At 31.5% G+C, this 70,796-nt stretch overlaps 8 protein-coding genes and 1 long non-coding RNA gene across 11 annotated transcripts in view; 6 read left to right on the top strand and 3 right to left on the bottom strand.

Annotated features, from left to right (window-relative positions):
• Window positions 1-1,380: 1,380 nt before the first annotated feature.
• On the bottom strand, window positions 1,381-4,587 carry DHAR1 (DHAR class glutathione S-transferase). Its single transcript, NM_001255313.2, has 6 exons — window positions 4,423-4,587; window positions 4,249-4,339; window positions 4,013-4,156; window positions 3,443-3,560; window positions 3,213-3,353; window positions 1,381-1,619 (listed from the first exon to the last, which is right to left on the bottom strand). The coding sequence occupies exons 1-6, from the start codon at window positions 4,478-4,480 to the stop codon at window positions 1,530-1,532; spliced, it is 642 nt and encodes a 213-aa protein (NP_001242242.2). The 5' UTR covers window positions 4,481-4,587; the 3' UTR covers window positions 1,381-1,529.
• A 4,389-nt stretch (window positions 4,588-8,976) lies between these two features.
• LOC100820337 (COBW domain-containing protein 1) lies at window positions 8,977-12,174 on the top strand. Its single transcript, XM_003536727.5, has 10 exons — window positions 8,977-9,421; window positions 9,514-9,579; window positions 9,676-9,856; window positions 9,966-10,162; window positions 10,415-10,465; window positions 10,558-10,649; window positions 11,120-11,247; window positions 11,382-11,473; window positions 11,627-11,731; window positions 11,892-12,174. The coding sequence occupies exons 1-10, from the start codon at window positions 9,131-9,133 to the stop codon at window positions 12,027-12,029; spliced, it is 1,341 nt and encodes a 446-aa protein (XP_003536775.1). The 5' UTR covers window positions 8,977-9,130; the 3' UTR covers window positions 12,030-12,174.
• Window positions 12,175-17,256: 5,082 nt separating this feature from the next.
• Window positions 17,257-22,590, top strand: LOC100775785 (spliceosome-associated protein 130 A). Its single transcript, XM_003536729.5, has 4 exons — window positions 17,257-20,457; window positions 20,839-21,330; window positions 21,562-21,717; window positions 22,289-22,590. The coding sequence occupies exons 1-3, from the start codon at window positions 17,443-17,445 to the stop codon at window positions 21,697-21,699; spliced, it is 3,645 nt and encodes a 1,214-aa protein (XP_003536777.1). The 5' UTR covers window positions 17,257-17,442; the 3' UTR covers window positions 21,700-21,717; window positions 22,289-22,590.
• A 604-nt stretch (window positions 22,591-23,194) lies between these two features.
• LOC100776335 (caffeoylshikimate esterase) lies at window positions 23,195-28,277 on the bottom strand. Of its 3 annotated transcripts, XM_003536730.4 has the most exons (8): window positions 28,011-28,277; window positions 27,889-27,918; window positions 27,379-27,408; window positions 27,141-27,267; window positions 26,886-27,032; window positions 26,598-26,728; window positions 24,095-24,232; window positions 23,195-23,791 (listed from the first exon to the last, which is right to left on the bottom strand). In XM_003536730.4, exons 1-8 carry the CDS (start codon window positions 28,011-28,013, stop codon window positions 23,414-23,416), a joined length of 984 nt encoding a protein of 327 aa, XP_003536778.1. In that variant the 5' UTR covers window positions 28,014-28,277; the 3' UTR covers window positions 23,195-23,413. The 3 variants fall into 3 exon arrangements, with proteins under 3 accessions (XP_003536778.1, XP_014618928.1, XP_014618929.1); XM_014763442.3 differs by lacking the exons at window positions 27,889-27,918; window positions 28,011-28,277 and adding an exon at window positions 27,518-27,868; XM_014763443.3 differs by lacking the exons at window positions 27,889-27,918; window positions 28,011-28,277 and adding an exon at window positions 27,518-27,535 and having other exon boundaries at window positions 27,141-27,255.
• Window positions 28,278-34,313: 6,036 nt separating this feature from the next.
• On the top strand, window positions 34,314-35,737 carry LOC100305671 (uncharacterized). Its single transcript, NM_001248128.2, has 4 exons — window positions 34,314-34,394; window positions 34,488-34,623; window positions 34,710-34,866; window positions 35,495-35,737. Exons 1-4 carry the CDS (start codon window positions 34,391-34,393, stop codon window positions 35,567-35,569), a joined length of 372 nt encoding a protein of 123 aa, NP_001235057.1. The 5' UTR covers window positions 34,314-34,390; the 3' UTR covers window positions 35,570-35,737.
• Window positions 35,738-40,623: 4,886 nt separating this feature from the next.
• On the bottom strand, window positions 40,624-42,682 carry LOC100815877 (uncharacterized). Its single transcript, XR_416579.3, has 3 exons — window positions 42,320-42,682; window positions 41,838-42,056; window positions 40,624-41,113 (listed from the first exon to the last, which is right to left on the bottom strand). It is a non-coding gene; the product is annotated as an uncharacterized lncRNA (long non-coding RNA).
• An 11,632-nt stretch (window positions 42,683-54,314) lies between these two features.
• LOC100777403 (3-ketoacyl-CoA synthase 19) lies at window positions 54,315-56,423 on the top strand. Its single transcript, XM_003536732.4, has one exon. The coding sequence runs from the start codon at window positions 54,670-54,672 to the stop codon at window positions 56,119-56,121; it is 1,452 nt and encodes a 483-aa protein (XP_003536780.1). The 5' UTR covers window positions 54,315-54,669; the 3' UTR covers window positions 56,122-56,423.
• A 4,566-nt stretch (window positions 56,424-60,989) lies between these two features.
• Window positions 60,990-67,220, top strand: LOC100776867 (probable protein phosphatase 2C 11). Its single transcript, XM_003536731.5, has 9 exons — window positions 60,990-61,425; window positions 63,229-63,371; window positions 64,214-64,312; window positions 64,443-64,601; window positions 64,888-64,974; window positions 65,279-65,370; window positions 65,474-65,545; window positions 66,387-66,533; window positions 66,934-67,220. Exons 1-8 carry the CDS (start codon window positions 61,244-61,246, stop codon window positions 66,513-66,515), a joined length of 963 nt encoding a protein of 320 aa, XP_003536779.1. The 5' UTR covers window positions 60,990-61,243; the 3' UTR covers window positions 66,516-66,533; window positions 66,934-67,220.
• Window positions 67,221-68,714: 1,494 nt separating this feature from the next.
• LOC100777929 (ankyrin repeat-containing protein ITN1) overlaps window positions 68,715-70,796 on the top strand; it is a 3,277-nt gene continuing 1,195 nt past the window's right edge. The window contains exons 1-3 of the mRNA XM_003536733.5: window positions 68,715-68,942; window positions 69,013-69,522; window positions 70,015-70,424. Of these exons, the coding sequence (XP_003536781.1) occupies window positions 68,918-68,942; window positions 69,013-69,522; window positions 70,015-70,424 (945 nt within the window). The 5' untranslated portion in view covers window positions 68,715-68,917. The remainder of the gene's footprint in view (window positions 68,943-69,012; window positions 69,523-70,014; window positions 70,425-70,796) is intronic.

Genomic DNA, 70,796 nt, shown 5'->3' on the forward strand with positions numbered 1-70,796 from the left:
GGTGGCAACAAGGATGAGTTCATTTTTTCTTTTAGATTTGCAAAGCTATAAATAAATTGACGCAAAACAAAAACACTGAACATTAAAAAATTAGCGATGGTGAGAAGTGGGAAGAGTGGGGAGCGAGTTGAAGCCACACAAACTCAGAAACCTGCCAAAAGGTGTTTGTTGGGGCCACGCGACATTTCCCGCGCGTGTCGGTGCTCAAATCAATAATGAATTTTGATTATTTAAATTAGACAAAACTATAATGAAATCAAAACAATCTAAAATGAAATTAATAGTCAACATAAAATATTTTAATCTATAGTAAAATTATATTTAAAAAATAATATAATACGTGAAATTATAGTGGTACACAAGCTTCATAATCTTTTTTTAATTTATAAATTTTATATAAAATAAATACTTTCCATTTATTTTAAATATTAAAATAATATATTTATTATTAAATTAAATCAAAATATTTCTTAAATTTCAAATCAAAATTAAGATATCATTACTTTTTCATTTTAGAGGAGACAAATTAGGCAAATTTATTATTTTAAAGGCAATCTGAGCCTGATGAAAATGATTATTAGCATGTTATTTTTATTGAATTTTTTGTGAATGTTGAATATGTATTCTTTCATTCTCTGTGAATATAAAAGTTTATTTTTATTGAATATGAAGTCTTTGTGAGAATTGAATTCCCGTTCTACGTGCATGGGAAAATGAAAAACGCATAAAACAAATAAGCTCTATGTTAGTATGATTTGGTATAATTATAATTATATTTTTCAAACATAGAAAAATCATAAGAAGTTCAAGAAAGAAACATCACTTGAGGAGACCACATCTATCCGTAGTTCTTAATTTCTACTTACCATGGTCTAAAACGTTGGAGACTCCATATTGTATTCTCTTGGAACCATCAGATTTAATGCTTGCATGTTATCCAGACACAAGTCACTTGGGAGATGAAGACAGAACCGGTGGAGTTTAGTAACATTGTAGGGACTGAGCATTCTTGATGCTTAAGTACACGTTAAATTTGAGCATTATGTTTGTTGGGTTTCGAATCGCAAAATCCTCACTTCATTCTGCAACAATGAAGATGTCACATCTAAAGCTTTTTCAATAGTTACAAATTTATTCATGTCTCAGCCAGACAATTCGATAGAACAAACACGAATTCTCTCCAGTTGGAAAAAACTTGAGTGTCCAGTTTGAGATCCTTACCATTAATACATTTTTTTAATTCTTTATAAGTTAAATTTATCAAGTAAGCAACAACTGACATTTTATCCAGTTTTTTTTTTTTTTTTAATTTGGGAGGATCTTTTTCCGACATTAAAATCTAAAACACTACTACTAGTGACAACTATTGTTACATCACCAATAAACACACCAACAAACTACATGTTTATTATTAAAAGGGGAACAATACTCTTGAAAAACATCATGAGTTCGCCATCCTATTCTTAACAAGGTTCAGTCACAGTACATTACATATCTGATGTTCAGATATCTCATAATTTAGAATTACTTCAAGCATTCACCTTAGGCGCCCATCCACTAATAACATATTCTACCTTTGGAGGCTTTGTTTTCTCAAATGACTCCCGGGAGAAGAGCAGCTGTAACAGAAAATAATTGTTCATTAACCAACTAAATCGTCGACAGCCATACTACTCAACTTTCAAACCAGCAATTAGATCCTTTTCCTTATCAATTGCAAAAAGATTTCAGTTGTAGGAATTGAAAATTCACAAAGCACCCAAGAAGTTGATGATATGGAATTAGAATTCATAATTTTCAGCTCCATTCAACCAGAAAAAACTAACCAACCAGAGAAACAGCTAGTGGAAAACCATTAGAATTGGTCCAAAGCCATTCAAAACTACAATTCAACCAAGTAGACATATAATATGATAATTTTACATTAATTTTAGTTTAACCTAACTTGATTTCTTATGATTTTATAAGAGTCTATTACTTAATCTATTTATGATATCAAACATATTTATCTAACACTGGTTTAACCATGGTTGGACTAGAGAATAATGAACAAATGACTTCATTAGTTCAACAATCAATTTAGTTTTTAATACATTGGCAGCATCAAACCAATACAATATCACAATGACTATGTGATAACCAAGGATGATGAACTATTAAACCTAAAGTAAAAGGAACAGAGCTAATAATAACCCAAGAGAACTTTGAAATATAAAGAGGAATATGACCAAAACATGGAACTTATTAATGTATTCTGAATGCTTTGTCTTGTAAAATAGTCAAATAAATACTACATTGAAATTAGTTCGATAGCCTCTCCAAGTTGATGACAATATACATACAGCTATATACAATCACCATCTCAGAACAGAAGAGGAATTAATCTCAAATTAAGGCAATAATGAGAGGACATGCATGAATATTTATTAATAGCAGCATATTAAGAATAATATACATAAAACATACTCTAATTGTCAGCAAGGGAAGAAAAAAAAAAACTCCATGCAAGATGATATTTCCATTTACATGATTAGAAGGACAATTAAGAGAAGAACCATGTGAACAGTAGAAGCAATTTTCTTTGTTCACAAGACTGACAAGAGAATGATGATGGACAGACTACATAGTTCTCCAAAAATAGCCACACAGAACACCCAAATGACATAAATGATAAAATTCAGGAAAATAATTGATTTAGGTTATCATCAATTGACAACATTTTATTGTGCAAGAACTCCCTGATTGACCAAGGAAATCAGGTGAACTCACATGGCTTTAGTCACTTATTAGAGATTTATTCACAATGCAGGGTTAATTCACAATAGATAAATAGATTGCTTTTTAAGCACAGTAGGCTGTCGCATAGTATTTATGTCCACGAAAACGCTTTCTGTTTAGAATTACTATGCACAATCAGGAGTTGACTGGTTTTCAAGTAAACAAGTAAAAAATTTCTTAAATCAAAGACCAGTCTTTTCCAATTGCATTTACTTCTTTTACTTTAGTCTCTCTTTTCAGACACTTTATTATTGAGACTACAAGACATATTAAATAATAGATACTTCAGTCATTTTGAAGAAATTTTATGCATATTGGCATGACAAGTTTGACCACAGAATTTTCTCATCACCAAATACTAATCAATGGCAATACAAAAGACACAACTAAATAGTTTCAAAAGAATACATGCATTGCAGAAAACAACCGCATACCTTAGTGTAGTTGTGGACATGTGTCAAACTTTCTGGAATATTCCAATTCTTGAAGTGACTCAGTGCTACCACAAGATGGTACAGTTTGGGTGCCAAACTCAGATCAACAGCAGTGACTTTCTCCCCAGCAATGTATGGACCCTGACCATGCCTCCAGCATATTAGCATTGACAATTTAACCATTACAAATAGGTAACGAATTAACAAATAAAAAAGATTGTTTTATATACATGGGCCTTGAGATGTTCATCCAAGGCACTCAATTCAGCAACCAACGTTTGCTCAGTTCCATCGTTTGTATCCTTGCTCTTCAAAAAACTCACAAAAGACCCAAATATCTTTGATCCCCTGCAAATGTAAACATATTGAGTATACTCAAATTCAGTGCTTAAGAACAACTTAGTTCAAATAATATTTTATAAGAAAAAATTGAGACAGCAATGTATAAGTTAAGTACCCTTTTTCTTCTCAATTATTCAGGTAACCACAAATCATAATCCACTCACCGCCCAAAAAAAGACAAAAAACTCAAAAAGGATTATGGGTAATATAAATAGTGCATCAAATAAAACTGAGTATATGAATCAACATTCTCTTGAAAAACATATTTCCTAAAGTGAACAATAGTGACAACACTGGGAGCCCCTACCGGTTCAAGTGTCAAAATCAGTTCTATGTAACATTGAAACAGACACACACACTAAAGTCAAACACAAAAGAAACACCATAAAAAATGTTCCAGGCAGCAAAAAAAGTAAAGCTTGAAATAAGAAAAAGAAAGGCTGATGGATGAAACATACACGGAGGCAAATTCAGGAGGAGTGACGAGAGAGGGTTCTGGGTACTTTTCCTCGAGTATCCCCACAATCACATCAGAATCAGCCACCCATTTGCCATCAAAAAGAACCACTGGCACCTTCCCTTCGGGATTCACACCCAAAAACCTACCAATAACCAAAAACAAAAATTGATGTTACACTGAGCAGTGAGGAAGAAGAGACACACAATGGCACATTAAAGTTCAACCATAATATACCATTCGGGTTTACTACTGAGATCGATGAGGTGGAGTTTGTAAGGGATTTTCTTCTCCTCTAAAGTTAAGAGGACCCTTTGGGAAAATGGACCTAAAAACAAAATCAAAACCGAAAACAATCAAAATCCAGAAACATTTTTTTACGACAGAAAAAAGAGGAAGTAAAAAACATACAATCTCCGAGAACATTTGGAGCACCAACAGCAGCCTTAACAGCAACCTCGAGAGCCATTTTTCCGATGAATGATGAAATGTAGAGAGCCACAGAGCGGACAACAACGTGGAACGAACTGCGCTTATGATCTGCTGTCGTCGGAGCTTATTATTATAGAAGTTCGTGCCTTGACATCTTCCAATAATTAAATTAAATGCGTTACGTGATTTTAATATTTTTTTTTAAAACATATTATTGGTACATTTATTTATCGATTTTTTATAATTATTTTTCTTTAAAAAATTCATTAAAAAAATCTGACAGACTATTTAGTCAGAATCCCATTAGGACATCCACAACAAATTTCTTTTAATTTTAGTAGCTGTAAAATTTAATGTTTTTTGTTTTAGTTTTTTTTGTAAAATAGTAATGTTTGATATTAACCGATGACATAAATTCACAACCCAAATATTTGTCGCCTCATTAAAAAGTGCTATCACAGTATGTGTAATTTTTTTTTCAGTAATTGTGTTTTTAAATTTTTATATATTTAAAATAGTTAATGAATTTGTTTATGAGAAATTTAAAAATACAGTTTATTACAAAATTGTTTATTTATAAGACTCTCTCAATTAATTTATTTATGACCCTTAGAAAAAAATAAGTAATCTGATTAATCACATTAAATATGTTAATTAATTATATTATAATTTTAATATTATTCTTTTCTTCTTTCTTTAATTATTTAATTGTTTTTTATTAATATTTAAAGAGATAATAATTGTGTAAAAATGTGTAAAAAATAATAATTAATGTATATAAAAATTAAAAAATAATTTTTTAAAAATGAACAAACAAATGTCTAAAAATAAAATTATAATTAAAAACAGAAATATTACATGTGACTGTCCACTTCTAAACCGCATGACAAGTCATTAGACAGCAAAAGTTACGGTCATGTCATTAGTATAGTATTACTTGATAATAGAAACTAAAAAATTAAAAATATTAAATTTTATAAAGACTAAAATAAAAAAAATAAGAGACTAAAATAAAAATAATTCTATTTTTTCAAATACATGTTTATATTTAAGTCATTATTTAATATAAAATTTTAGGATACTAAAACATTATTCTAAAAGTATGTAATCTTTTTTTTTTTAATTTATGGTTTTAGTTTCTTTTTTAAATTAAGACATTTTATCTTTTATTAAAAAAAATCGTAATTTTAATCCTCGTGACTAATTTTAAATATTGATTGTATTCTCGTTAATATTAACTTATATGTGTTTATTTATTAGTTATGTGACAAATGTTTTTTTTTTACAATATACTTTTTTTATTATTTAATTGTTGATAAATTTAATTTGTAAAAAATGTAATTAAAAAACATACAAATAATGTTTGAAATTTATCACAATAAATAAAATCATAGGGGACATTTGTTTCACATACTATTTAGTTATTTCCAAAAATAAAAAACCAGAAAAATCAATTATTTTACTTTTGTTATGAGGTCATAAAAATTAATCATGAATATATTTTATTCTTGAAAAAAAAAAACATAATCTCACGTTCTACCAATGCTTAGTCCGGATAAAGGAGGTGAAAAAAAATTATTCACATGAAATAAAAATACCTCTTCATGAGTAAAAAATCATATATAATCTCTTACTAACAACTACCCCACTACTCTCATTATTTTTGCATGATCCCACAAATTTTATTACTGTCCAATTAATGTTCTCGCAATTTAATTTATTGTTAGTTTCATTCCTACATTTTATGATAATTTTTATTTTTCCTCCCATGCTCATCTTTTAACAAACAATTGTTGCTTTTTTTTCCAATTATAATAATCATTGAACACATGGGGAAGAAATAATGAGTGTAAGAGATTTTTTGTAATAAAGATGTTTTAGTAATTATAATATATATTCCCACGAAAAAAATAACTCGACTATGCATATGTATTAATCATTTATTTATGGAAATATAAAAAATAATCTGAATCTATTCTAATAGTTAACCAAACACATTTTTTAATAATATTCGGGAATAATATTCTCATTTTATATTCACAAATAAAAAACGATTCCTGTGACCAGAAAAATTAGTCGTGAAACAAGCTTTTCCATATTTTTTTAAAAATTTAAAGACATAATATTTCAATTAAAAAACAAAATAAAAACTAAATATTCAATTTAAAAAATATGAAGAACAAAATTGTATTTTAGATATTGATTTATGTTGAGTAAAAAAAAGTGAGAAGGTATTTTAAATTAATCAATTTAAAAAATATGTTGAGTGACATCAATTAATTATTAATAGTAATAGTATCTTTTTATTCTTCCCAACAAAAAGAATGAATATGGTCGTAAATTTGGCCACATTCATATTATAGGTCACATTTGCATTTTTTTAGGAGAGTCACATTTGCATTTATTATATTAGTACTGTAACTGGTATTTATGTGGGAAAAAGAGTGAGAAGGTATTTTAATTTAATCAATCTTTTTGAAAAGTTTAAAATTTTTAAATGAAATTTTTTATTACTTATCTTATTTGACTAATGTAACGCATAAGTATTAATGTTTAAAGAATCTTAATAACAATAACCATGAGGATTGGTGATATACTTATATTCTTTTCACGAAGAAAGCAATGTGAAAATTCTATCAAGAAAATATTTTGTAAAGTCTATATAAAATATGAATACCTCAGAACGAGACACAAGAAAATAGATTTTTTATTTCTTGAATGACTTTTTTTAAAAAAAAAATATCATATGCCCATTATAATTCATTAATTCCCAGCATTTTTATAAGTAACGTAAAGATGGGATCATGGGAGCCCAAACTTGAAACACTTATGTAACAGAAAAAAAAAAATGAGAGACTAAATTTGGGGTAGATTTTTTTCCCCTACCAAAGCATAGATATATTCCATTTAACTAATACAATACTAACAAAATTCTCCTTGATCGATTAGAATTTTTCATAGTAATTTTTTTATGAGATCTCGAAAGTTATTTATGTTTATTTTCAAAATTAATGATTTATCTCACAAATTAACATAAATTTTTTTATGTGTTTTGTCTTTATTTAAATATTTTTTGAGAAATTTTCGAAAAAGTCATTCATTTTATAATTATCTCAAGTCAAACACACTTAACTATAGAGTGTTGGAGTTCTTATGTGATAGATAGATTATTGATATAAGTAATACCAATTAATTTTTTTTAAGTCATTTTCAATTGTGTAATCTCATATCTGCATAACCTACCTCCGGATCTCTTATATTTTTTTGTGTGACAAGACATTTTAATTAGTTTTTAACTTTTGTTATTAGTTGAAAAATTCATTTAACTGTTCGATAACAAATTTCTTCGGTAGATTCTCAGTAACTTCTAGCATTTTTTTTTACTCTATTTTTTAATTTTTTATATTTTTTTCACTCTTATCCTCGATATATTTATTGATTTTCTTATTATCTTTTTTAAATAAATCATGATTTTTTTTTTACATTTTATACTTTTAAGTTACTTCACCGGTTAATCTTATTAAACACTTTTAATTTAATAAACTAGTTTTTTTAACTTTCAATTATTAGTCAATTTTTACCTTTCAACTATTTCTTCAGTTAAATTTTACTGAACATAAACTAAACTGAAATAACTCACTTTAGTTAATTCACTCCATGGTTGGTGAAGGTTTAATTAATTAATTCTTATACATGCCCCATTTTTTTCATTTTAGTTCATATATCTAGCTAAAAACTATATATTTTAGTTTCTATATGAGTATTTTTCATGTTTTAATTCTTGTTGTTTGTTTTTTTATGGTATAAAAATGTTACAAAATAGAGACATAAGGGCACAAATATAAAACAATTGCTTGTATGAAGACAAGAATGCAGAGTTTTTAGGGACGATAACTAAAACAAAAAAGTTGACACTAATATAAAGTGTATTTAATTTTCACATATTATCACTATTTTTCTACTGTAACAAAAAAGTGCATTTTTTTAACATTCAACTAATTAAAATTGCTCTTAAATATTATTTAAATAACTAATACAAAAGTCAATGATTTCAATATATATGATAATTTATTATTGAGTCACTGTATAAAAAATATATATTATTTATATATTTAAATTAATTTAAATAAATATTTGCTAATTAGATTTCTCCCATTAACATAATCATGATGTAATTGTTACTTTGAGATTCCACAAATTCCATGAGACGCCTGATTAGCCACATAGCATGAGTTTCACATATATGATGCGGGGCCACTATAAGTTAAAATACTGACACAAAAAAGGAAAAATCCTTCGTTCTTTTAAAGATAAAGGTCCTCAGTATTAATGTAAAAAGATGCGTCCTAAGCTCCACCACACGTTGGGAAATTATGACAATTATTTCATTTTTTGGATATTCATATTCATATATTCCCTTTAAATTGCATTTAAGTGAATACCTACCCCTACCAGATAGACAAAGCGGACCCCACACATTACTCTGCATATAGTATACCTACAAAAAAGCATTAAATGAGTAGAAAGGGGGGCTTACTTAGCACACAAGAGGTGTATTTAGCAAGAGCCGAATCTTGTTCCATGGTTTTTGTTTTAAGCCCAATACGCATAGTAGAATCCGATAAAAATCTAAACCCTGTCTGTGACTCCTTTTCATCTTCATCTTCAACTTGCTATCTTCACTAACATGTCCTCTTTAACGTTCACAACGGAGGTAGCATCCAGCTTCCTCGGCCTCGCTTATCACAATCCCAAACCCTTCACTCTCTCACTCCAAACCACTCTTCTCCCTCTTCTACGCAGAACAACCACTCATTCCCGATCGCTAACATTTCCTCTCCGACCCTCTCGCCGCTTCTTCGTTACCTCCGCCACCACTGCACCTCCTCAATCCGAGGATTCCGACGTTTCCACCGTCATTCCTCCCGACAATCGCATACCGGCAACCATCATCACCGGCTTTCTCGGCTCCGGCAAGGTATCCATTTCTATTTCCCCTTTTTTTCTCATTCAAAGAAAGTTCGCGGCTGAAATGTTTTTTTCGTTGCACTGAATTGATTAACTGCCCAGACGACACTGCTGAACCATATTCTGACCGCGGAACATGGAAAGAAAATTGCGGTTATTGAGAATGAGGTATGTATGTATGTTGTGGAATTCGCGCAATTGCGTGGTTATGTGAATTTGAATGTCAATGTGTTGCTTAGTGCTTACTCCCTGTATTGTTTGTAGTTTGGTGAAATTGATATAGATGGTTCTTTGGTTGCTGCGAAAACTGCTGGTGCCGAAGATATTATGATGTTGAACAATGGCTGCCTTTGCTGCACTGTCAGGGGTGACCTTGTCAGAATGATTTCCGAATTAGTCGCAAAGAAGAAAGGAAAATTTGACCATATTGTTATTGAGACTACAGGTAACTGCCAGACTTTATTCTTGTTTAATATAGATATGATAGACCTCCCTGTAAGTTGTTATGGTTGTGCTTAGTGTGACCGACTTGTTTTGTTGTTTGTACTTAACAGGTTTGGCAAATCCTGCACCAATAATCCAGACCTTTTATGCAGAGGAAAATATTTTTAATGATGTCAAATTGGATGGTGTTGTTACTCTGGTTGATGCGAAGCATGCTGGTTTTCATCTTGATGAGGTTAAGCCAAAAGGTGTGGTCAATGAGGCTGTGGAACAGATTGCATATGCGGATCGTATAATTGTAAATAAGGTATTCAGTGATTCATCCTTGTGGTAGAATGAATTTAGTTCTGCTGTGGAAATGAAACATTTGGATTATTTACAAGGCATATCAGTTATGACTTGGTAACTAGTCAGCCAACTGATGGATATATTATTTTTATTGTAGTATGGTCAGCCTTGTCTTTCCATATATTCGATGTTGACTTATTCATAAAATGAATACTTTCTTTCTTTATACCTGAAACAGTAGGCTAATATTCTTTTGTCTATCTTGCACCAGACTGACCTAGTTGGTGAATCAGACATTGCTTCTTTGGTCCAGCGGATAAGGGTTGGTGTCTTTCTCTTCCTATTCTATCTAAGAGTTTAATTTTTATTTCATTATTTTGAGCTCCATATGAACCTGGCAGTGTTTTAATTCAGAAAATAAACAGCTTGGCTAACTTAAAGCGGACAGAGTATGGAAAAGTTAACTTGGATTATGTTCTTGGCATTGGGGGCTTTGATTTGGAGAGGTAGCTTTTTGTTCTTGTTTCCTATTTCCTGGATTTGAATTGTTTAAGAAAAAGGCAATCTAACTTCAGGCTTTCTTCTTCGCCGCACAAGTAGTTTCTTATTGATCATATGGTTCCTGCATGACTATACCCTTTCATATATAAACTGCTCTAATATATCTTGGTCTTTTATAATGATATTATCCTCATTTTTGTAGTTGACCATTTATACTGAAATTATTTTTATTTGTCTACTATTCATAGTCCATAGAAATATATCTTTGAGAACTGTTGGTATTAATTCTTGTCCTCTATGGTGACAATGCTCATAGTAGTAGTACTCACATTCCTTTACCCTCCTCAAATTTCTTGCTTCAGTGCTTTGTAATCCAATAACCTTGCATGGATATTTCAAATTTTCTGCTTCAATATTATCATTAACTTTCCAAATCTTCATACATAAATGATGTGTTTTATTGATCTTCTACAAGGATTGAGAATGCCATTAATGATGAAGGTGCAAAAGAAGATCATGACCACAGCCATGACCATGAGCATGAGCACCATGACCATGATCATCACCACCATGACCATGATCATTCCCATGACCACAAGCATGGTACCTATTATTTTGCCTCGAGTCAGAGCTGTTTGAATGCCATTTTGTTCTTGTTTGTAGCACGAGTCACAATGCACTGGTTGCTTCTCAATTCATTCTGTTGTTGGGAATAAAAATTATTGTTTTGTGTACAGAACACCATGATCATCACTCTCATGATCATAGTCACGATCCTGGTGTTTCATCTGTCAGCATAGTTTGTGAAGGAAGCTTAGACCTTGAGAAGGTTAGACATTGACATATACTTAATGCTAAGTGTATCAATTTCTCTTTTCCATTTGGATGCTTCGGGAATGCCTTTTATTCCAGATGTTTATGTACATGTAAAAACTAAAAAGTCAATGTTGGCATTTGCATACTAAAAGGCTACCTTTTTCAGGCTAACATGTGGCTTGGCACCTTGTTGCTTGATCGTAGTGAAGACATTTATAGGATGAAGGGCCTTCTGTCTGTTCAAGGAATGAACGAGAGATTTGTCTTTCAGGTAAGTTTAAATTCCTTAAAAATTTCCACGTCTCGTCTATTTATTGTTTGTTATTATCCATCAATCAGGTGAACATTTTCTCTCCTTTGCCCACATCGATTCTGACTATCATTGTTTATGTTCAGTTTCGTAGAATTAAACATAGTTTTTTCTGTAACAGGGAGTTCATGACATATTTCAAGGTTCACCTGAAAGGTTGTGGGGGCCAGATGAACCAAGGGTAAACAAAATTGTATTCATAGGGAAAAACTTGGATGCTAAGGAATTGGAAAAGGGATTCAAGGCCTGTTTACTATGATACTAAGAAGTTCACTACAGTGCTTTAATTATATCTCTTTCGGCCAATGATACACGTTGAAGATATACGAGTGTGCCTATATTCCATGTAGAACTCTATACTGATCGACTGCATATTTAGTGGAAAAAATGTTCCATTTCTAGAATACCTTCAGTCTTTCATGTGGCTTCAAATGTGATTGCGTTAGTTTTAACGATTTTTTGTGGTGGTTTCGAATAGTCAAGTTTTGTTTTAAGAGCTTTAACTTTGTTAAGAAAATTCAATCGAGAACATCGAACATGTACAAATCAAGGACCTTAATCAAAATTAATGACAGCATGAATAAATTCAAGCTATTAATATTATATTCACTTTTCGATGTCATGACTATAAAAGTTCCCTTCTAATTATTTATTTTTATACTTTTAAACACCATACAGAATTTCATACACCAATCAATCACAAGCAAACTAACACTACAGTGAAATGTATGGTGTCGAGTTCATCTGGGGTGTGCTGGTCCTCCTTCAGAAGTACATCGTATCCCATAACATTCTCGTACTTATCAGTCCCACCAATGACGGCAACTTGGGAGTGTGGTGACACAGTCCATCACAATGCTCTGGCTAAAACCAAGGAGCTAGCTATGTAGAACCCTTGTGCCCTACCAAGTTCCAATTACCACAACAGAACCCAGTTCATGTACTTCACTTAACTGGTCATTGATCACCGTGGGGGAGCCAAACATGAGCTTCTGCAGTGTAAAACCCTGCAAGCAGATTTTACTGTATATTAATAACTCTTGAACATGGAAATTTATTGATAAAAGGGAGCATAAAGTTTTGGATCATTCTTTACAATTGGCGCATTTTCAATTTCTTATCTAGCCTGCAGTAGCTCTATATCTGGCTTGCATTTTCAATTTCAATTTCACAATTTAGTCACATACCATAGAACTATATGAGGCATGGCTTTGAAGGAATAAATTGTTGATTTCAGATACTGATGTAGCTTCTGGAATTGGTGTATGAGAATCTTGATTCTCATTAGGCACACTGGTCTTAGCATCATTTTGTTTTCACCCAACACTCTTCGTTTATGGAGTTAGTTATGTTGTCTTTCTGAAATAATGATATTGCGGAATCATTTGATAACGCCGCAGTTATATTTGTGCTCACATTTGTCATAGATCTGAAAGATGGGGATAAACATGTTGGTGCTTTCTCAGAAGAAAGGGAAGAAGAATAAGCATATGGACTTCTAGATATTTGTTCAGTTCTTGGTAAAATGTTGTCTTATTGGGAGTGGTTTGTGGAGAAACTCAAATCAATAGTATTGTTAAAACTGCTAGGTCCATTTATCTGATCTCTTGATACCTTTCCTTTTTTTTTTTCTTTGTTTTAGATATATAAAAATGAACAATTATACGTGCGGGATGCTGTCGTTAACCCCTCTTTGGTGATCTGGTTTTTCATACCACTAATCGTGAAGTGTGTCCTAATCCTGAAAATTTTCAAATTGTGATGTGCTACATAGATGCATCCATGAAGAAATTTTGTGAGGGCTATCAATGTTAGAAGCAACTTTTAAACTTAAGTTACCTCTAAGTCAATTATGCCACTTCATTTTAAATTTTAATAAATTATGCATTGTTTCAGTGTTAATGTTTTGGACTTCAGACATTGTACATTATGGTGAAATGTGAATGAATGCTGAGTGTTCTTTTCTTGTTTTCTTCTACTATGGACAGTGAGGATATAGACTAAATGGTTATGTATTTGACTATTTTATTGTGTTGTTAATTCATTATGGATTGAATGGTTTCCTTTCCTAGTTCCCACAAATCCTCCATCACAGTCTGATTTTATAAATTAGGGTTTACAACTGATGAAATTTGGGGTTTTTGGTTTGTATGATCAGAAGATAAGAGAGGAAAAGTTGGGCTTCATCATGAAATTTGCAGAGAACTTGGTATTGAAGTTGATGGAAGACCCAAAGGAAAGGGATCGGAGGTTCAGGGAGCTTGTTTATAGAGTGAAGGACAGGTGTGAGAAGACGAAGGAGATGTGGAGCTACCCTATGTGACCCTATGGTTTCTGGACATTTGAGCGCCACAATTCTCAGCTTGCACGGGATGCCCAGATTAACCAAGTGGCTGGTCGGAGGGACCCTTATGATGATGTTCTCCAACATTACTCTTCCCCACCTAAATGAGGTATTGCTGTTGAAAACCCTAACTTTCATTCATGCATCCAAATATCTCTCAAATTTTAATGTAAAAGTGAATTTTCTTTTTCTTTTTTATATTCTTTTCATTTTGTTTGATTTGATTTTTCTTTGTTTCTTTGGTGGTCAAGTACTGTGTAGAGGGGGTGATATACAATTTCAGTAGTATGCTAGTCCTCCGATTCTGATGTTTTACTTTGTCTAAATGCTCATGTGAAATACATTGTATTGTCAGTGTTGGTGTACAACTTCAATTAGGGGTAAAATGTTTTTTTTCAACCTTTGGGTTGAGATTTTGAAGTTGGTAAGGATGAGAGTTGGAGAAATTCTGCACCTGTGACTGCTATGGTGCAATCTGTGATTCACAATATAAGAATCTTTGGTTTTTAGTAACTGAAACAAAACAAGTCTGAGCTGCAATGATCTGTGTGACAGGAAAAAATGCTGAAAATTTGGAAGGCGGACTTGGGAAGGGAAGCGAGAGGTAGAGCACATGAGGGTTTTGCCAATTCTTAGGCTGCAAAGATGGAAAAAGAAGTATCTACAGGCTTGCTAAGGGTAGAGAAAGAAAGACAAGAGGCTTGAAGATGAACTGATGAAGAGGGTAAAGTCTTAGTCACTAAACAAGATATTAAGGAAAGGAGGAAGAGTCACCTTCAAACTGTATTTAATGGAGGACATGGGATTTAATTGCACTCTGATAGGCTAATCAGTAGAGAGGAGTGTTGGAATGTATATGTAATTTAGCAAAAATATCTCCTATTAATTATTTTGTGTATAAGTAGTATTTGGTTTTATTTTGATCCTTATTTTACTAGTTGGCTTATTTTCTTAGTTTCCTAATATTAGAAGAGATTGTAAATTCTACTTCCATTATTTTCTCAGTTTCCTATTGTTGGAGATTGCAAACCATCTGATTACAATCAATCACGGTAAGGATTTCCAAAAGGGGGTGTGTGGTACTAGAGAAATTTTTAGTTTTCCAGGAATCTAAAGTTAAAAATGTTTGTTTCCCATGTTTGGTTTGTTTATAAAAAAACAACATTTTGTATCTATTTTTAGTGAGAATTGCAACTTCTATAGTTCTATACTCATAATTTTGTATTTTCTTTTTTAATGCAGTGTTGCTGAACTTGCCACAAGAGCATTATAGGTGAAAAGGGACGAGTTTGTCAATTTCACCATTTAATCTCCTGTCATGTTTCATATTGCAGAGATTACAACTGATTTGTCCTGTTATTTCAAATAAAGTGGCCATATAACTATGGTGCTACGCAAGATTTGTTTTTCCCCTCGAGAATTTAATTTACGTCTACATCGTTGTACAATTGCCCTTCCTGGCTATTTTTCTCTTCTATTCATGTTTCATCGCACTACTTAGTATTTACAATCATTGTCCATGGATGATTCAGTTATTTTCTGTTAACTGATCTGTCATCCTGGTATTCTCGGATTTATATTTGCATATTCACTGATGACTCAAGTAGCCTTCTCTCTTTACAATTAAACAGCTAATGACTTAACAACACTAGGTATGTAATTTTAGTTGCATATCTAATTATTATCTATTATACATTCTTCCATATTTCCCTAGTTTATTTTGTGGAAGCTACAACCAGCGGAAGGTGAGGGACGATACTGAACCAGATGGAATTTTGTCTGACTATATGTTATATTAAGAATCAAAATACTTAGTTCTCAATTTCAATGAATGAGTTTTAATTATTTATTACTATGTGGTTGAACTTAAAAAAAAGTGAAATTTAGGGCTAACAAAATTCTAAAATAGATTTTTTTTTTCTTTTTTCTCTTCCCAATTGTACCTATAAAATTGGAAATAAGTAAGTCGAATTTAGTTTGACTCAATTAAACTAAAGATGATTGTTTAAAGTTTTATTAAAGTTTGATGTGATTTTTTTTTTTCTAATTCAAACTTAATTTGATTTGATTTAATAAATGATATTTGTGTAATAAATTTTACAATCAAGAGAGAGAAGAAAAAGGAGAGGGGAGGAAGAAAAATTTGAAATATAACAAATTATTTGATAAAAAGATAAACACAAGATTATATGATATAAATTATTGTATATATATAAGTATCACATTATTTGATTTATACTCCCAAATAACTTTATTTAGATAAATGGTTTGTTGCTAAATTTAATCATATTACATATTTTATTTATTTATAAAAAAATGTACAATTAATCACTTGAATTTGATATAACACATCAAATTGGTTTATAAATCAAACAAGTTAAATATTTCAAGTTTAACTCTTTTTATTTAACTATCTCGGTCTTTACTCAAATTAAATTTAACAAATAATTTTAATTATTGAATTGAGTTTTAAAAAAATATACAATTAATTACTTGTTGTGTTTTGATATTTGGATTCATTCGGCCATTTCTCTTTCCATCTTGTCCATTTCTTTCTAATTCTTCTTTCTCTCTTCATCATTAACCCTTTTTTAAAAAAAAAATCTTCTGCTTTAATTAATTCGTCTTTTATGTTGTATAGGGTTGTGTACGGTGGAGAAAATGTAGTTTGTTAATCTTTAAGGATACAGCCGCTGAAATTTTTTCCTAACAGGGATTAAATTAGGATATTTTAATTTAACTTCATATAAATAATAAAGTTAAATAAATTTAGTTTAAACAATAAAACACACTAAATGATAAAACTTATTTATGGTGTATAATGTATGTACTTTTCAGTTTAGTATATTAATTTTTTATTTTAATATCTGACAATAGAATAATTTTATTAAATAGTGCGTGATTAACAGAAAGTAAAAAATAACTTTAATATTTCATAATTAACAGAGACAAAATTAAAATTTGTCCAATATAGAAAAATCTATATTTTATAAATTCTAAAATAATAAGGCAAATAAATTGAATGATACATCAGAATGTAAAATTAAAAATAAAAATTTAATAGGGACAAAAAGAAATAAGAAAATTTTAACAAGACTAAAAAAAAATACTTTGTCTTATTTAAGCCGAAATATTAGTGACATATAATTGAAGAGAAGGGAAACCCAAATCAAACGAAACCCCAGGTAGGGTTTTTAATTCCCGCTTTGCTCACTCACACTGATAACGAGTCGAGTGAGTCTCTCTTCAATTTTCACACCATCCGCGACTCTGTTCAATTGAAACCACAAAACCCTAACCTAAACCCTAACGAACCAACCGCACCGTCATGTATCTCTACAGTCTCACTCTGCAGCGTCCCACCGGCATCATCTGCGCCATCAACGGCAACTTCTCCGGCGGCAAGAGTCAGGAAATCGTGGTGGCCCGTGGCAAGGTCCTCGATCTCCTCCGCCCCGACGACAACGGCCGGATCCAAACCATCCTCTCCGTTGAAATCTTCGGCGCCATCCGCTCCCTCGCCCAGTTCCGCCTCATGGGTGCCCAGAAGGACTACATCGTCGTCGGCTCCGATTCCGGTCGCATCATCATCCTCGAATATAACAAGGAGAAGAACGTCTTCGACAAAATCCACCAAGAAACCTTCGGCAAATCCGGTTGCCGACGAATTGTCCCCGGCCAGTACCTCGCCATCGATCCCAAGGGTAGGGCCGTTATGATTGGCGCCTGCGAGAAGCAGAAACTTGTTTATGTTTTGAATAGAGACACCGCTGCTAGGTTAACCATTTCTTCCCCTTTAGAGGCTCATAAATCCCACACTTTAGTTTACTCAATTTGTGGCGTTGATTGTGGCTTTGAGAACCCTATTTTTGCTGCTATTGAATTGGATTACTCCGAGGCTGACCAGGATTCCACTGGCCAGGCTGCTTCTGAGGCTCAGAAGCATTTGACCTTTTATGAGCTTGATCTTGGCCTTAACCATGTCTCTAGGAAGTGGTCTGAGCAGGTTGATAATGGGGCGAATTTGCTTGTTACTGTTCCTGGAGGTGGTGATGGCCCCAGTGGTGTGCTTGTTTGTGCTGAGAATTTTGTTATTTATAAGAATCAGGGACATCCGGAGGTTAGGGCTGTGATTCCTCGGCGGGCCGACTTGCCGGCTGAGCGTGGCGTGCTTATTGTGTCGGCTGCTATGCATAAATTGAAGAACATGTTCTTCTTCCTCCTGCAGACGGAGTATGGGGATATTTTTAAGGTCACCTTGGAACACAATAATGATCGCGTCTCGGAGTTGAAGATTAAGTATTTTGATACGATTCCTGTTACAGCTTCAATGTGTGTGCTGAAGTCGGGGTTCTTGTTTGCAGCGTCGGAGTTTGGGAACCATGCTCTGTATCAGTTTAAGTCTATAGGGGATGATGATGATGTGGAGGCATCGTCTGCCACGTTGATGGAAACTGAGGAAGGTTTTCAGCCTGTGTTTTTCCAGCCCAGGAGGCTGAAGAACCTTGTTAGGATTGACCAGGTTGAGAGTTTGATGCCGATCATGGATATGAAGGTCAGTAATCTCTTTGAAGAGGAAACTCCTCAGATTTACACTCTCTGTGGGCGTGGTCCTCGATCCTCTTTGAGGATCCTGAGAACTGGTTTAGCAGTTAGTGAGATGGCTGTGTCCAAGCTTCCTGGTATACCTAGCGCTGTTTGGACAGTGAAGAAGAATGTTATTGATGAGTTTGATGCATACATTGTTGTGTCATTCACAAACGCTACACTTGTGCTGTCCATTGGTGAGACTGTTGAAGAAGTCAGTGACAGTGGGTTTCTTGACACTACTCCCTCCCTTGCTGTTTCTTTGATAGGAGATGATTCTCTCATGCAGGTTCACCCAAATGGTATTAGGCATATTAGGGAGGATGGCCGTATTAATGAATGGAGAACTCCTGGAAAGAGGAGTATTTCAAAAGTTGGATCAAATACACTTCAAGTGGTTATTGCACTCAGTGGAGGGGAGCTTATATATTTTGAAATGGATGTAACGGGTCAGTTGATGGAGGTGGAGAAGCATGAAATGTCTGGTGATGTTGCTTGTTTGGACATTGCTCCAGTACCTGAAGGCAGACAAAGATCTCGATTTCTTGCAGTTGGGTCATATGACAAGACCATCCGCATCTTATCACTTGATCCTGATGATTGTATGCAGGCTCTAAGTGTACAAAGCGTTTCTTCAGCTCCAGAGTCTCTTCTTTTTCTTGAAGTTCAAGCATCTGTTGGCGGTGAGGATGGTGCAGATCATCCTGCTAGCCTTTTCTTGAACGCCGGCTTACAGAATGGTGTCATGTTTAGAACTGTGGTGGATATGGTTACAGGTCAGCTTTCTGATTCTCGTTCCCGATTCTTAGGATTGAGAGCTCCAAAGCTGTTTCCTATTATTGTGAGAGGCAAGCGTGCTATGCTTTGCTTGTCAAGTCGACCTTGGCTTGGTTATATTCACCAAGGACATTTCCTTTTAACGCCCCTGTCATATGAAACCCTTGAATATGCTGCCTCATTTTCATCTGACCAATGTGTGGAAGGTGTAGTTGCTGTTGCTGGTGAGGCCTTGAGGATTTTTACCATTGAAAGATTAGGAGAGACATTTAATGAAACTGTAATTCCATTAAGGTACACACCAAGGAAATTTGTGCTGCAACCCAAACGAAAACTTCTTGTGATGATCGAGAGTGATCAAGGAGCATTAACTGCGGAAGAGCGTGAAGCTGCAAGGAAAGAGTGTTTTGAGGCTGCTCAAGCTGGGGAAAATGGTACTGGAAGTGCAGACCAAATGGAGAATGGTGGCGACGATGAAGATAAAGATGATCCACTTTCGGATGAGCATTATGGTTATCCAAAAGCTGAATCTGATAAATGGGCTTCCTGCATCAGAGTTCTTGATCCAAGGACATCAAATACTACTTGTCTTTTGGAGCTTCAGGAGAATGAGGCTGCTTTCAGCATTTGCACCGTAAATTTCCACGATAAGGAATACGGAACTCTTTTAGCTGTTGGCACAGCGAAGGGACTGCAATTTTTGCCCAAAAGGACTGTAACTGCTGGATTTATTCATATTTATAGGTTCGTAGAGGATGGAAGATCTCTTGAACTTCTACACAAAACTCAAGTTGAAGGTGTTCCTCTTGCTCTATGTCAATTTCAAGGAAGATTACTTGCAGGGATAGGACCTGTGCTCAGGCTGTATGATTTGGGGAAAAAACGATTGTTAAGAAAATGTGAGAATAAGCTATTCCCTAACACAATCATCTCCATTCATGCGTATCGTGATCGGATTTATGTTGGTGATGTCCAAGAGGTATGTTTCTATTTTATATCTATACCTGTTGAATATCCAGGTATTTGAGTTGAGCATTCTGGCAATGACATTTTGTCATGACTTCTGATTTTTATTGGTAGCATTTGATTGATATCACAGTGGCTTCTCACTTTAATTTGTCTGTGTCCTGAAAATTTTCATGTTCTAATTTTACTGATTTGGTTTTTATTACAAAGATTCAGGGGATTGGAATTGTTCTTTTTCTTAAAGACTTGACTGATGCCTTTTTGTTGTCTGAATTTATATTAGTTTAATTTTGCAAATAGACAGCTTGCTTTTTTCTCCGATTCAATTTGCCGCTGCTCTACATGTGTTCTTTGAATAAATCTTTGCTAATTGTGTTCTTTCCCTTCTCTCCAGTCTTTCCATTATTGCAAGTATAGGCGTGATGAAAACCAACTTTACATATTTGCTGATGATTGCGTTCCAAGGTGGCTTACTGCATCATACCACATAGATTTTGACACCATGGCAGGTACAGACAAGTTTGGAAATATCTATTTTGTGCGGTTGCCACAGGATGTTTCAGATGAGATAGAAGAAGATCCTACTGGTGGGAGGATCAAGTGGGAGCAGGGAAAGCTGAATGGAGCTCCCAATAAGGTGGAAGAAATTGTACAGTTTCATGTTGGTGATGTGGTCACATGCTTGCAAAAGGCATCTCTTATACCAGGTGGTGGAGAGTGCATTGTATTTGGAACAGTTATGGGAAGTGTTGGGGCATTACATGCCTTTACTTCACGAGATGATGTTGATTTCTTTTCTCATTTGGAGATGCATATGAGGCAGGATCACCCACCTTTGTGTGGAAGAGACCACATGGCATATAGATCTGCCTATTTTCCTGTTAAGGTATACCTAATCAATGTTATGTTTGTTCTTTCTATTCTGTTATTGGAAAGCATTATTTGCTATCTGTATGATAAGAGCATCCTCCCTGTTATATTTTCATTTCTGTTTTCTGACAAGTGCCTTTTATCTTCTGTCTCTGATAAAATAACCTGGACATTTTTGTTTATTGTGTTTTTTTAGCCATAGCATTAAATTTTGATCATTTTCTAAGAGTCCTGCATTATTTTGTAGGATGTTATTGATGGGGATCTATGTGAGCAATACCCAACATTGCCAATGGATTTGCAGAGAAAAATTGCTGATGAATTGGACAGAACCCCTGGAGAGATACTGAAAAAACTTGAGGAAGTGCGAAATAAGATTATTTAAGAAATGGTAGCCTGAGAGGTATGATTCCCTATTTCTGTTTTTTTTATTTTTTATTTGGGCCTGATTGTTTATTCTACTGTTGTCATTGTAGGACTACAAGCAATACTTGAGATGTAATTTTATGTCTAGAAGAACTTCATTAACTAATATTACATACCAACAGGCAACAGATGATATATGCATAAATAAGGGGAAGGGGAAAATTCTTCGCTTGTCTAATATTATATGGTCTGATATTTTCAAAGCAGTTGCAAAACATGGTATAAATAAAATGGGTGGTTTACCCTTTTCTCCACTTTAGAGTGGATCTGGAATTCTAGGGTAGCTAAGGAGAAATAGAAACCCACACTTAGTAGTTAGTTGATAAGAGGGAAGAAGATAGAGGACAGCACATAATTTGTTCCTTGTTGCAGCAATGCCATCACTGTTCCACTTAAACTAGTCATCTGTTGTTATGTAGGTCACGAGATGATGACAAATTGACAATGATAGTAAATAATTAATCTTGAATAAATTTGTAGTTGCTTTACTGTGTTATTGGGAATTTTGATTTGATGAATGTTTTAGTGTGTTTTGGTGTTGCGTGCAGGTCATAGTGGAAATGTGTTTTTTCTGGTAGGCCATTTGCCCGCAGTTAGGTCACTACTAACAAAGTGAAGCCAACTTGCGTATCTCTCATTCATACGGGAACGGTGATTTCTTGTCCTATTTAATTCAAGCGGGGAGAAGGACCATACGGTCGGTGACTTTGTACTCTAGTGAAGTGAGACCCATAAGCCCCAGTTGGCAATTTATGTTGTAATTACTATTTAGTTGCAATTAGCTGTAATCACCCTTTTTCTTGTACTCAATGAGATGTTTGATTTAACTTGATTTGAAATTTATAGTCTAGAATATCACCGTTTTACCATTTCAACGAAAAGTAGGTTCTAGTTCTACTGAGTTATAATAGAGCAGTTTTTCAAAATTTAACACATGTATTGTACCTATCAAAATACATCCGCATTATGCATGAAAGCGTTGTTTGAGGACAAATATTTATTTTATTGTTATGCAAATGTAGTGTTAACCGATTGATTATTGGGGTTTTGGTATTGAAATGAATCTCGAAGCAGACTTTCCTTTTCTGATTAGCTAGTTCTTACGGGTCACACTTTTTTTTTTTTTTTTTAATTTTCATTTTGTTTAAGATCTGCAAAAGTAACTGAAAGGTGCAAGCAAGTCTTGTAATGATTTCTTGCTGATAAGGGTTACGAAAAATTCTTGCTGATAAAGGTGAGTTCTCGAAGTGACGACTCAAGCATTGGATGTACGACCATAAATTATCTGTAAAAATTATTGTATGGCCTTTATTTTGATGATGGTCAATCCTTTTGTAAATCACAGTCGAATTTTTTTTCTTATAAATAAAATAAGTTGGCTGTTTTGCAGCAATTCTTCTATTACAACATATTAGGTGTAATTACAAGTCAAATAAGGAATTGAGCCAATAATATAACCAAACCAGGTGTTCCTTTATAAATTAAATTCATCTGTACACGGGCATAGAAAAAAATACATAAAAATTATTTGTTCAGAACTTGGAGAGTAGACCAAATTGAGTTTCGGGATATACACGAGACGAGATTATATTATAACAATTCTTCTCACCTTAGCAGTCGATGTCGTGCACACTTGTTTTCCAAAGACCTCCAAGAAAGACAAATTTCTTTGGCTAGAGATCAGACTTGAACAAATGTTCGTGTTCTTCTTTTAGCTCTCTCTCCAATCGTGTATTTCCATAGCGAGATTTCTGGTCTATCCAACCAATAATATCGGAGAATACAATCTGCAAATTTTGTGGTGGCTCTCCATACAATAGACCGTGCCACATTTCTGGATACGACTTTAGTGTCTTATCTGAGCTTGCCGCCTCATCATATAGTTGTTTGCTAACTGCTTTATCAGTCACTTGATCTTCCTCACCATGTAAAACTATAAAGGGTAGTGAAACCTCATGCAGACTTTGCTCAATTTCTGTACTGACCCTCAGAAGTTCGTAGGCTGTTCTCAAACGAGGATTTCCTTTGTAGCAATACCGGTTGGCTCTAATCTGCACTACCACATTTGTTAGTTACTTAAATATCTTCTCTGTGCTATACTAATTTAGATATTTTAATGATCAATTCTTTCAAATAGTTGATAGTTAAATAAAATGACATTTGTCATTTGGAGTTACCCTTTACTCGACTAAGGAAATTACTTCGCATTCTTTTTTTTTTATTATAGGAATCGAAACAAACAAGTATACATAAACTTGAACAAATAAATGTAACTACATATGTCTCCTCGTGTATTTCAAAGTGATCCAGAATTAGCTATTATTAGTTTGTGGAATTAAAATCTGCTCAAATACCTCTTCTCTGACTTTAGGCACTTTAAAGGCGAGATCAATGATATCTGGGGTCGGAACTATTCTCCACGAGGGAAAAACTCTGCTAAGTGCACTCAATACACTAATCACCATTGTGTTGGGTTTCATTTCTTCTGCAATCTGCATAACATTTACAAATACTTTAATTACAAATTATTATGTATAACAATATGCTAATGGTCTTGAAAACCAATCAAAACATTATTTTTAATTGATTAACAGTATATAAACTTTTATACTGAGGATACATGTCATTCAACTATAAAATAAACATTAAGAATAATTATTCATTAAATTTAGGTAAAAGAGGGGAAAAAAATCATTCACTGTGGCAGTTGTATGGACACAATTAAATAAATTCAGCATTGACAAAAAGTAATATAAAATGAGTTTAGAGGACGCAAGTATTCTTGATTGAGAGAGATTTTTTCTAAATGTGGGTGTATTTTCAAAGTAAAAGTGCCTTAAGTAGTGATCATTTTTATAAAAAATAAATAAATTTTAAAGTTTATTATTTGTAAGGCTTGATGTTTTTATACCCATCAATTTTTATTTTTATTTTTGTAATTTTTTACGTCATTATGTTGACTCTGTTAAGTGGTTCTTAATAGAGAATGTAAAACCAAATAAAAAATACAAAATAAAAAAAAATACAGGAACCAAAAGCTAAATTTTTTTATTAGAAACGAAATGTAAAATTAAAAAAAAGGAATAATATATATATATATATATATATATATATATATATATATAAGTTTGCTTATAATTATATTTTATTTAAATTAAAATAACTTCTAATTATTTTTTTCAAATTATATAGTTTATGTTTAAAAAAAATATTCTTTTTTAACATATTTTTCATTATTGATTGAAATTTATGGAAAATCACATTTTTAATGAATGAGTATAACTTTTTATTTAAAGACTCTGTATTCTGATTTTGTAGTTTTCATGAAATTTAATGAATAAAAAATTATGTGTTAAAATTGATAAGCCACTTTTCTTTAGAGATAAGTCACTTTCAGGCCATGGCATTCTACATGTGACTATTATAACGGTTTAACTTTAGAAAATTCAACACCTAAATGGTCAGACGCCTTCCATGTCAAACGGATCCACTGATTTTTTTATGCACTGAATTATTTTGCTTTAACGAATCAACCAAGATATAATATATAAAAACAGCTCTACTTCATATATAAGCATGACGTAAGATTACGGTTTAAGAATAATTTCTAATATATATTTTTATATTGTCTAATAATTAAGTAAACAACTTTAAAATATTCAGTTATCAAAAGTTAAAACAAAAACTATATCATATATTTCTTGAGATAATTTTCCGGTTCTATATTAATTATAGAGAAAAAGTAATGATTGTTGATAATAAAATATTCATGCACTCAATTCAATAAAAAAAAAGGATTTTGATGCCTCATCTAGATAGAGTAATACACAACATAAGCACTTCATAAATCGTGACCCACGATAGTTTTCTTCATAAATCGTGATTGTCTCGCCAATAATTCTGTAAAACAAAAGGGTTTTGATGCCTATATTTTTTTATCTTTCTGTATCTCTTACGTGATTGAGTCGCAAACAATCAATATAGAATATCTCCTGATTACTTAAAAAAACATTGTGATGTAAGATAAACTTGAATATGTGTTTAAATTTAGCCAATTTTGAAGCAGTAAATGCAGTTGCAGATATGTACGTATATGACACGTTTGATTATGGTATTGCCAACTAAACCACAGCTTCATATGCCATTAGAAAAAGATTATCAACAATCACCGATAATTTATAAAAATATAAATTATGATTTGTTTCTTTTTTTAAAAAGATATATGCAGTTTAAAATAGACACGTTAGATTGTTAATAATATTATCACAAGATGGAAATAGACCATTTTAGATAACATGTTCAAAGACATGAATTTTATTGTTTGGGGGGAAGATAAAGACATGGATATAGAAGATGTGCACATGCCGAAGAAGAAAGAATATATTCTCTGAAACCATGTCAAAGAGATAAATAAAAAGAAAAGGAAAAAAAAAAAAACTACACGTCAATAATATCTACTTCATTTTCTCCAAACAAAAACATCTACTTAATTTGATTGGATCCAATTTTCTGGTACTGTGCATCACGGAACGCACCAATGATCAAACGTGTCCAGCTCACACCTTGAATGGCCCAATAGAAGAAAAAAAACGCGCCCAAAAAGGAGAAATAGAAAAGAGTGACGATGCAAGACTTTGATTTTCTTATGTAAAAAATATTTTAATAACTATGCAAAAATAAATCATGCTGTTAACCCGTCAAAAAATAAAATAAAAAACATACTATATATAAGTTTGTGATTGAATAATTATATTAAATTGTTTTTATAATCATTTATGATTGATTATGAAGAGTGCGTAACGTATGAAGCACGTGTGTTAATTTTTGTAGAAAGTAAAGTAGAGAAAGGAATGGAACCTTGCACATGGGTGCGACCAAAATTGCCCCATCCCAGTATTCTGGCTTTTTCCTATGCAAAAGTAAAGCCACAGCTCCTCCCATGGATTCCCCCATCAAGTACCTCATCTTTTTCTTGTTCTCTGCTTTTTCTGCAATTTTAATTATTTACAAATTCATCAAAATAATTTATCATATCAAACACTCACCAATAGACAAATAGGCAACGTCATGGGTTGGAAAATGTGTCCTTAGTGGCAAGCAACAAATTGAAATAAAATAGAGAGAGAAAGAAAAGAAGATGCTGACCACAAATTCTAGTGAAATGTTGGGAGCAATCGTCGATGACAAAATCAAAATTCATAACAAGGCCAGGAACCCCTTCTGATTTTCCATGCCCTTCATAATCAATCCCATACACTGCAAAACCCGCTTTTGCGAGCCTTGTTCCTGTGCCTGTTTCAATATTTCATATTCATATCACTTATCATCACAGTGAAAAATCTATTATATGCAATAATTTAATTAATTAACTACTTTTCAAAAGGTTAATTAATTAACTACTTTTCATTGTGATGCTGCATTCCATGGCGTAGCCATGGCACAGGAAGATTAACGCTTTTGGACTTCCATTCGCCGGAAGCCATCGGCATGCAAAAAGCTTCAAGCCTCGAGAATTCTGTACGTATTCCTTCAAAATTGTAGAAAATACGATGATTAATATATATTATAACCAAGTTAAGATTTTATTAGTTTTTCTTTACCCTTTGAATTAAGATAAGATATTGATGTTAATTGTTACCTCATCATATTTGATCTCAGCTTCACTCGCCTGCACACCATAACACAAAGAAAAACCAAAACAAAATTAATCACGAATCAAGATATATGATATTTATAATTATAGATAGATACACAGAGAGAGAAAGAGAGACAGAGACCATGAAGACTTGTTAAGGTTGAACTCCGAAGTTTGTTTCGGATGGGAGTATTTTTCTTATGAGAAGAGAGATGAGAAAAACAGAGTTGTTTGAAGAGTGAAGTGTGAGAGAGATTTTATTGCATGAAAAATAGGAAATGAAAACACACAGAGAAAGGCGTGTGTGATTCAATTCAATCAAACAACATTTCTACCTCTAGGCTGGTCCACTCACAAGTTCTTCTAGTCACATTGTTCACGTATTTTGATAACTAATACTTAGTTAAACGTTAAAACATACTAATTATCATAATTATATACCAATATTTTGATTTTCTTTTCTTTTCCTTTGAATTTGATTGAATAAGATAAGATATTGATGTTAGTTGTTACCTCTTCATATTCGAACTCAGCTTCAGTCGCCTGCACAGGGAAAAGCAAAAGAAAATTAATCACAAATTAGGATGTGATAATGATAATCATAAATATATAGATACATAGAGAAAGAGAGAGACCATGTAGAAGGGTGTATTTTGTGTTGAGAAGGATGAGAAAGGGAGAGGAAAAACAGAGTGTGAAAGGTGGGAGAGAGAGAGATTAGAAAATGAAAACACTTTAAGAGTGGGGATAAGGATGGCATTAGCTTCTCTTAATTTATATACTAGCGAGCCAGCGAGAGCCAGAGAGAGAGAGAGAGATTCAATGAAGCAACGTTTCTCCCTCCCTCTAGGCTTGGTCCACTCACGAATGCTTCTAAGATTGTTGACGTATTGATAATTAATATTCAGTTAATATATAACAATTACCATAATTGTTTTTGTTGATTATCGAGTTGGAAGAGAAGTACGTGTTAGGAATTGGTTTAATTTTTAATTCACAATTCATAGAAGATTTGGTAAACCCAAAGAAAAGTGGTTGAATGGATGAATAGAACAGGCAAAGAAGGTTGCATAGATTATATATTGTTGATCGACGTGCCTTTTTCTTGACTTGAATCTTGGCATGAGCTCAGGTTTTTGCGTATTGACAATCACAAGCAACTTGCCATTAGTTTATTCAACTTTTGTTCGCGGGGGCGTTTCTTTTGACTCCTCTGTGGCTACTATCAATTAAACACCCTCTAGAGAGTGGACTTTGAGACACCACTGATTAAAGAGTTTATCAATTTAATTTTTTTTGCAATATACTTAAAATAATTTTGAAGGATCCGGATTGAATGAGAGTGGACTTTATAATTTTGAAAGAGTTTACCAAATAATTTTGAAATTTTGTTACTTTATTTTTAAAATATACTTATATTGCTATTCAGTTATGAGTTGAATTAATATATGCGATACTTTTTTTAATTTTTATAATAACTATAATGAAAAACCAAAAAAGAAAATTTACAGGAATAAAAATGAAAAAAAGTCATAAACTGTAAGGATGTAAAATGCATTTGAATCTTTTTTTTTATACCAACATTACATAAAAATTAAACTCTTTTTTGTGTAAGAATAAATAACTATAATATTAATTATCATATTTTTAATTTTATTGTTAATCTATTTTTAAAATAATTTTATATATTTATCATAAATAAGATAGTATCATAATAATAAAAATAAAAAATATTTTTATTATAAATGTATACTATATTAATTCGTTACCTGATTCATATTTTTCCTTTTAAGTTATTTCCCTTTTTGGGTTCTGTTTTAACTTTTAATAGTTAGACTTTTAAAAAAATAATAAATGTTATTTTAAAAATTAAACACAAATAAATTTAATGTAAAAAAATAATTTTATATAATAATATATAAAAAATTTAATTCTAAATTATAATATGTACCAAAAACAGTTCTATATTGCAGTTAAATATTTAAATTATACTTCTTAATTTATATGTTGTCTTTTTAAGAGGACAAATAAAAGGAAAAGAATAAAATAAAATTCAAATTGTTCCTTTTTTAGGTTCATTTTAAACTTAAAAGTTAAAGCCGTGTATGAGAAGGATAAGAACGAGGAAAAGGTAAAGGGTAAGGGGCGTAGAGAAAAAAAAAATATCTTGTTGAGGTGTTCCGATAAGAATAGATTTAAAACGACTACTGAAAAAGTGAGAACTTTTTTTTTAAGACATCCGAAAAAGTGAGAACTATTCTCATTTGTTCCCGTTTGTTTTGACATTAATTCCAATCAGTTTTACAGATGAAAACATTGGTCACTACCATAGTACCACCAACTAACCAACCAGGTGTTGATGTTAAAAAATAAAAGTATACACTCTTTAACTAAAAAATAATTAACATTTTTCACTACCGAGTATTGGATTAATTAGAATTAAAAACACCACACCATTCCTTTAATTTTTGTTCCACCTAAAAAAGATTATTTCTTGAAGTAACCCATAGCCATGCATTAATTAAAATGGTTCATGTTCCGTTCACACTACACATTTTTTTTTTTTGAAGCTCGTTCACACTAGACATGTACATCACAGTCACGGTTTGCAATGAAGTAATGAACGTTCTCACGTTGCAATTATAAAAAAAGAAACCGGCAGCCATGTTAAATGTGTAAATAACTTTTTTATGCATTTAACACTTGCTGTACAGATACGATGATCACTTTTTATAAAAAAAAGAAAAATACGCGGATAAATTATTATTATTATTATTTGTACAATTTTTGTATTCATATACGCGTATCAGTTTTTATGAAGCTGAGTCAATTTTTTTAAAACAAATAGTTTTAAAATTAATTTGATTTTAAGTGTTTTCTATAAAGATTTTAAGTTATTAACAAACAAATCCTTAAATTGCAATATATTAAGAATGTATTTTGATATGTAATTTAATCAAACACTTATGCAATAAAAAATTATCACGTATAAATCAACTTTGACAATTTTTTTCTGCCAAATTTATTAAAATAAATAAATAAGTCATAAACAATTCTTAAATGAAAATATTTTTTTAAAGGTTCAATATTCTCTTCTTCATAAGAAGTAAGAACTTATCAATACATGTACATTGAGAGAAGTATTTGGTGGGTATATATTTATACAAAAGTAAAATTAACTAATGAGAAATTGTATATTGTGACAAACTATCAAGTGTCATGCAATAAAAGAAAATGTTATATAATATAATTTTATTGATTTTTATAATAATTATTTTAAAAATATTTTTAACATATTTGTAATTATTTGGTAATTAGTTGGCAATTAGTGTATAGAAATTAAATTTTAAATAAATGTAAATGATTAAGGTCAAAATATAAAAGAGATAGAAAAAATGTGACACAAAATAATAAAGGTAGATTTCTTTTAATCTCATACCTAATTAAAGCGTATAATACTAATAAAAAAAATAAGTAGAACCATTAGTAGTTGACTAAAAAAATATTTATTTAACTGTTTGATAAATAATTTTTTATTAGTTTCTAATGTTTTTAAAACGTTATTTGAAGTAACATTTTTACTTCTAATTTCAAATTTTTATATTTTTTATATTTAATATATTTGTCCATTTTCTTGATTATCATTTTTAAACAAATCATCATTTTATTTTTCTCTATTATTTTATACTTTTAAGTTACTTCATATTCAGGATTTACAATTTCATAAACTAGTTTTATGCTAGTTTTCTTTGACAAACATTTTAGCTAATTTTTAACTTTTTTTACTAGCTGAAAGATTTATTTGATTGTTTGATAAACAATTTTTTTTAGTAATTCCTTAGTAACTTTTAGCGGTTATTGAAATATTACTTCAAATAATATTTTTTAAAACACTAACTTATAATGTTTTTATATTTTTTATCCTTAATATATTTTTCAAATTTTCTACCTATCCTTTTTAAATAAATTATAATTTTATTATTTCACGGTCATTTTACACTTTTCAGTTACTTCGATGGTTAATTTTTATCAAATACTTATAATTTAAAAATAAGTTAATTTTTTAGTTTTTAATATAATTTTTAGATAATTTTATTAAATATAGCCTAAGCCACAAATCTCACAGCACTAAATCAAAGTGCACAAAAAAATTAATGTGTGCATAAAGTGGTAAAAAAATCAACAAAAAAATTATATAATGTTGACTTGAGTTTTTTTTGCCATAAAATAAATTACACACTATTTCATAGTGAGGATTCGCAATACATGTGATGGTTATAATTGACCACACTGAGACTGAGAATGAGTGATAAACAGTTAAAATATGTACAGTTTTCCTTGTAAGGGACGGCAGCATTGACCAAAGACATTGTTGTTGTCTATCAATGTGTCTTTATCTTTGAATTTGAATGGCTGAGTAAGTAGCCAGGCACGGATGATTCATATATGTCATGCTGCTTTTGCAATTTGCGTGACTACTTGTTCCATCTTCTTTGGACTGTTCTTTTTACAGCTTAGAACCACCAGATGTATGATATCATTGCCATCAACTTTCACCATCTAATCTAATCTCATAATGGGGGCAAGAGAGAAAAGTCACAATTTGCAATGAGGACAAATTTTGGAAAATGGAAATGTCAGGGATAATATCCTAAATAGTATGTATTAGTCTTTTAATTACATCTCCACACAAACGAAATTTCGTGTATATATATCTAAAAAAAATGACAATAGAGTTTTAGTTATATCACGGCACAAATGACAATTTATGCTTATTTTAAGTGAAATTACATTATGCTGGTTCAAGTGAAATTATGCTTTATGGTTGCATCTTTTGAGTAAGGCTCCATTTGGATTTTTTGAATGAAATAAATATAGGTATAGTGAGAAATCTCATTAAAAATAGTTAGTAAAGATTAATTATTGATAAAGTTATTTAACACACTCGTGATAAAAATATACATTTGAAAAAGTTAGATCGAGTTTAGGTTTCCGGTCTTCTAATAGTTCCTTTGGTTTGCAGTTTGAAATATCTCAAACGAAAAGTTACAAATTATTATTTCTTATTTTTGTGCTTTGAAATGTGAGAATGCGAACCGGTTTTCAAACCCAGCTTGTAGTACTTTATATTTTAGTTACCCTCCAATTACAACACCACACAATGCAAAATATGATCCAGTTTCCTCTCACAGCCAATAAAAACATTTGAGTCAGATTTAGAAGACAGCCATTTAGTCGCATACATAAAAATCCCAAAAATTAAAATATATGATATGATGCCGATTCGTGTTCCTCGAAGCCGTCGAGTTCGTTCTGTAGCTACTGTACTCTTCCTTCTATCCATAAATCACACTGTCACAGTAAAAAAAAGAAAACACATGCTACTTGTAAGATATCTGCTTTTTTTTATTCAAACTTATTTCATAGTTATTAATTTGAGATTTTTTTAAAATTATTTCTTCTAAAATAAATATTAACCAACCCGTATTAAATGTTGCCATGTACTTATTGCATTCATTTTAAAATTAAGAAAAATTCTAAACAGATTTTTCTTTAAAAATCAGTTTTAAACAAATTTGATTATTTTTTCTTATTTATTCAAAGTACTATTTCCACGTTATTCATTGTTTTGTAAAAATATCAAAATACAATAAAATTGAAAAATCTTAACTATTATATTTATAATGTTTTAAAGTACCAGGTAAATTTTATTTATTAAAAAGGAAAGATATTTTGAGCACGAGGAATTATTATGCAATATACTATTGTCATTATGTTCCTCTCTCAAATGTCTATGCATACAACTCAATATGTGACATGTCAAACAAAATCCAAGGAACTGAAACCCATAAAAACAAGGGAAAGAGATCATCACATTTGGTTGACTTTTATTTCAAGCCTGCTTCCTATTTGATTTTATTATTAGTTTACTTTTATTTTTTGACTGAATTATTAGTTTACTTTTCCCAGCCTTAAGCCTTAACTATTCATAGGAAAAAAAAAACTGTATGTTTAGAAACAGGTTAATGACACCTAAAAAAAAGAAGTTTAATGGATCTCAATTTGATTGTTATTTCATGAGCCCCATAATAATGGCCTTCGTAATATCAATTCTAAATCCAAGCAAAATATATATGTATTATTGTTCCTATGAAACCATTTGTATCCGTGAGTATTAGGAATTTAGGATCCGGATTCATGCATCTCTCCATTCAAAAAGTAAAAATAAAATAATTGTATCATTTTTTCTGATTTTTCTTAAATTGGTTAAATGTTAACTAATCATGTATTTCATTATAATTTGATGATTTGGAGTATGGTTTCCTATTTGATACATTTAAATTTCATATTCGAGTTGCAATTAAATCAATTTAATATGTTTATTATGTAAAACAATTTACACTTTTAATCAATAAAAAATAATTGTCAATATAAAGATTATAGAAGTCATTGTAAAAGTAAAAAAAGAGAACATTGGGTTGAATGATATTTTTTTATCAGGAAAAATTTAAGTGAGTTGAGTTTCAGAGTCTGATTAAGTAAAATCATATATCAAAACTCAAAGAATGATTACAAAAGTATTATAAATTATTCATCAACAATGTCCTCACATCGACAGCTAGAATTGAACTCACGTCCTTAACAACCTTTGTTGGTTTTGATTAAATGATACTGTAAAGTTGTTTCAAACTATTAGTACATAACCTATTTTTTCAATGAAAAAGGTATTAAAAAAAAAACGAAATAAGATGAGTATAAATAAAAAGAGAGGATACAAAAATGAATTCCCTTGGCAATTTGAAGTCGGCCAGAATTACTTGAAGTGGGCCTTATTTCCTAAATCCAACCCAAGGAAAAAAAAACCTAGGCGCTGTTCAAACCTGGCCGAACCCGAAACATCACTCTATATAAATAAAAAAAACCTAAAACAGAGGTTCGTCCCTCTTACTAACACTAGGGTTTACAGAGAAGCGAAGAGGCGCAGCCGTAGCAGTAACTCGTGGAATTGCTAGCAATGGGTAATTTCCCGAACCATTATTATTGTTTCTGTGTTCGTTGGTTCGTTTTTGGTTTGGATTGGTTGTTTGATTGTTTGTGTTTGTGTTGTGCAGCGAGGATCAAGGTTTACGAGCTGAGGCAGAAGACGAAGGCTGATCTGTTGAATCAGCTGAAGGACCTCAAGGCCGAGCTTGCCTTGCTTCGTGTTGCTAAGGTCACCGGCGGTGCACCTAACAAGCTCTCTAAGATGTAATAATCTTAATCTAATAATTCCTCGTTTCTCTTTTGCCTTTGAGGTTTGTGTTTATGTGTTATTTTGAAATTGAGGTTTGCAGCAAGGTGGTGAGGTTGAACATTGCCCAGGTTTTGACGGTGATTTCTCAGAAGCAGAAGGCCGCGTTGAGGGATGCCTACAAGAACAAGAAGTACTTGCCTCTCGATCTCCGCCCTAAGAAGACCAGGGCCATTCGCAGGAGGCTTACTAAGCACCAGGTTTATATGTGCTACCCTTCTTGTTATTCCTTTTAAATATATGTTTTTCATTCATTTTATCATTATTTTCATTGCTGTTATTCCTCTTTATTTTAGTGTAATGCCTTGAATGTGTGATCTTTTGCTGCTCCAGACCAACTTCTATTGGTTTTTTAAGTTATCTATTATGCTAGTACCGTTTTCTATGCTTGTGTTTGTGTTTTAAGTTATGCTTATTTCTTGTTCAAATTCCAATTTAATATCCCCGAGTGCCCTTTTCCACTGTTTGGTTAGAGGGGAGGGGGTGGGATGGGACTAAAATACCTTCCATCTAATATTTCGTGGGGTTTGTTTTGCATCCTTCCCCTCATTTGACGCAAATAGTAATTATTATGTACCTTGGCAGTTTCTAAATACTAATTTCATTGCAATTATACCCCTAGTCTTGTTCCAGGAATACCATTTAGTTTACCTGGACCTGTTTGAATGACCTTAGTTAATATTGTCTTTTCTTTGTTAAATTCAATACGATCTTCATAAACTTGTCTTCCATTTAGATTGGTATGATTGTAGGATGCCTTATTCTTTTGTAATTGTTTTGCTCATGATATTTGTTGCTCATGAGATTTTTCATTTCTTGTTCATGCAGGCATCATTGAAGACAGAGAGGGAGAAGAAGAAAGAGTTATATTTCCCACTGAGGAAATATGCTATCAAGGTGTAACTTTAGAGCAATCTTATCTGTTAATTGGACATTTACCTCCTTTATACTCGCCAAGTTTTGATAAATCTCGTTTTGTAGTTTAATGTTGGAGTTATTGCTGATTGGCTGTGTTAAATTTCATGTCTTTTATATACCTGGGGTTTCTTGAAGCTACCAGGATTTATTTATGGGTATCGTTAGTTTCCGTTCAATATTGATGAATGCGTTACATTTTTGCCATTTGTTTTTTTTATCAACATTTCCATCTGCATATATTTTGGTACAATGTCTCCACATGTGCCCTTTTACAATACTAACAAATCGTGCCGTACCAGGCAGCTTCATATACTTATTTTCAGGAATCTTTATTCGGTTAATTGAAGCAAAAATGGAGTTCGAAGTAGGAAGTCTCCTTTTCCTATTTTTCTTTAATACGCCTATTCTCTTTAGTATTTACTGTCTACGAGTCTGTTGATGATTAACTAACGCAATAGTTCAGGTAAATGACGTCAACTAATGATATTCAACTTTTATGCCTTTTATATGCGTTAATGTGCAACAATCTACAATTTAATGACTTGTACGGTTGATTTTAACAAAATTCTTTCTTGATGGTGAAGAGAAAACTGTCAGATGTCAATATAGCCAAAGTTTGTTTCTTTTTCAAAGAGTTATTGAATTTTTTTTGTCAAAAGGAATTGTAACCTTAGTAAAGAGAAAAAGAAACAATGAAACAGGAAGTTTCATCTCCTTATTTAAAACATTTTTGCACAATTCGTAGTGGTGAAAATGAGCTAATGTTTAAGCCTGACTTGATTACCCAAGTTTTTAAAATAATTTGATCATTTTAAGAGCTTGACCTGACTTGAAATTAATTGAAAATGTTTGAGGTATAGTTTATTAAACGAAGTTGGCACGTGACTTTTGGTCTTTAACATTTTAATTTTATTTTTGTACATTAAGTTAAAAAAAGTATTTTGATTTTTTATGTTTTAAAAATTATCATTTTTGTATTTCCTTTTTCTTTTTGGTTTAAAATGTGTAAGGTATAATCAGATCCTCCCCCTGTGCCCGTCGTCCGCATGTAAGGTACAACAAGATCTGTTTTGCTTGCGCCGCGAAGGTCGATGGCAAGGACGCTCTCATCGCGCGCGTTTGCAACCAGCAGCAGACCTACAAACAGAATTGAAAGCCAGACATTTGAAAATTGAGCCATTGGATCTTAGTTGGAGAAAAAGCACCCAATCTAGGAGGGTGTGGGGTGATTCGGCTTTGTGTTTTGTGTAATAAAATGAAACTAAAATAAAATTTAATGGATAAAAAATGACATTAAGTCAACAAAGTTAGAATCATACCTCTAAATATGTTGATAAGTTTTTAAACTGATTAGTAAAAAAAAAAATACTATAGTAAAGTCTTTAAACTGATTAATAAGTATATATCAAAATACTAATAAAATTATCATCTTTGCTATATTATTTGTATTTTTTTTTCTTGTTAAGGTTACAGTTCCTTTAAAATGTTCTTAAGCCTTGTTTTTTGTTCCTTTTCTTAACTAAATAAAATATGTTTAAGCTGACTTGTGCTTGATTTAGTTAAAGTTATAAGCTTCAAATGAGTAACTCATGTAGTTAAAGTGTATAAGTTAACATTGAGAAGTCTCAAATGACAGTTGAACTTAATGGCACAACTTATGAATTAGTCCTATACCAAACATACACATACACTAAGAATGTTAAGTTGTTTAGTATTTTTTGTTTCAAAGTTCACTTAGTCTCGTTCATATTAAGAATGAGCCAGATATCCTTATTATCATGGCATGATGGATTTCTTTTCACCATTCTTGCTGGTAACATATTACCCAAGAATTCACCTTGACCAGGATCCTACTTCCATAATCCATATTCTACAGATTCATTGTTAGGCTGCTCGCCCTTGTATTCGAGATTAAGGGAATCTCCGTTAAGCAAAGAAAGCAAGAAAGAGAGAATACTGAATATATTTTTGCCTACAAAGGGAATTATTTATAGCCAATGATTGCACTACATGATAACTACTACTATCCACTACATGATAACTACTTCTATCCACTACATTAACTACTTCTAGTATGATAACTACCCCTATGACAGGTTTCCATGACAGAGCATCTTCTTCCTAACATTCTTTAGCCCATCAAAAACACCTTGTCCTCAAGGTTTTAGGTGCAGAAAACAGAACCTGAATCCCAAATGAAAGTAGGTGTAGGAATTAGTGCTCGAAGATGGGCGGAGACAGAGCACTTTGGCAGCAACGAGAATGGTGAAGAGGAGGAGGAAAGGGTGGTGGAGATTTGTGTCCCTGACCGTGGTGGCACACACAACAGAAAGGGAGAAGCGGATGTCGAAGGGAAGGATGTCGCGGGGTTTGTGTGGGACCAGTTATTAGCAGTCGGGAGAGGGTCGGAGGAGAGTGTGTGGTGCTTGCTTGTTAACGGGAAGGTGGGAAGTTGCCATGGGAAGGGGAGGCAACGTTGTTTCTGCTGTTGGTTGAGGCGACGTGGTTTCTGCTGTTGGTGGATGCGGCGTGGTTTCTGCTGTTGGTGGTGGCTTAGCAGAGGAAGAAGATAGGTTGGTTACCTTGGGAAGTAGAGGCGGCAGGTGACTTCGCAGAGGCAGAAGATAGAGAGGGTTGTCTGGGTACCATGGTATGCAATATCCAGAGAATGGCATCAAGTTTGGAAGCCATGGAAGTTTGGGCTGCAGCGAGTTTGGCCGTGACAGCCTCGAGGTGGTCCACCTAGGCGACGAAAAGTTCGATGTATGCCATTGAAGAGCGGCAGGTCGGACCAATTGTTAGGTTGTTCGCCCTTGTATTCGAGATCAAGGGAATCTTCGTTAAGCAAAGAAAGCAAGAAAGAGATATTACTGAATATATTTTTGCGTGCTTTATTTAATACAGAAGGAATTATTTATAGCCGATGATTGCATTACATGATAACTACTACTATCCACTACATGATAACTACTTCTATTCACTACATTAACTACTTTTAGAATGATAACTACCTCTATGACAGGTTTCTATGGCAAAGCATCTTCTTCCTAACATGGCACTGTTCAGTTCACCTAGCATGGTTCATATTGGTTCTTTTATGCAAGCTTGATAGCAAAGCTGGGCTCTACAAAGATGTGTCAGTGGCATATCCATTCTTTGACAACAATCTTCGTTTCATTGTTGAGTGTTCCTACAACCAATTTAATATGCTTCATGAATAAGAATTAGTTACTCAGACGTGTTGAGTGTAAACTTATGTGATTCAAACTGAATGCGTGACTTGGACAAAGGTTCTCTCAGTTTTACCAGAGGAAATCCCTAGAAAATATTGAGAGAACTTTCCATCAATTCCATGGACACTCAAAATTGAAAAATAAAAATAAAAATATATCTTACATGGATTAAAATTAAAAAAATATAAATTTATAAAAATTGAAAATTAAAAAAATAAGCTTGCAGGAACCAAAAGTAAAAAAATATTAACTTATAAAGTCTAAAAACATATCTAAGTCTAAAACAAATTGAATTTTTTATGTAAATTAAAATTAACTTATTCACTTAACAATTTTTATTTAACTTTTTTTAAAAGTTGAGGTATATAGATTAATTTTAGTTTATGTAGAAACTCGTATTTTTTTTCTATTATAAGTATTTAAGGAGAAGTTTATCCCATAAGCTTTGTAAAAGTAAATAACAATATATGTTCATCTCATTAACTTAGTAAAATAAAATGTCAATTTATGTAATCTAACAAGCGGGCCTAAAGTCCAGTAGGAAACTTAATGCTACTTTAGCCGTAGTCCAAGCATGATGACACTTTAGTCGTAGTCGATACATAATCAATCAGTATGACTCATATGAATTACGTAATTTATATAATTTTTTTGAATTACATAATTCATATGAGTTAATCCGTATGACTCATATGGATCACATAGTCCGTATTAGTTATACGGATTATGTAATCCGTAAAAATAAAAAATACTTAAAGATATTTTTGAAATTTTATTTTAATGATGGGTGCACAAACAATATGACTTGATGCATCTAGCAAAGCCTTTGCACTGGTAGTCTTTCTAAATCGTGTTCTTGTCCATTTGCATGTGAACTCCATGGGGAACTCTCGTTCTTGGTCCAAATTCTTTCTATGCGAACTTGATGAGGAACATTTTTTACTAACTAAAAGTATATTTGACCAATATAAAGTGTTTGGTAGCTACTATTATTTCAGGCTTAAATATATACTCCCTCAAATTTGGGGTAAGTTTATTTTTAGTCTAAATTAAAAATAAATATTTTTAGTCCTGTAATTTTAAAAAAGTTTGTTTTAGTCCATTTGCTTAAATGTCGTTAGAAATTTTGCTTATGTGACTTGACTAACAAATTACAAGTCACTTACATGCTGACTCACTTTGATTTCACATTCTTATTATCAAACACTTTATCACATGTACATACTTTTCTTTCAAAGTATTCATTTTAACGACCTATGAAACAACTTTTTTTTTTAGATTACAGGACTAAAAAAAGTTAATTTTAAATTTAAAGGATGAAAAAAAAATATTCTAGCCGGTATTTAACGAGCTTATGGCATCTTAAAATCACTTTTCATATAACATTTGATCTTATAAATTTTCAACTTTTTTATTCTTAATATCTTATTACAGTTTATTCTCTCCTATTCTAGCGTTTAAAAACTTTTAATGCTCACTCTTATTAAATATTATTTCTTTATAATTTAAAATTAATATAAGTTTACATGAACTCATTTCATTTCATAAAAATATTTTAAAATGAGAATAAAATTAAAATACTCATTATCCTGATTTTTAAGATGTTACTTATTTGAATAGGCACCCCCAAATTTCAAGTCATGACCTCGTAATTTATTTTACAATCAATTAGTTAGCTAGAGTTTCAATTTCTAACTAATTTTGTGTGCTTTCAACTAGACAAACACGCTTTTAATGTATCGTTTTCAAATCATCAACTCAGATAAAGTGACCTTATTGCTAAAATAAAAGTATTAAAAAAAGGCTTGCCAGACCTCAGAAGTTAGCTACATATTTCAAACTTGAATAACCTCTGACAATGGAAATTATGATTGGGGACAGATATAAATACGAAAATGGAAAAGTGTCAGAACCAAAAAATTGACTATGTTTACAGAATACAATGAATATGCTGCTAGTGCAACTCGAATTAAAATAGCGGACAAAGTTTCTTAAATGTGCTTGATGTAATGTCAATGGTTCCCACATAAACCAGAAGGTGTAGTCCTGCAATGCAATGAACCTTATTGAGGGACCATATGATCTACTGGTCTACAAATGGATTGCCAACCTGTACATAACTTGAGGACCTCTCTGAGAGAATGTGCAGCTACTTCCATAGTCCATGTTTGGTAATATTCGCTGGGATGAAACATGACATTTCTCTGTTTTCTGTTAGCAAGCATGGCTCAGCACCATTCAGAAACATGTCTCCTGATATTATGAAGCCAGAATTCTGCTCTTCCTTATCTGCCGCCTATGGAAACATTTTTATAACAACCATTAGTAGCCATTGGTGGAGGATAGAGTAAAAACTAATTTGAATATTTGAGATATAGCCTTATCACTTAACTCTGTATTTGCCAAAACAAATATATATAACCAAATTGAAGATTTCAAGAAGCACGTCTAGTTATTTACATATCCGGACTTGAGCCATAACTAAGAAGCATATTCATGACTCAAAAACTGAGACGTGTAAGTTGTAAGGGAAGAATCCTACTAAAAGTGACTAATCAGATTTTTCGACAGAAATTAGTTATAAAAAAACCGGTGAATACTCTGTATCAATAAATGCTAACAAAAAAGAAAATAGAGTTTCACCTCATATATAATGCTAACTTTAAATGTCAACCTTTATTGCGTTACTCATTGAGATGAAACTCTAATCTGAATTGAAGAACTCTGAAAACAGTAACACCTAAGGAATTGCATTTTAGTATTGTTCTCAGATTAAATTTTAGAACAAGATAGGCCATGAGCTGATGAACCTAATCAATTACAATAAAAAGAAGAAAATTATTTTGCCTTTTCAGTTTAAAATTCAAAAGTCTTTTTCTTAGTTTCCGCTTCATATACGTTACACTGAGAGTATATCTGTAAAATGATTTTCAAGAAATCAATTACTCTCTCAAATCTTGCACATCAGTTAGAATGTAAAGAAAAATTAAAAAGTCCAAGGATGATAGCAGCACACGCACCTGAGATTCCACACTAGCACAGACAGCATATATCCCCCAGTTTCTGGTGTAATTGTTGTACAGATGAACTTTTCCAAATCTCACGCAAGGTTGTCGTTGCCTTGTTCCATCAAAGAAACAATGGTGAATGGTCACCCGGATGCATCTATCACCAATGTGACTATGTGAGTTGGGTCAGGTCCAATGAGCATGGTCTTGTCATGCTGCCCAAAGCAACACCTGGTGATAAAGTAAGTAATCTCAATATGTGTTTGGGAATCCACCAGTGATCCACATTTCACTAAATTATCACGTCAAAACACACTAAAAGCAAATAATTGCATCAGAGTTGTGTGGATGGGGGATCCAAACATACCGTAAGTCATTGATGAAAATTGAAAAAATGAATTATTGATATAGTATAACAAATTATGAATGTAATGGAAAATCAAGCAATAATTTTGTCATCAAGAACTGAGATTGCATACTTTACCCTTGCTCACCTAATAGGAATGGAATATGTGAGAAACCACAATTGTAATTCAATTGAAAATGGAGAAAATAAGGCGACCTAGATACGGTGATATCGGTGCTTTGTCTTGTAATGTCTATGAGGCCATCATCCTAATCACGAAGGGTGCATCGATCAATCCATATATGCCTAGAATTAGGTTTGATTTGAATGCCATCGACATCATGAGCCCTACCACCCTCAAACTCAGGGTTGCATACGATTATGTGTTCACATTCCTTCAGCCTTAGTTTGTAGTTTTTTTGGTACATCTTCTCGACAATGGAGCTGAGGAGCTAGTTGGTGATGGAGCCAAATAAAGGAAGGTGATGTTAACGCTGATGAAAGGATGTTAAAATCTATGTGATTAATAGCATGTTTGGATTTGCGTTCATTCTTCATATATAAGCACGTCCAGGCTAATGCTCCAAAGTGTAACTTTCTTCAAAGACTTGAAATGACATGATTTTTCTTTGAGGGGCATTAAGTGATTTAGAATTCAATCCTTGTACAGTATATTTCATTTGCAACTTGCGTGACAAAATGATCCAGCTAGGAATACTAAGATTTAAGATAATTGGTTTATGGCATATTTTATAAAATTATCAAGTCGATGTATATTATTGTTATTAGAGTTTAATAATATTAATCAATTAATTATTATAAAATTAAGTATATTTTTAATTAGACATGTCATTGCAAAATATATTTATGCTTTCAAGTGCATATATTATTAATTGTTGTTGTTATATCTTATATCAAATGGATGTAATTCAGATAGTTGAAATGATATATGTTTAGTTCATATATATCAAGAAGACAAAAGTTTGAGTTGTTTTATACCAAGTGGATATATTATTAATTGCTGTTATCAATATATCTTATAATATTAATTCCAGTAATAATGAGCTTAGGCTAATATAGATTTTGCTCGGTAAGCCTTTCACATTAATCAGCTGACTAATTCTTTTGATGAAGAGACGTACGGACTTAAATAAAGAAGAGAGTAAATAGACTGATAACTATAATACTACATAAGTAAATAACCACTATAGTAATTTAGCAGCTTGTTCCTTTACGGCAAAATCATTTTTCAGGTTTAATTGGTAATTGGTGATTAGTTATATATGTTCGTTTCAACCGTAGAATTTTTATAGAAAAAAAAAACAACAAATATCATATTAAGGCAAGCTCTCGTACTGTGTGTATATACATAACAAAAATAATGATTAAATTATAAACAAAGATATTTAGGCTTGCACCTACTCCCTGTGGGTGGTTAAGTCAAGGCATTAATTTCTTGAATATTTTTTTAAATAAAAATGAAGAACCAAAATCTTACAATAATATATTTATTTATACCTAGCTAGCTAATCGGTTGGCATATATAACAGAGAAAATTAATATACGGTGCTGCTTGTTTCTTTCTTTTCAATAATAAATTGACAGTTGGGAATTATATCCATGCAGATATGTCCCTTTGAATCCATACCTTTACGTGTCCCACCTGAATTTTAAATATCGACTGTTCATAACTCAATTGTTATGGGTAATGAATTGACTGATATATAATACAGAAATTGACATCTTGATTCAGAGAGATATAAGTGTATATGTATAATATTGTAAAAATGCCTAAGAGGAGAGACTTCTCCCAAATAGTAAATTAAACGAGCTTAAAATATACTAGTATATTATTTAATTACTTTGGGAGTACATCTTTACCTACCTTCATTGTTAAAAACAATACTATTAACTATCATTCTGTCAAGAATGCCTAACATACCGCTCATAAATATCAACCAATTGTCAAAAACAAGTAATCTAACTTTACACACATGAGATCATGAGATCAATAGTAAATTATACTTTTAACCATCCTAAAGGATGGATCTTGTACAACAGTATTATAATAAATACACCTTTATCACTAAAAGAGTTATTCTTCATCTCATCATATTCCATTTCAAGACTGATACTAGTTATGCTTTAAAAAAAAAAATTTTTTTCATGCAGGTAATATGTGTTTTATTTATATAATTTTATTTTGATTTGAAATACTGCTTCATCATGACAAAAAGTTGCATACTCAACCATCTCGTCAAATACCAAAGACTAAGATTTACGTGACAAAAATGTCACATGAGAAGGTCCTCTTAAAGTTACGCATAAAACATGGATATAATATAAATACACAAAATATTTAAATATGTCTCGATTGCTATACCCAAGTATATTTAATAATCTGTTACCTCTTATTCTTGCTTTTTAGTTAAAATATGATTAACTGAGTTATTTATGAAAAATGTAACAAGAGTTAAAAATAACAACAAAAAATAGTCAATAACATCATAATCAACTATATATAATCACAATTTTATTTTTTATTCTTAACAAATACTTAATTTTTGTTTCACTTTCTAATAAATTTTTGTTTAGTATTGAGTTTATAATAAAAAACAATTTTTTATTTTGGTCTTTAATATTTTATTTTAAACCATGATAAATTAATAAATTTGTGTTTATTTCCTGATAAATTAATGAATTTTATGTTAGAATTTTTTTTTAATTTATTAGAACTAGAGAAAATATTAATGACCAAAACTAAAATTATTGTTTATTTAGAATTAACCCAAAACAGAAATTAATTAGGAAACAAAAGTAAAAATTTGTAAATATATTTAAGTCATTTAAGTAAAATTATTTCCCATAAAAAAATATACGTGTTCTGTAAAAAAAAAATATAAAATCCGACCATACTAGTGAAATGCATAAAGATATTATACTATTACGTATTATACATGTATAATTAATTCAGCAAAGGCAAGTTCTTTTGCAAAACAAATGGTCATCATAATGTCACTTGTTCTTGATTCTTGATACTTGATACGTACCCCGCATGCAAACGTAAGTTTGATGTTATATGTGACTCCGTATTTTTCTCTTTCGTAAAGGCTAGTTTTTACATTCAAAGTTCAAAATTCAGGATGATCTTCTATCATTCTTATATAGAAACCTTTGGTGGACAAAATTCATGATCTTCAACCACACATTTAGATCGAAGACAACAACTGTGCGGATACGTTAGCTAAGGAAGGAACCTCATAATCTTAAACAGCTTCTATATTTGTTGGAGAACACGGATTATTACTTTTTGTTCTTTCATATTCCTCATTGAAAAAAATCAAATTTAAAATAAGAGCTTTAAAAATAAACTTAGAAGTCATTGTTTCATTTTTTTAAATTTTAAAGCTTCTTAAGATAATTTTTTATATGAAAAAAAATTAAAGTTTATTTAAAAATGTTTTTCTTACTGAATGAAATAATATATTGATAAAAATATTATATAAAATTAATTTAGTCAACATAAATTTATTTTAATGATATAACAAAAATATATCAAAATATTAAAATATATACATTTTATTTTTTTAATTATAAGAATGTCAAAAATGATTTAAACTAATAAAATTAATTTTAAAGATAACTTACAAATATTTTACTATATATAATATTAACTAAATAAATTTAATTGTTAACTATAAAATGTAAAATATTTTAAAAGTTCTATATTATTTTTTAATAAAAATTTTTAGAAGAAAAAAATATAAAAATACTTAATAAATATATTATTGTAATTAAGAATTTTAAAATTGAGTATCAATTTTTCTTAACTATATTATTTAGTTAGTTCAGATAAAATTCTTTTATCTTGTGCAATAAATATATTTAAAAAAATTTCATTTTAAAAATGTCATGACAATGGTTTGTTAGGATGATGTACAACAGGTGTGACCTATGAGCACCAACACTGGACACGACACGAACATGGACACGTGGACATCTTTAATATCCAAAATATAGAACGTAGTACGAGTGTCGTGTTGAACACTAACACGGATGCGTGTCGAACACCGAACACGGCAAGAGACTAAAGTGTCCGTGCTTCATAGGGTGTGACGACCACAAAACGGACCCAACTTTATCACGACAAAAGATTCACATCATATTTCATCACAAAAATGGCTAAAGAGACAAGCCTTTGCAATCAAATTTTTATATGAATTCATTCAGGGAACCCAACATTAATGAAAAAACAACACACCAACGAAGGGAAAAACATATCCCTGCAAAGTGATTTACAGCACATGAAAGTTTCAGCCGCCATTAAGGATCGATGAATGATGAACCTCCACACAAAAAACAGTATTATAAACAAGTTTGAAAATTTTATGTCTACTACATCACTTATTATATCTATCATTTTTCTCTATTTTTTTTCCACATTGCTTCACTCTAATTTTGGGGTGTATGAATATTTTTTGGTAACCACCATAAGTGGAATCTTTAGATTTCCGGTGAAATTTTAAAGTATTTTTACAAATTTTAATCATTTGAACCAATTATAAAATTAATTATCGGTATGTAATTTAATTAAACTTAAAGTTTATCATTTTTCTAAAAAAAATATATTTTGTAAGGATTGAATCCTAATTTTTTCCTACAAACTCACTACTCTTGCTGGCAAAAAAGAAAACTACATTATTGAAGGAACCTCAGCTTTTATTCATCACCATCATTATCTAGTACACTTATCAATGGGACTTCAACCAAAAATGAAAACGTATACAATAAATGAAGTGCAAAGTGATTTCAAAATCCATAATTAATTTTCAAGAAAAATATGAAACTATTAATACAACCTATTTTATAAAGTCAAACCCACTAGTAATAGATACTCAATCCTAAGAAAATCTAATAAATTTAAAATAATATTTGTGTCTTTTTTATAAGACACATGTATAATGCTTCTTACATTAATTATTTTTTAGATTAAAAATATCTCTTGGTTAAAAAAAGAAAAAAAATGTATTAATAAACCATTAGAAGAAAAAGTACTAATAACAAAGATATTTTAAGAAAAAAATTATAAATTTAAGATTAATTTATAATTTTTAATTAAAGTAATCCCTTTCTTTCATCTTGATAAATTAAAACCATTTGTTATGTATGAACACAATGTAGCTTCGAAACTAGAAAATTAATAATGGTGGCGACTGCAGATCGAGTTAGTGAAATCTATATCGATATAAGACAGAAAGCTAAGTTAGTGCAAATTCGCAATGAATGATGACAGAATATATATGCAAATAGTGATGATGATGCATCAATGCCCAGTTTATGAGGGAAAATAAAAAATCATATAATACAGCTCCAAAACATTTCTTGTCACTAGTTTGCTCAATTATAATGTACAAAAAATGTTAAATGCGCATGCATATAATTTCAACGAATTAGCTGCATGTTGCTATCCCCTGGGCTTTTTCTTGATTCCATCCATTTCTCAATCGATCAGTAGATAGGCGACAGAGTACTCTTCTCATTTCCCTGTGGATTTTTAGTACATATAAACACTCATATAACATCTTTCATTTCTCTTTATATGTCTGTTTTTATTACATCATATATCATCCATTAATCACATTAATTAGCATTCATCCATATGAGTCTTTTTCTATTATGGTGTAAATTTATCAAACAATATTCACTTCAAAATCAATAATGTTATACAGTATTTTTGCTGTCCCGTTCTCTTTACGGTTGCGACACATGCAAAATATATTCTGCATGAAAAATATATATGAAACAAAATGCATGTATTTCACATCAGTTAACAATTAAATAAAAAAGAACAGATAAAAAATATATTTGAGGGGAAATCATGGAATAATCGTTAATTTATGTTTTCATACTTTTGTACATTATATTATTGAGGAATTTTTTTACCAATAAAATCTAATAGAATTGGTAAATGAGTTTTGTAAACATGTTATTTCAATTCCTGATCATATGTATAAAAAAATATATATATTAAGAAAGAAAAAACTTATTTCGATAATTTGTATATATGTGTTGAAAGAAATTATTGTTGACTAATGAACTATCGATTGGAAATGTTTTTTGTTTAAAAAAAATTAAGCAAATTCCATTCAAAATTGTTGCTTATGATATTTTACTGAGCTTAACTTGTTTTTAATTGGATTACATATATGAACGATATTTTGTTAAATTTCGTCACTAAATCGCAACAAAATATAATGACAAAAAGTTGACTGCTTACAAATTTCACCGCTAGTTATATTATAGCATGAATTTCAAAAAATTTGAGACAGAAGAATTATTTTAAATTGGATCACGTGCGTATATATGCACGATATTTTGTTAAAATTTATAAAATGTTTTTTTTAGAATATACAGGCCCAGGGCCCAGCGAGAGAAAGTATATATGAGTCTTAATAAATGTGATGATATATCTGGAACAAGGTCGATTTCACATGCGGCATAGCACAATTTTCAATTGAAATTGTTAACATGTGTTTCAAAGACTTAATTTGTCTCTAATTTGATCACACATGCACGTTATTTTGATGACATATGCACGAAATTTAAAAACATTTTTTATTGTTATTTTTTTTTTTAAAAAAAAGTAGGTGCGCCTATCTTTATACAATTAGATACAAAATTAGTCATTTTTAAAACAGAAATAAAAGTAGTAGATCTTTTAGCTCCTTATTGTAGAAAAATAAGACTTTTTCGTGGAGCTGGAAGGGTAAAATGGTATTGATTATAGAATGGATCAATAACGTTGCCAAAACTCATGGAGGTGAACCTACTCGTGAGGGAAATAAACATGTTAATTATGTTTAATTCTAAGTTTGGTTGTATTTAAGTGCAGAGTACCAGAGTCTACTGCAGGGATCAAAAAAAGTTTTATACAAATTTTTAAATATTTAACTTCTAATAAATAATTATTTAATAAATGATGTATTAACAAAATAAATTATTATTGATTTTACGTGTAAGACTAGAGATATGATCTATTATTAAAAGAAAATTAAGCAAATATTAACTAAATAACTTATTTTTCTTATACATTTTTCTTTACTAATATTTTTTTAATAGTGTGTGTGAGTTTTATAAATTTCCTAATATTATATTCAATTCGTACGATAAAAAAATATCAACATGAGAATTAAGTATTTAATAATTTAAGTTTTAGTAAACATATAAGAATAAATGTTAAATAATAATGAAACAATGTTTTATAAAAAAGTATATTAAGAGAATTACTCATCATATTTTAAAATATGATATTGTTAATCAGTGTCCTAAGAAACTAAATTAAATGAAAAATTGCTTATTATAAAAATCTGATGAGAGTATAAAAAAGTTATGAATAATACAATTTTATATATCCCAATAAAAATATTTTTCTTTTTAGTTTTTTTAACAAATTTTCTAAGAACACTCGTTAGCACTTGCGTTAAAAATAAAGACTTGATTTCTCAAAATAAAAACAAAGACTCAACTGTAGGCTGAGTAAACGAGTTTTAGTTGTAATTAATATGGTTGAAAAATTTTAAAACACAGATATTAATATCAGCTCTTCCTTTTTTTAAAAAAAAAAGAAAAAAAGAAAACCCAGCTCTTACCTCTCCTTGAGGGCATCATCCGAGTCAGGCTCAATTAAGATTAATTAAACCAATGATTCTTCACACACTCGAAAAGAATTGGTTTAATTATTGGTTTGGTTGGACTTGATCAATCCAACAATCTGAATCAAATTAATTAAGTTGATTTAGTTAATTTTTCTTTCATCCAATTTGATTCGAAAAAAATCAATATATTCTCTGATTTAAAATATAAAAAAAATTGATTCACACTACTTTAAAAAATTAATTAATCAAACTTATCATTCTTTGAAACTTAATATCAAAAATAAAAAAATTAAAACTAAAACCTAAATTAAATAAAAAATATTTTAAAAATAATAATATTAAATGAGATAAAATTAGATGATTTTTTTTTATATATGATATTAAGAAAAAATAATATTTTTCTTATATTTTAGACCCAAAAAAATAAGACCCAAGCTTCATTTTTGAGTATTAAATTTATATTATATAACTAACCTGATCAAGATTCAAACTTTATTTTATTTTTATCATTCTCTGTGTTGATTCGATTTGTGATTTATGAAAATATTTGTCAAAATTACTAAATCAAACCAACCAATTTTGGTTGATTTAGTTTTTATTTATCCAAAATTAAATCAAACCAGCCCGTGGACACCTTTATTAATTAAGAGGTTAGGTGACCAAAGCATGGCACTAAGTTTCCACATTTTGGCATGGCTAATGGTTGCCCTACTTCATCAAGAGCATTAGGCATCATCTATATGTTGACAATTGACATTAATTAATAAAATTTCATAATTTTTGTGAGACGCTAAGAGTACTCATGATTTTCTTGAAGGAAGACCATCCCATTATAGCTCATATATCAAGGTGTATAAAAAAAATATTGAGAATGACTTTTATTGTTAGATTTAGGGTTATCTCTTCACTTTTCTCTATATATGGAGTTTTTTCCCTATATGAGATACCTATAATTCAAAGTTAGAATTACTAGTTAAAGTGAAAGAATTTCATATTAATTAATTTACTTGTTTAATATAATATCGATATATTTTTAACAAGTATCCAGCCTTCCCACTCATTCTTGAAATTGAGAGAAAAATTTAATTGTCTATGAAATTTTTTAGAGTTTCATTTAAGTCCTTGAAATCATTTTTTTAAACAAATTGGTCTCTAAACTTATATTACTATTTTCACTTAAGTTGAACAAGGACTGAAATGAGGGGGGAAAATATAATTTTAGGAACTTAAATGAAACCCTAAAATATTTTAATGATTATTTTTTAGTTTTCCTTAATTTTAAGAGCTAAAATGGTAACGAAATGCAATTTCAAAATTTAAATTGATCATTTACTCTAAATTATTTGGATTAGGACACAAAGGAAAGCACACTTAATTCGATTCTCATGTTTTGATAATTTTTAAAAGAGGTAAAAAAAAAAACTTTTTAATATGCTGGTTGAAGATGATGAGTACCTATATTGACACTAATTAGACTAAAAGAGCATATTTTGCGATCTACCATACTAGAAAAGTATTTTGTTTGAAAAACAACTTTGATATGATGCGTATAGAAAAACTTTCTTTAATGATATACTTAATATTATCATATAAGAAAGTACTGTGTATAGGAGGAAACTGGAGTTGGTTTAAGGCAATGATGAAAAGTTTTTCTAAAAATCAAAAGTCAATTACAAATACAATGTTTTCTTTTTCAGATCGATTCATCTTCAGTTTACCTCATACATCTATAAGTTTATGAGTGAAGACAAAAAGTAAATATAAGGCTCAAATGAAAGGATTAATATTTGCATCATGAAACAAAATATTTTTTTTATTTATTTAACTAATTAGTTATGTTGTCTTGCTAGGAAAATATCAAATCAGTCAGTAGTTGTTGACTGATTCAATTCATAATGAAATTCAGCATATGTTAATTAATTACAAAGAGGTTAAATTATATTTGAACTAAGTATTTGTTTTTATGAATGATGATAATGCTAACTAATTACATAAATATCAATGCAAGTATTTTATTAGAAAAAAGGATAATCAGTAACCTTATGGTATTGTTTAAAAAACTAAAAGAATAAATATGTTTATTGGAATGTGTAAAATTATGTTATCCATAATTTGTTGTGTTTTTCTATAATTTTTAGACTGAATATTTTGTCATTTTAATTCTTTAATTATTATATTAAAGACGATGGTTTTGCAAAATCTTTTTATAATTGGTAAAATTGTATTTTTGGTCCCCTAATTATCTCTAATTTCAATTTTGGTTCTCCTTTAAAATTATAGACGCATTTAGTCCTTCAATTATGTTAAATCCTGTAAGTGTGATCCTCAAGTTTAGATTTAGTCGTTGACTGTTACAAAGGAACGTTGATTGTCACGTGTCATTCTGATTAGACGATGACTGTCACATGTCAATTTTTTATTGGAGGTTGATTCTATAGACGATGAAAATGTAGTGTTGTTGTCAATGTTCATACAGAACGTGACATGTGACAGTTATCGTCCAATCAAAATATGACACATGACCGTTAACATTACTTTGTAACCGTTAACGTCTAAATCTGAACTAGGGGACTACATTTACGAAATTAAACATAATTGAAGTACTAAATCTGGAATAGGGGACTACATTTACGAAATTAAACATAATTGAAGTACTAAATAAGTCAATAATTTTAAAAGGAGATCAAAATCAAAATTAAAGACAACTAAGGAGACTAAAAATATAATTTTATCTTTATAATATACGGAATATTCTTATAATAATGCTAAGTAAGTATTGTTTTTAATGCAATATTTTTAATAACATATATAATTGAGTGAGGATGTGAAAAGAATTATGCCGACAATGTCATAGGATAGCCGACGCAATAGGATAGAATAGCTCTTGATTATCAATATTGGAATTTTGAGTAATAAACTAAGGCAATTTTATATGGAATATTCTTTTTTCTTTCGCGTTAATACATGAGGCAATTTCTTTGAGAGCACCCATATATCCAAATTGGCAAGTTGTATGTGATCTATTTCATTTTGATTATTTTTACTGTTATAACAATATTCCTCTTTGCTAGTTGTTTGGGTTATAATCCTATAAGCATACATGCTCTCAAGTTTTATATTTGAATTAATTAAAGTTGTTCATATTTTCAAAGGAAAATAAATATCACGTACGTAATATATTAGACACATTTGCGATGGTAAAAGTATGAATTTAATTTATATTTCTAAGCTACACGTACCTTTAGATAAAAATTATAAATAAATAAATGTAAAAAGTAGTAACTATTTTCATTGTTAATAATAAATATTTTACTTTATTAGATAAGAAAAAAATTAAAGATGGTATTTGTCAATTGGATGTGCCAAAATTTAAATTTAAAATCAAATTCAAATTAAAATATAAATCAGATTTCAATTAGAAATTAAATAACATTAAAACAAGAATAGCTTTTAAAAGGATTAAAAAGGCTAGGTGCTCAATGCCTCAATCTAAAAAACAAGTCGCATAACTCAATAAGAAAAAAACATAACTTTTGTTTTTTTATAGGCAAAATGATATTATTCAAGAAATCCAATTGCATGCAAGATGTGGAAAAAACATAACTTCTAAATAATACGCCTAAAATAAACTTCTAAATAATAAATTTATCAAACGATGTGCCAAAACTAGCAATGCATCAAAATTTAATTCTAAAATCATTCCTACTTTCGTCTTTAATTTCTTTCTCTTTATTAAATGCATGGTACTTAGAAGGGAAAAAAAAGGATGAAAGGACTAATAAGGAGCGAGGTGTAGAGGGAGGAGCGGATGCTAGCCTTGGTTAAAAGGGATAAAGGTAGTATTAGGTAGATGATATTTTTGTTTTCAATTCTTTTTGGTATTTTAGATGTCATGCGCATGTCATATGATATATACGATCAATATTCACAAATCCATGGCCATTAAAAATAAATATTTAAATAAAATAATTACAAAACCGTGACCGTGATTCATACATGATCTTAAAAGTTTAAGGTGAGTATAGCAAATTAAACATTGAAAACAATTAATTAAGCCACTGCTTTAGATTAAAAATATTGAATGTATGAATGTACTACCACGGTACCACCATATATTAAAGTATCTAGCTAGTAGAACTTAATTAACCTATGCTAATGCTATGCATCTGCAGGCTAGCTAGTTAATCTAGAGACCGTAACCGTAACTTGAGAACCATTAAAGTTTCTCAGCTCCAATGCTCTATGTTGGTTGAGTTCTGAATCTAAACTAAACTGGCTGCAAAGAACGAAGATGAAGTTAGCAAATTGAGTTCTAGCTAGCTTGAGTGGCTGGCTGGTTGGTCCACAAGGAATTAATAACTTTGACCTACTCCAACGAGAATTCTGTTTATGCAGCATAAATCATAACTGACCGAAAAAGGGTTGGAAATTTCTTGGTGTCGATTGATGAATCAAAAGTAAATAGAAAATACCAGAGATTTTCAGTCACAACAACTCACACACTATAATATTTATTGATTTCCCCAAAGCAATGAACCAAGCTTTCATTTTACTCCTATTTTACTTTTAAGAATGAGAGGGCACTAATATAATATTCACAGTCAATACCGACTGGTTAAGATCGAGTTATCTGGCTGTAGGGCACACCCACACCCTCCTCACGCAACTTGTAAAAGTGAGTGACGCACAACTTGCATATATATTACACAAAACACACAAGACACTGGGTGTGTATATATATATATATAGATAGATAGATGCATTTGCACTTTAAGCAATCACAATATTACAAACATTTCTTCTCTTCCCATATATATCCCTTCTTAATTTCTTATAGCCAGCGATGGATCTTTTGTTCTTATGCCTCCTTCCCTTCTTATTTTACTCTTTCTTTACCCTCTACAAGTTGATTCTTGAACGTAGAGGCCAACCATGCTACATGTTGGCCTACGAGTGCTTCATGCCCCCGGAAGACACGAAACTCGACACGGACTCCGCAGCAAAAATCGTGCTACGAAACAAAAAACTGAGGTTGGAGGAGTTAAGGTTTCTCCTGAAAACCATCGTGAGTTCTGGTATTGGAGAGAACACTTACTGCCCCAGAACCGTTCTCGAAGGGAGAGAAGAGTGTCCAACTCTCAAGGACACGTACGAGGAGATAGACGAGATCATGTTCGACACACTCGACAACCTCTTCAAGAAGACAGGAATTTCACCCTCCGAGATAGACTTCCTTGTGGTGAACGTGTCCTTGTTCTCCCCAGCACCTTCTCTCACAGCACGCATCATAAACAGGTACAAGATGAGGGAAAACATCAAGGCCTTCAACCTTGCCGGAATGGGGTGCAGTGCAAGTGTTGTTGCTATCGATGTGGTGCAACAGCTTTTCAAGACTTACAAGAACTCCGTTGGGATTGTTGTGAGCACCGAGGATCTCGGTGCGCATTGGTACTGTGGAAGGGACAAGAAGATGATGCTCTCTAACTGTCTCTTTCGCTCTGGTGGCTGCTCCATGATGTTTACAAACAAGGCTTCTCTCAAGAGCCGTGCGATATTGAAGCTCAAGCACATGGAGAGGACTCAGTATGGTGCTGATGACGAGGCTTACAACTGCTGCATACAGGTGGAGGATGAGTTAGGGTATTCAGGTTTTCGACTCACCAAGAGTCTTGTGAAGAGTGCTGCTCAAGCCTTGACGGTGAATCTTCAAACTATGGCGCCCAAGATTCTGCCACTGTGGGAAATGGTGAGGTTCTTTTTTGCATCTATAAGGTATAGTGGGATGAAGAAGAGGGAGCTGCTACCCTTTCTCACTGGGATGGTTCTTGGAAAGGGTAATAAGAAGAAGACAAAGTTTAATGTGTTGGGAGGGGGTTTGAATTTCAAGGCTGGGATAGAGCACTTTTGTGTGCACCCTGGTGGGAGGGCAGTTATTGATGGGGTTGGTAAGGGTTTAAGGCTGAATGAATATGACCTTGAGCCTGCAAGGATGGCACTTCACCGTTGGGGTAACACTTCTGCTGGTGGCCTTTGGTATGTTTTGGGGTACATGGAGGCCAAGAAGAGGCTCAAGAAGGGTGATAGGATCCTCATGATTAGTCTTGGAGCCGGCTTCAAGTGCAACAACTGTGTTTGGGAGGTGATGAGGGACTTGTCTGATACTAATGTGTGGAAGGACTGCATAGAAAGTTACCCTCCAAACACACTAAACAACCCTTTTAAGGAAAAGTATGACTGGATCAATGATGAATATCTTAGCTTTGTGAGGTTGGATTTTAGCAGGATGGTCCTTTAATTAGGAGCAATACAGAGAGGGGGGTATAGTTCAGTAAAATAAGAGGAAAAAGGAAAAAAATATAAACTCTCGATCAAACTATACATGTTATTTAAATTAGGAAGATGTGGATGTCATGATGATGCTAATTTCCAGCTTAATTTAAAAATATTTGTTCGATCTCGTTCATGTTTAAGCACATAGTTCTATATATTTGGTCAGAGGAGGAAAAACAAGTGTAGAGTTGATTTGTTGAGGAAAGCTACTTCAAAATCATCTAATATTGTGCAATTGATGAAATAAAGTTTCAGGTCATTCATTAATGTGGGTGTGATATTGTTCTCAATTGGGGTTGCTGACTTGCTGGTAGAACCTAAATTTCTGCATGGCTGTCGCTTAATTACCATTTTTCCAATGAGTTTCTTGCTTTAATTTTTTTTTGGTTGGTGGTGTTATATATATTCCCTCTCGGTCTTTAATAATAATGAGATTCTTTTTAAAATTGTTTATTTTTTCTATAAGGTTGTTTTTAAAATTTTAAATGTATTAATTATTATTTTTATATATTTTGTTTAATTTTTTTAAAACATTAATAAATAAGAAAAAATTAAGTGGATAGAGATAAGAAAAAAATAAATTTTAAAATAATAATATAAATAATTGATAAATTTAATGTGATTGATTAAATTAATTAATTTTTTCAAGGAATGTAAATTTAGTTAATGCTCCTGTTAAGGTGTGTGTATATTTTCTTGTTTGGAATTCTAGAATATATCTTTATCCTTACTTTAAGGAAACGAACAAAATCTAAGAAAAACCGAACTAAATGATTTAATAAGGAGGTTAGTGAGCCAGTTTTTGTCACGGTTATCGAGAAAGAGAATGGGAAAATGATTTTTGAACATTTTTTTAAACACCTAACACTAACACCCATCATTATAGAAAATTGATTCATTGATCGACACCTGTGCAAATATAAACGATTCATAGTAGTATAAAATTAATCATCAGCAGCCGTCCATGTATTATTGTTTAGACATTTTTAAATTGTTGTTGACTTATTTCATTCTGCTCCATACCCAATTATTAAACTGAGAACAATTAATCATCAGTTAGCTTTTGTATTTTAGTTTTGGCACTGTTTGAAACATGAAACACGGAGACTTGCATGCAAATGCAAATAATGGCTAATTAGTAACACGATGTGCATAGTGCACTCGAACTTCCTCATTTACTGCCTTACCAAAAGATGGTAGAAGCATTAATTGGTTCCGTCCTTATTATTACCCACTAGCCAGAAAGAAAGTATTGAATTAATATTTTGTGTGGCTCAGCTGGGTAAAACAAACCTAACCAAACCACCAATCAAGATTGCATGATCCTTCTGGCACATTTATTGCCCTGTACACCTTTCTCTTTCCTCTTGATCTCTAGTAGATCGTTGTAATATTGACATGGATTCCTTAGAACGACCATTTGAGCATATAAAGTTTGAATCTGTTTAGAACTTCACATGTGTCATGACTTGAAATGGAGGAACAATCATAGACAATATAATAATGGATAAGGTATTGCTTTGCTTTGCGTAATTAAAAGAAAACAGCTATGGGCAATTTGGTCATTGAGTTGGTTCGCAAGGACTATGTGGGGTGGACACTGATCGATCTCGTGTAGAATTTGTGGGGCTCCGAGGAACTATTGGATCGTATATGGGAGACCCTTTAATTTTCCTACCGGTGGCCACTTTAATGCGTTTTGAATAGATTAACTAATCCTTGTGGTTAGACTCCAATGTGCGATTAAATTCTTATGTCCGGATATCTTGTTGATGTAACTCGAATGGACTTTAACTTAATCAATTATAACACATTATGTGTATGTTTGAATTAAAATTTATAAATTGAGTCTGTAAAAGTATTCTGAGTTTTATTTTTTTTAAATTGAGTTTTCAAGAAAAAATTTACTCTCAAACATACTTTTGGATCCTTTCACTTGAAATCCAAACAAACCTTATATGCTTTAACCTTCAACTGACTAAGAATGTGTAGAAAACATGCAATAAATCACACGCTTAATTTCCAATAGTAAATTAGGAGTGGGTTTTTAAAGAAGATATTGCAGTACTTAAGTCGACAAAAGGTCTAACATGGGAGTCTATTGCAATGTTTGTGCATGTGAAAATGTTGGTCACTGTCTTATAAGGGCATTCCTAATTGTCTTTATCCTTACTTGACGAGACAATTCTTAGTGCAAGGCATTTTTTATGGTAGAAACACTTGGAGATTTTGTCCTTCTCTCAAATGTTCGTGCGTGGCATTATATTCGAACAAAAAACCAGACCACACCAAAGCCGATGAATACGGATCAAGTCCAACAAAAAATTTTCCTAAAACATGTATATACCATGAGCACGGTAAGTGTTAAGAATAATCCCACATCGGTAATTCATGAACATGATAAGTGCTTATATAGCTGGGTAGACCACCTCCTTATGAACCGGTTTTTAAGGGAACCTTTCGGATGCCTTGGCTGCATTATAAATTTAATATGGTATCAGAGCCATATTTTGCAATAGTAAGAAAGAAAATTACATATGTACTTATAAAATACATAATCAAAATATAAATTCTTATATATAAGAGTAGGGTGGGAATATGTTGATTTGAATAAAAATGATTATTTTTCACATTGATAATTTCATGCCTATTTTCATTTTCATTGTTTATATAAAAGTTGAGTTTTAAGTAAAGAAGGAAATAATAAATCTTAATTGATCTTATAATTAGGATGACTGAAGTTGCCGCTAAATTTGAAAGGGGGTCACCACCCAAGTAAGAAGGGTTCTTACTTAAAGAATTTTTCAGGCATTAAAATCAAATAATTTCTTTTATTATGATCATAATTAAAATGAGTTTATATTATATGAATTAAAAATATATTTAAGATTAAATTAAAAGGAGATGAAAAAATAATCACCCTGCTAATTTACTTTTCATTTTTTAACCTAACTCAAGACTCGAGTACCCAACCTACTCAAGTCTTACTAATTAATCACAATATCAAATATAAGGACCGGGTTGCAGTAAAAAATAATAATAAGACCAGGCTCAAACCCAGCAGCAGTGCCAGTGACGGTAAAAATATACTTGGGCTTATAGAGAAAGAATAGAAGAAGGCTGTTGGTACGGCCAATACAATTGCTGGTACACTCAGTAATTGTCCGTGATTCTTATTTTATCCTTCCCTAAAGATTGATACGGATTATCTAACTTATTTTATCCTTCCCTAAAGATTGATACGGATTATTTAATTCATAAGTGGTTCAAGTATTTTTTTTTTAAAAAAATAAAAAATATATTTTATAAATTAATTTAAAATTAATGATTCAAGCAGAATCCAACATGTGACTTTTAAGTTATTAACACAATGCTCTAACCAGAGTTAATAGGTAAATTATGTTATAAAATAATTAATATATATTTAATGTACATGTAAATTTAGATAATAAATTTTGTAATAATTAATTTTGATCTAATAATTAATTTGTTTATATATATAAATATTAAATAAAAATCATATGTTTATTAACATAAATATACTAATGTATTTTTTAACCCTGTTACAATTGATTTTGATCCAATAATGTATATTTTAAATAAAAATCATAGGTTTCATAAAAATTATTATATGTAAACATATTAATTATTATATCAAAATTAATTATTACAAAAATTATTATTTAAATTTACATGTGCATTAAATATACATTATAAATTTTAGTATTATATATAACAACATTAATTATTGTATAAGATAATTGATCTATTAACTCAGTTGATTAGAGTATCGTGAGGCTTACAGGTTGGCTTCATATGGATTGACCAATCTATATGAGGTTTTCAGATGTCTAATATGTATCGGTTTTATGAAAAAACAAAATGAAAATTTTGCAAATTATGTTGGATGTACCAACAATTTGTATGGTGCGTGTAGCAACACCCATAGAAGAAAGCTTTGGATGTTTTCTTTACCTGTTGGGATAAGGGTGTTCTTATCTAATTTGATATTTGTTGAAAAATCAATCCAAAAAATCAGAAATTGAATAAACTGAAAATTGAACGAATAAAAATTCGGAACACCGAAATTTCTATCGGATAAGATTTCAGATTTTAAATTTGATTTTAGAAATTGATCCAAATCGAACTTATATATATGTTTTTATTCGTAAATTTATAACATCACTAATTTTTATTTTATTTCTTATATATTTATAAAATTATATATATATAACTTATATCCATTTATGAAAAATTATTTAATTAAAGATATTTTTACTAATTATTTGAGTTAAAAGTAAATATTATAATATTAGTTATATAATGACATATAAATAAAATATTTTAAATTTTAAATTCGTTTATTACATTTATCATATATCTTACCTTTTATTCAATATTTTATAATAAAAAAAAATAAAAGTAGAACTAAAAATTAAAATCGATCCAATCCAAATCACTTTAAATGGGATCAAATCAAATTAAAAGTTTAATCTAAAACTAATTACATGATAAATTAACTAAATTAAAATAATTGAATTGAATAAATTTTCTCTTCCAAACCGATCTAATCCAATCCACTAACACCCCTAAATTTAGATTAAAGAAAGACTTTTGTTTCTGCATCTCATAAAATTTTTTTAACATTCTATTTTAAACACACTCTTTTCTATTAGTTAAAATTTATTGATAATGACAAATTTTATGGGACACATATCATATTTAATGATTCTCTCTTGATTTTGTACTTTTTTAATAAATTTTAACTAGCACTTGAGTGTAAAATTACTCTTTCCGTGATAAAAGAGAGTGTTAGCAGCAATTTTTTGGGTTTTGAATATTTTAGCCTTCATAGCATTTTCCCCTGGATTTGTATTGTAGATCAACCTTGTCTTGGGTTTTTGGTCTCATGGCCTTGTAATGTGGGTCTTTCCTGCTTACTTTGTGAATATGTGGACCAAAAAAGAGAAAATAGCGAAATAAACGACGTAGAAAGTAGATAACGAGTGAGAGAGAGGGATAAAGGAATAAAGAAATAAAAATAAAAGTAAAATAGAGGGAGAAATGAGAAGTGTGAAGATGGTAAAATGATCTCAAACTCGGACCCCGTAGAACCAGTCACGGCAACCGCCACTGCCGGCGCCGACGACGCCACCGTCTCAACAACCGCCTCTTCTTCCAATGAAGATCAGCCTGCACCGCCGGCGGCACCAAACATTGTGATGTCCTCCAAGGATCACGATTCTCTCTTCAGCGGTGGCGGCATCAGGTGCATATTTCGATTTATTGAGAGAATTTCCATTTCGTACAGGCTGTTCTTCTTTGTTTACCCAGCTTTCCAATCCTCTGCTGGTTTCAATTGAAGTTTTTAATCGACAAATTCTTCATCGAGATTAACGGCATCGTTATGCGGAAAATTTGTGCTAAAAAATTCATTAATTAACACGAATTCATAAAATGAAATAATTAATTCTTAACATGACCAGAAAATTAAGATGCTAACATGTTTGTAAATTGCGACCGTAATTTGATTGCATTGTATATTGTAATGTCATTGGTTGATGGTCATGCATTTATATGATAGGATTGATATACCATAGGCAAATTCATCATAAGACTATTCGGGTTTGATCCTTCTTCATATTCAAGCTTCTGAATTAAGCGGGGAGGGGAATTTTAGTGTCTATATCTATGTTACTGTTAGTTAGATATGGCCGTTATTGCTATATCTCTATGTACCCTTCTATTATGTTTATGTTTAGTTGCTTACTATAATGAAAGGATTCCACATGGTACCTTTTTGACTTTTCATGAATTGCAAGGTTCTGTTTTACAAAATTGCCATTAACTAACCACCTGCACCTACTGCCACTTTTAAGCAATTTTTCTTTTAGATTATTATTTAAATGTTACAGTTTATAGTCAGATGCTAAGTTATAAAGTTGGGCAGTGTTGGGGTTGTAAACGGTGGTTCTTGTTATACTTTTAGTACATAATTTAGGGTGATACACTGATACTAGTCTTTACTTCAATAGCATTTGTGCTCATTAAGGAAGGCCTTTCAAATCTGTATGGGTTTATTTGCCTGTACCTACATGGAAACTTCGGTTTCTTACCACATTAGCTGAAGAATTTAGAGAAATATGGAATATAGGATTTTTTATTTTTTATTTTCATTTTGTCTCTTCCCCCACCTCACCCCGACCCAAAATCCTATAGTTCCTTTTAACTAAACTATTTTTTTAAAGGTAATATCAATGTTAATAAATTTTATGTATTTGTTAATGTTCCATCTATTCGTGTTCACGATTGACTGGGCTCACCCAAATCTTGTGTTGACCCTTCGTTTTATGTAATAAAAATTTCTCAAAAGTTCTTTGAAATATAACCTAATTCCTTTAGGTCTAGGTTCCTCTTGTCCATAGAGATGGAAAAAAGGAAATAAATGAAGAATGGGGTTCACACCAAGGGGTATTACAACATTATTTTTTGCAAGACCTTATTATGTTGTTGTGTAATATAATTTCACGAGACTCCAAGACTCTATTGAACAATGGTTTCTCCCTTCCATCTACTAAACGCCATGTTATATCATTATGGTGATGCTATAACAATTATTTAACAACATTAACCATTGAACTAAAAAATAAAGGATAAGAAAACAAAATTCTTACTTTCTTTGCTTATATAATGAAATATGTAGTTTTGGAATTCAAAAATAGGGAAGTGAGATTTAAAATGTGAAAAGATATGATTTAGTAAGTGCTTAGGTGAAGAAAAATACTAAGTAATTTTGGGAAATGTTTACTCTGTTAAATGCTATTTGATCTGTAACTGATATAATCTTGTCTGAACAGAGCAGATATCATGGTAGTGTGCTAAATGACATAATTTGTTTGTTTATTTACTGCCAATAGCAATTGTTTTACTAAACTTCATTAAAAGAGAATCCCAGGGTTTAATGAAATATAGTTGAAATTTGTTTCAGGCATCCTTTTTATTTTTTTAATAATGGCATTCCAACTCTCAAATATTCAAAATTTTAAAATGAAGTGCTCTTATTTCTGTCTAGCTTTCTCTCTGGAAGCCGAAATGGAAGGTTCAGCTATGGATATTCCAGTTTCAAGGGTAAAAGGTCATCAATGGAGGATTTCTTTGAGACCAAAATATCAGAGGTTGATGGTCAGACAGTTGCGTTTTTTGGTGTTTTCGATGGTAAGTCTAAAGTTTTTGTTTTGCATTCCCTAAAATCAATTCCTTATCTTTTTCCCCTTCCCTCTATTTTTTTTTTTTATTGATTTTACTGATTTGGTGTGCGATATAGCCAATTTACAGTGCAAGTATATGATGTTTGCTATCAGGCATAGCATTTAGAAACTGGTGGTTCTGTTTCCTTTTATAACTTGTATGCTCTACACTATTGGGTCTATCCTATTTAGTTAGGATTATAACCTAGTATTAGCATAAATAGGGTTAACCCTCTATAGTGCTCATTTTCTCTTCTGTCCTGCACTCCAGCCCTTTTTTACCCATGGCTGTTTCTGACCCTCTGAAGGCTGAACCAACATTGTCTTGCTCTTTGTCACTGCTCTCTGGCTCCTCCCTATTCTGTTTTGGCCTCTTCTCTTCTTTGAAGGATCCTCTTATAGTTTGGCTCCTGTCCCAGTTTCTGCTTGTTGCACCCTTGTTTTTGATGGCTGTGCTTGGCTTCTAGATTGGTCTTGCACTAACCTCTGTTTTTATAGCTCTTTTGTTTTGTACAGCAGCTGTTGTTCTGTTTCTCCTTTACGGTCTGCTCTAGTCTGACTTGTCTATAATGTTGGTTTCTCTTCTTTGGTTCTTGATGTCTAAGGCACACTCTGACCCTGCTAGTTGTCAGTTGTAGATGCTCTGGCCATGTAGATATTCTGTCGTAGGATGATAATTGTTGAAATACCAAACTAGAATTCCACTTATTTTCTATCTACTTTCTATCTATATTCTTTATTTTTATTTTCTCTCTTTTTTTCTTTCTTAAACCAAACATAGGGTATATTTGTTTCTTTTTATTCTTTTAGGTCACGGAGGTTCCCGGACTGCAGAATATCTGAAAAACAATCTGTTTAAGAATTTGAGTAGCCACCCTAACTTTATCAAAGACACAAAGACTGCTATAGGTATGTACTTCATTTTTGTTAAATTATAGGATGCAGTAAAATTTTCATCTCACATTACAGTTGTTTGGTTTGCAACCTGGATGGTGTAAATATTAACATATTTTTCTTCTAATTATTTGTTTGATTGCAGTTGAAGCATTTAAACAGACAGATGTTGACTACCTCAATGAGGAAAAGAGGCATCAAAGGGATGCTGGGTCAACTGCATCAACAGCTATGTTGTTGGGGGACCGGATTGTTGTTGCAAATGTTGGTGATTCCAGAGTGGTTGCATCTAGAGCTGGTTCAGGTTGATGTCATGTCAGTTATGTGTAGTGAGAATTAGGTTTACATTGGGCAGAATCTGCATATTTTTAATATGGTGATGAATGGAGGGAATATGCACTATAGTACATTATGTTTTTGGTCACTTCAATTTTACTAAGTTTTCAGTGCTATGCTTTTTTGTAAAATTTCATTGTGAATTGCTTATACTAGTCTGATAGGCAAAATGGGCTCAAGAAGCAATATAAATTCCTATTCCTGTCTTTTCTTTTTTCTTCTTTTCACTGATATGAATTTTTGTTTTAATGTAGCTATTCCTTTGTCTATCGATCACAAACCTGATAGATCTGATGAACGTCGAAGGATTGAACAGGCTGGGGGATTCATAATTTGGGCTGGTAATTTTCTTCCTGTATAGGTGTATGCCATTTTTTTTGGAGTTCATACTTCATAATAAATTTTGAGGGCGAGCCCTGGTGCAGCGGTAAAGTTGTGCCTTGGTGACTTGTTGGTCATGGGTTCGAATCCGGAAACAGCCTCTTTGCATATGCAAGGGTAAGGCTGCGTACAATATCCCTCCCCCATACCTTCGCATAGCGAAGAGCCTCTGGGCAATGGGATACGAAGTTTTATACTTCATAATAAATTTTCATATTAAATTGATGATAAATAAATTTCTTGCACTGCTGCCGGTTGATCCAGGAACATGGAGAGTTGGTGGTGTTCTTGCTGTTTCCCGTGCGTTTGGAGACAAATTTCTTAAGCCCTATGTTGTTGCTGACCCAGAAATTCAGGTTGCCAAAATCATAAGCTTGATCACCCACTTGGTATATCTGTGTCATTATATTTCTTATGCCTGCGCTAAATTGCTCCTTTTTTGGTACTGTTATGGCTTAGGAGGAAGAAATTAACGGAGTTGATTTTATTATAATTGCTAGTGATGGCCTCTGGAATGTCATATCAAACAAGGTGAGACTATCTTACTTGCTAAAGTTGGCCCTAAACAACATAGATTTCTTTTTCTTTTTCTTTTTCTAGATTTTTAGTAGCTATTCATTATTTTGCTTAGTACGTTGTACCAAAGCTGATAACTTTGCTGGAATGAATGATCTTAAACCCCATACCTTTTTTATTATTGGTGAAAGTATAAAACCATTACTCATTAATTTAATAGCAAGCTTTTTTCCTTTATATATTCATAATCACATGTTTCATCTGTTGTCATTTTCACGTTACTTATTTGCATGGATCTATAGTATTATTTTTTTATTTTGCATCAAACCTTAGTTGTAAAGAAAAAAACCTGTGATTTAAGAGCCTTGGTTTTCTTTCTGGCTTTCTGTAAGTGACAACCGAACCAAAGTTTTTTAGTATTTTCATTTTGAGCAAAATTAGTTACATGATGAACCTTTTCCTACATACCCACTCCAAACAGCTATTGGTAGAAGCAGCCTTCAAGGGCATTACTTCTTTTGAGTGGGGATGAACAGTGTATTTTTCTATTTTTTCACTCATTGGGTGTCAATCGCTTAAGAGTTGAACTTGAGTTAGTTTTGGACTTTCCCTAAACAACTAAATGTGCAGCTTAGTTTTTGAACTTCCCTAAACAACTAAATATGCAACGTAGCACTGTAGATTCTTCATCTGGAACATGGAATTGTAATAATTTAAACTTGACTGTTTGATTTTATTAGTTATTTTTCAGCTCTGAATTCTAACATTTTATGTCCACATTCACATGCAATGTCATGTTGGCAACAAATCTTTGATGGAACCTGAGCATCTGATTGTGGCGTCCCTGCCTTTTCAGGAGGCCGTGTCTTTAGTACAAAATATCACAGATGCAGAAGTGGCGTCCAGAGAACTTATAAAAGAAGCTTATGCACGAGGAAGCTCAGATAACATCACCTGTGTTGTTGTTCGATTTGATCTATCCTGATGTGGCTATATGCTTTAGGTATCTGTTATTTCTAACAACTGAAAAATCCAGAGCTTAACAATCACAAGTTGGGGTGAATGCTTACCTTATTTTCTAATGAATTGCTTCTATTAATTACTTTCGTCATTCTCTATTTGCCACTTGCTAATTTATTCTAGTGTTCTAGATCCTAGACAGAAAAGGAAAAATGAAATACTTGTAGGTGCATTTTATTTTACCCGTGGAGATCCAGCTAGTTAATGTTGAAAAAACATTTTTTTTTGTTTCTTGATTTTAAGGTTTTGTATAAAAAATAGTGAACAGAAAAATATTTTATACTATTTTTTTAAACATGAAAATATAAACATTTTTTCACATCAATTAAGTCATTATTGATTTCCATGATCTTTTATTTGTTTTGTATGTTATTACATTGCAGTCTTAAACACCCCGATTGGCCAACGAACCCCAACCACCCAAACTGGAAGGTATTGTTGACGTCTGCATGCTCAAACCTAAGAATTTGTTGTAAGTCTGACAACATATCTTATCAAAATATACTATAATACTCGTGGTCTTTGATGGAAATTCTGCCTGCCTCATATTCATTATACGAAGATCCAATGTACAGTTTTAGGAGTTTTTTTTATATTTTTTAAACAGTTTTAGGAGTATTGGACTGTAGTGAACTTGTTAAAATCTTAAAAATGTTGAATTCAAGTGTTTGATTACTTCTCAATCTTGATTTTTTTTTTATCTTAAGTTTTAGGTGTTACGACACTAGCATACAAATATGACATTATACCTAGACACAATAACATATCTCATGTCTGGTATTGCCATCAATTTATCCATAGATACCTGATAAAGAATGAAGTCAGTAAGCATAATTACGTAAAATTTAACGCATACAAATAACACCCTTATAGGAGGCTTCATCCAGGCCCCCTCCCAATATAGACCCACATCAGTCTATGCCATTAGATTCCAAGCAGCAAAAATAAATCACACCCTTATAATTTGTTCTTTCTTCGTTGAAGCCAGTATAACCATTGCAGAAATTATAATTTTCTTTACAAAATTTCAAATTGAATCAATAGACAAATCTTTATTTTCATTATTACCAATTTTGAACCTATTATTAAATTTCAAACTCAAGAGTAATGAAGTTAGAATCAATTAATTATTAAAAGATTGAAAAAATTATATTAATTTTGTTTTTCTTTATCCAAACTTTATCATCTATTTGTTATCTTTTTAATAGACTCTTGTCATTTTAAATATTTTCTAAAATTTGACGAAATCCTTTAAAATTTTGTAAATCCAAAATGTTTTTTAAAATTTTATGAATTTATATATTATAAATTTATTAAAATTCAAATTATAAAATCTTAATCACAAAAAATTTTCAAAACGAATCTTAAGAATTATTATATTTCTACAAAATCTTTTATTAAAATTCACTAGATTTTTTCATAAAAAAATCTTTTAAAAATCCTAAATATAAAATGTGTACATCCTCATTTAAGCATGTGTCAAAAGAATATTCCGAGTTTGGTCGTGAATTCGTGATGGCAGCTGACAAACCCGTATAATGGTCACTTTTTTTTTATTAACTTTAATTTTAACGCCTTAATTTACATTTTACATGTTTTGATTATTAATTTTTTATTTTTAAAATTACTTATATATTTCACTTTTTTAATTTATGATACTTAAATTTTTTTATTATTTTAATTGTAATTCATGATTTCATTTTTTAATATTTTTGAAATCTATACTATTAATAAAAAAATATGATGTTTTGATATACACATTATTTTTCTCATTTTATTTCTAAAACCACTTTTCTTACAAAAAATTATCCATATAATTATTCTCTTCAACCAACCTACACCTCACTCACATTTTAAAAATTATCCAATTTTATTTTTATTTTTCAAAAATTTTAGAGAGACACTGAGTACCTTTCCTCTAGTATATATAATGTTAATATATTAATTATTTCGTTAGTTATTTTTAAAAAATTCAATTTATTTTATAATTTTTTAAAATGAAACAACATCTTTTACGTACCTATGCATTTAATTGATTTAAATACTTCAAGTAACTGACTGAGTTTTTTTCTGACAGAAGTATAAAGTAACAGTAACAGAGTTAAAACTTTCAAAATAAATACAGTAAATTTAATCCGTGACATGATTGCAAAAAAAGAAAAGGAAAAGGAAAAATCCAAAATATATTCTTCCTAATGACTCATGCGGTGTTCTCTGAACTTTCCTCTTTCTTTGTCTGTTTCCTCTTTCCTTCCACCCATCTTCCTTTTCTAATTCTGCATCTCTCAGTCTCATAATAATAAATCATCTCTCTCCAAAACCAACTCTTCTTCTTCTTACTCCACTCTTCTCACTTCCACTATCGCCATGGCCTCCCACTCAAACCAACCAGGTTCTTTTTCAGTCTCTCCTTCTATCTAAATTTTTCATTTTTCGATGACCCTTTTGCTTGCTTGTATCAGGTCCCGGAGCTGAAGGGCTAGGAGAGAAGGACCCCCCAACAAGTTTCCAGAACCCGCTTTCTGAGATATCCCCGTCGCCGTCTCCGTCGTCGGCGCCGGCGCCGGCGCTGGTGCTGTCGAACTCGGGGAAGCGAATCGACCAGGCGGGGAAGAAGAAGTACGTGAAGCAGGTGACGGGGCGCCACAACGACACCGAGCTCCACCTGGCGGCGCAGAGGGGCGACGTGGGCGCCGTGAGGCAGATCCTTGAGGATGTTGATTCTCAGATTATGGGAACTCTGAGTGGCGATGGCGATGAGGATGATCTGAACGCGGAGATTGCGGAGGTGCGTGCTTGTCTTGCCAACGAAGAGAACGAGCTCGGTGAGACCCCTCTGTTCACAGCTGCTGAAAAGGGTCACCTTGATGTGGTGAAGGAGTTGCTTAACTATTCCACCGCTCAGACTGTTTCCAAGAAGAACCGATCCGGATTTGATCCATTGCATATTGCAGCTAGTCAAGGCCACCACCGTATGTCTCTCTCTTTCTCCTCTTCTCTTTCTCTTTCTAGTACTTGTGTTGTTGTGCATTAATTGGTTAGTTATATGAGGAGTTATGTTATTGTGACTTGAGTATAGGACTGATCGAGTCATTACCCAGGAGGGTACAGTCGTTGATCAGAAATTTAACACTTGGTATTTCACGTATATGTATAACAAATTATGAATGAGCAGTTGATTTTCTCATCAGTGGCTGAGATTATTTACTTTCTTTTTACTTACTTTAGAAGAGCTAGATTCGTAGGAAAGTTATAAAGTGGGATAATGATCTTTGTTACTCTCTTAATTGAATGCCTGGCTTGTTTGGGTTTTGATTGTTAGACCTTGATATTTTTTGGGTAATTCATTGTGATGAGTGGCTTGAATTTGTTGGTGTGTGATGTTCTTACGTGTTGATGTAATTTAATGTGATTGTTGGTTTTTCTGTTCTTCCGTGTGATTCATGGTGGATTTTGGTTTGCAGCCATTGTTCAGGTTTTGCTAGATTATGACTCAGGATTGAGCAAAACTATTGGTCCCTCCAACTCCACTCCGCTTATAACCGCAGCAACAAGAGGGCACACGGAAGTGGTGAATGAGCTGCTGTCAAAGGATTGTAGCTTGTTAGAGATTGCTAGATCCAATGGCAAAAATGCGTTGCATTTAGCAGCTCGTCAGGGTCATGTGGAGATTGTGAAAGCCTTGCTCAGTAAAGATCCACAGTTGGCTCGGAGGACTGACAAGAAAGGGCAAACTGCATTGCATATGGCTGTAAAAGGGCAGAGTTGTGATGTGGTGAAATTGCTTCTTGAGGCAGATGCTGCTATTGTTATGCTTCCAGACAAATTTGGTAACACGGCGTTACATGTGGCAACCAGGAAAAAGCGAGTAGAGGTATGCCAACAGTTGCACAGCATTACAAACACCATACATATATTGATGAGGCCATATAAATTAAGTTACTTGAACTAATGGGGCTAACACTGCATAGCTAAATATGCCTTATCTCTACCGTAGTAGTAGGATAACCCAGGTCTTGGTGTTGTACCTGGGGTACTAATAATAATAATAATAATAATAATACAGTTTTGTTAAGATCCCGTGAGGCTGATTTTAAACATCTAAAGGTGGTAAGTTTTTTTCAAAAAGAAAACACTTATTACACTTTTATGTTTCCAATGTAATAATGCTTTCTTTCCTAATATAAGCTTACCACTTTTAAGCATACATCTTAATATACATACATGCAAACCCCCTATATATTTT

Source organism: Glycine max, chromosome 10 (genome assembly GCF_000004515.6).
Source record: "Glycine max cultivar Williams 82 chromosome 10, Glycine_max_v4.0, whole genome shotgun sequence".
NCBI lineage: Eukaryota > Viridiplantae > Streptophyta > Magnoliopsida > Fabales > Fabaceae > Glycine > Glycine max.

What these genes read in the sequence shown, in the direction of transcription:
- LOC100776335 (XM_003536730.4), bottom strand. An exon ending in CTGAGATCAAATATGATGAG is followed by an intron (nt 27,268 to 27,378) that starts GTAACAATTAAC and finishes ACAATTTTGAAG; the next exon opens with GAATACGTACAGAATTCTCG. An exon ending in TGCCTAAAGTCAGAGAAGAG is followed by an intron (nt 23,792 to 24,094) that starts GTATTTGAGCAG and finishes GTGGTAGTGCAG; the next exon opens with ATTAGAGCCAACCGGTATTG.
- LOC100820337 (XM_003536727.5), top strand. Translation starts at nt 9,131, where the DNA reads ATGTCCTCTTTAACGTTCACAACGGAGGTAGCATCCAGCTTCCTCGGC. An exon ending in TATTGTTATTGAGACTACAG is followed by an intron (nt 9,857 to 9,965) that starts GTAACTGCCAGA and finishes TGTACTTAACAG; the next exon opens with GTTTGGCAAATCCTGCACCA. An exon ending in TTCCCATGACCACAAGCATG is followed by an intron (nt 11,248 to 11,381) that starts GTACCTATTATT and finishes TTTTGTGTACAG; the next exon opens with AACACCATGATCATCACTCT.
- LOC100775785 (XM_003536729.5), top strand. Translation starts at nt 17,443, where the DNA reads ATGTATCTCTACAGTCTCACTCTGCAGCGTCCCACCGGCATCATCTGC. An exon ending in ATGTTGGTGATGTCCAAGAG is followed by an intron (nt 20,458 to 20,838) that starts GTATGTTTCTAT and finishes CCTTCTCTCCAG; the next exon opens with TCTTTCCATTATTGCAAGTA. An exon ending in CTGCCTATTTTCCTGTTAAG is followed by an intron (nt 21,331 to 21,561) that starts GTATACCTAATC and finishes ATTATTTTGTAG; the next exon opens with GATGTTATTGATGGGGATCT.
- DHAR1 (NM_001255313.2), bottom strand. Translation starts at nt 4,480, where the DNA reads ATGGCTCTCGAGGTTGCTGTTAAGGCTGCTGTTGGTGCTCCAAATGTT. An exon ending in ATGAACATCTCAAGGCCCAT is followed by an intron (nt 3,354 to 3,442) that starts GTATATAAAACA and finishes AGGCATGGTCAG; the next exon opens with GGTCCATACATTGCTGGGGA. An exon ending in ATGTCCACAACTACACTAAG is followed by an intron (nt 1,620 to 3,212) that starts GTATGCGGTTGT and finishes TTTCTGTTACAG; the next exon opens with CTGCTCTTCTCCCGGGAGTC.
- LOC100776867 (XM_003536731.5), top strand. Translation starts at nt 61,244, where the DNA reads ATGATCTCAAACTCGGACCCCGTAGAACCAGTCACGGCAACCGCCACT. An exon ending in GTTTTTTGGTGTTTTCGATG is followed by an intron (nt 63,372 to 64,213) that starts GTAAGTCTAAAG and finishes TTATTCTTTTAG; the next exon opens with GTCACGGAGGTTCCCGGACT. An exon ending in GGGATTCATAATTTGGGCTG is followed by an intron (nt 64,975 to 65,278) that starts GTAATTTTCTTC and finishes CGGTTGATCCAG; the next exon opens with GAACATGGAGAGTTGGTGGT.
- LOC100777403 (XM_003536732.4), top strand. Translation starts at nt 54,670, where the DNA reads ATGGATCTTTTGTTCTTATGCCTCCTTCCCTTCTTATTTTACTCTTTC.
- LOC100305671 (NM_001248128.2), top strand. An exon ending in CCTAACAAGCTCTCTAAGAT is followed by an intron (nt 34,624 to 34,709) that starts GTAATAATCTTA and finishes TGAGGTTTGCAG; the next exon opens with CAAGGTGGTGAGGTTGAACA. An exon ending in GGAGGCTTACTAAGCACCAG is followed by an intron (nt 34,867 to 35,494) that starts GTTTATATGTGC and finishes TTGTTCATGCAG; the next exon opens with GCATCATTGAAGACAGAGAG.